The 72,089-nt window shown below is 44.1% G+C and overlaps 1 long non-coding RNA gene across 2 annotated transcripts; it reads left to right on the top strand.

The window, feature by feature from the left end:
• Window positions 1–16,242: 16,242 nt before the first annotated feature.
• On the top strand, window positions 16,243–52,219 carry LOC130282210 (uncharacterized). 2 transcript variants are annotated; one of them, XR_008846282.1, is made up of 3 exons: window positions 16,243–16,301; window positions 42,510–43,163; window positions 51,889–52,219. It is a non-coding gene; the product is annotated as an uncharacterized LOC130282210 (long non-coding RNA). The 2 variants fall into 2 exon arrangements; XR_008846283.1 differs by lacking the exon at window positions 16,243–16,301 and adding an exon at window positions 32,454–32,474.
• The last annotated feature ends 19,870 nt before the right edge of the window (window positions 52,220–72,089 follow it).

Here is a 72,089-nt window from a genome sequence, read left to right as displayed (position 1 = left end):
GTTATAGGATCTGTTTCATTAATTGTATAAAAAACAAACCAACATGTTTACTAAATATTAAGAATTTCTTCCCAGACTGTTGCGATTTATCATTGCTCCTCAGGGGGTAGATTATCCTGGTTTGTTGCCACTCACAGCATTCTTCTTTGTGATCAGTGCTTATCTAGTAGATTACCACCTATTCTATATAACAATCACCAGTGAGACGGACGTGTCTGCCTGCCCCCCGGGTGCGGTATGAGCCATCTCCTTACTCAAGATTACAAGGAACAGCTGTAGCTGGCTCGGTTTTGATTTCCCAACATCCTGCACTGTAACATTCAGAGCTCTGCTTTTCTCAATAGGTAATGCAGGAAGTGTAAAGAAAAACCCAGGCTGATTTGTGTTCTAAAGCTGTAACCATGGATATGTTTCATGGAAAGAAGTGAGATTGATGGCTGCAGATGGGAACTGGAAGGCTGGGTTATAGATGCTGGCTCCCATATGGTAAATCTGAACAGGAAGAAAAGCCATCAAAGAGCCAAGGAGGTGGCTGCTCTGTGTGTGCGCTTTATTCTCTGCATTACCCAAGGTATCTCTCACGCGGTAATACATCATAAATACTTCTGATTTAAATCTTATGTCACATTAATATACTAAAAGGCACAGATCGAGACTCTAGGTGCCAATACTCAATGTCAATAGGTGTAAGAGAAGTGAAATGTGCTATGCACTAACCTGGTAATGTTGAACTGTGAATGTAACACCGTCACTTGAGTGTAGAAAATATAGATGCTCATCGGGGGTGCCAATAGTCCTTGCGGGGTGCCGATGGCTGCCAAGATTCTCTCATCAAATGTTGTGGAGTGTGGGAATTTGGATAGGTCCAAGAGAGGTAGCCCGAGCAGTACTGAAAGAGCAACCAAAAGAAAATTGGATATTCATCTGGGCGATGATCAGTGATTTATCAGATGGATAAAGAACAGCCCCAGACCATGAACTGGAATGATATTTTATTAATATTATAAAAGACGACATGCAAAATAGCATTTCCATTCATGCTCTGGGACTATTCTTCATCTGCCGATCGGCACCCAGACGAATATCCAGATTCGTTTTGGTGGTTCTCGGATTGCTGCTCAGGCTATCTCTCTTGGACACATTAATATACTCGGTATAACTCCTTAAATGTTCCAATTTTTGGATATGCAGCTCTTAAGGACCAGTATGTTATCTTCTATCTTAATTCCATGGCTATCATTACAGAGTTGTACCTCTTGAGTTTTACATAAACATATAGTATACATGTACAATATTACATATAGACATATATATATATATATATATATATATATATATTACATAAACTTTCCTTAATAACTTCCTTTAAAGGGAACCTTTCACACTGAGCATCTAGTCCTGTCTGTAGGGATCTTGTTATAGAGCAGGAGGAGCTGAGCTAATGGATATAAAGTTTTATGGGAAAAGATCCAGAATAAGGCTGCATTCACATCTCGTTTTGTACATACCGGGCGCTCCCGTATCCCAGCCGGATCAGCCCGTCCATTTACTTTAATGAGCCGCCCGTAGCCGACCGGATTCAAACGGTGACTCTGGTATGCTCAGTTTTGACCCGTATACGGTTTCCTGACCGGACCTCAAACCGTAGTATACTACGGTTTGAGGTCCGGTCCAAAACCGCATACGGGTCAAAATTGAGCATACCGGAGTCACCGTCTGACTCCGATCGGCTACGGGCAGCTCATTAAAGTAAATGGACTTACGGGCTGATCCGGCTGGGGTACGGGAGCGCCCGATTTGCCCCTCCCCCGTGAATGCAGCCTTACTTGTCATTTGTTTATGCAAATTTCAACTTTTTCTGAACTAAGCAGTCAAGTGGGTGGTCCTACTCAGAGACTGAAAGATATCTATATTTATGAGTGCATATAGAGAGTTGTTAATCTAGGAATACCTACATGACTACTTTGTACATTATGGGCTAAGCAGTCATATAGGCGGTCAAACTCAGTAATTGACAGGCCTTTTTTTTTATGTGCGCAGTTATATACAGTACAGATCAAAAGTTTGGACACACCTTCTCATTCAGAGTTTTCTTCATTTTCATGACTATGAAAATTGTAGATTCACACTGAAGGCATCAAAATTATGAATTAACACATGTGGAATTATAAACATAACAAAAAAGTGTGAAACAACTGAAAATATGTCATATTCTAGGTTCTTCAAAGTAGCCACCTTTTGCTTTGATTACTGCTTTGCACACTCTTTTCATTCTCTTTATGAGCTTCAAGAGGTAGTCACCTGAAATGGTCTTCCAACAGTCTTGAAGGAGTTCCCAGAGTTGCTTAGCACTTGTTGGCCCTTTTGCCTTCATTGGGTTCAGTTCTGGTGACTGTGGAGGCCAGGTCATCTGGCGCAGCACCCCATCACTCTCCTTCTTGGTCAAATAGCCCTTACACAGCTGAGCTGCTGTTAACCTGCGATTTCTGAGGCTGGTGACTCGGATGAACTTATCCTCCAAAGCAGAGGTGACTCTTGGTCTTCCTTTCCTGGGGTGGTCCGCATGTGAGCCAGTTTCTTTGTAGCTCTTGATGGTTTTTGTGACTGCACTTGGGGACACTTTCCACCTAGAATATGACATATTTTCAGTTGTCTCACACTTTTTTGTTATGTCTATAATTCCACTTGTGTTAATTCATAGTTTTGATGCCTTCAGTGTGAATCTACAATTTTCATAGTCATGAAAATAAAGAAAATTCTTTGAATGAGGTGTGTCCAAACTTTTGGTCTGTACTGTACATACAGCTGTCAATCACTGAGTAGGGCCACCACCATGACTATTTAGCCTAGAATGAGCGGAGATTTACATACAAAAATGGCTAGTTATCCTAACATAGTAACATAGTTTATAAGGTTGAAAAATGCCAGATCCCTCTGTAATATTATGTTATCATCCTCTGTGGTGATCACCTTACCCAGTTTAGTTTCATCTGCAAATATAGAAATTGTACCTTGTAATATCTCTACAAGGTCGTTAATAAACATATTGAAAAGAAGTGGATGCAGTACTGACCCCCCCCTGTGGTCCCCACTAGCAACTGTGACCCAGGGCTGGCCCAAGACATTGTGCTGCCTGGGTTCAAGAATGAAATGCTGCCCCTCCCCCCCCCCCCCCCCCCCAAAAAAAAATAAAAATAAAAAAAGCACAAACACAAGTGTGTGTGTATATATATATATGTGTGTGTATATATATATATATATATATATATATATATATATATATATATGCAAATTAGTTCACCACACCACCTTCACAGGTAGTGCGTCCTGCAAAACAGCTCAGGCTCCAGTTAAGAAGTCTCAGAACTGATTGAGATTTATACCAAGCCAGAACTCTTTCCAGAAGGAAAGAGGACCCATCTGCAGACAGCTGTTTGGGGGTGCTTTCCCCTCGTCAGTACAGAGCAGGGTTATCTGGCTTGGCGAAAATCACAGCACTAGTCAGGTCTTGGATCATGAGGAAAACTGGAATTTTTGCACACACACACACACACACACACACACACATATATATATACATACATTAAACAGATTTCATTGGTTACAACACAAGTGATACAAATGTGTAATCAGTTGTAAATACACCTCTAGAATACATACATTGGTGCTAAAATCCATCAACGTGAACTCAGATTGGCATGGTAACCAAATATACACAATTAATTATAGATGTGAATAAAGTGCTTAGTGCAGTTAATAATACCTCACATAACATTAATGCACAGATACCTTCATTGCTAGCCTTGTGCTGTAGTGGATCGCTCCTCTGATCAGCCATTCCTGCCCAAAACTATCACGTTGATTGTTTGTAAACAAAGCAACTGCGCAGGCGTAACTGACCTATCTGCGCATAGCACCCGTGTCCGCCAGTAATTTGCCAGTCGCAACATATGTGCGGGATAACCTGCGACACAAGGTGCCCATACCCAAATTAGACATGCTGGGCATAATGCGGCTGCGCAAGCAAATCGCGCACACGCACCACCCCATGTATTGAAGGTGATGGGAACGCATCGGCAAGCCGCGCAAGCACACAGCCTGTAACTGCGAATAATAGAACTTACACAATCCAGTGCTTGCATATCATTCTAGCAGATTAAAACAATTTATTATAAAAGTTATATAACTAAACTGGCATTAGTAGCGAAAAATTTTTTTTCAACAAAGAACAGCTTCAGTGATAGTGATTCAGGCTGCAATGAAAGTTTTTCACAATGTTTTCCACAATGACATTATCATAACCATTTAGGTGCCTAAAAATAAATAAATAAATAATACTACAATTAAAATCAAATGTTCAACGAAACTGCATTTTAGATTATGGACAGGATTCTGAGAAAATAAGGAATGAATAAAAAGTAAGTAAAAAATAAAAAATTATAATAGACAAAAAGTTAATAAAAATGAAAAATTTATAATAAACAATAAAAAATAAATAAATATAAAAATAAAAAATAATAAGAAAAATTAAAAATAAATAAATGTAAAAAATAAATTGAAAAATGGAAAAATGGGAAAAAGGAAAAGAAAAAAGGGGAAAACTAAAAAAGAAAGGGAAAAAGAGAAAAAAAGAGGGGAAAAAGAAATAAGAAAAAAGGAGAGAAAAAAGAAAAAAGGAAAAGAGATAATAATGAACACTGATCAACCATTCCAAAATATTTTACATATATGGGTTTAAACTAAAATCCATATTCAAACCTTTAGGGTGCATTGTATTCAGAATGTATATCCATTTAAGTTCTTTCTGTCGTAACAATTTTTCATGATCACCTCCTCAACATAAAGGAGGGACGTGAGCAATAATAGGAAATCTAATTTTCCCAGAGGTCAACCCCTGGTGCTGTCTAACTTTCCTGTCTACTTATTTGCCATTACCAGACGTGAGATGTCATGTGATATTACCCCCAATATTGTAGTGAACAGGATGCTGCTAGAATCTTGAACACTGTTCACAAAGAAGCTAATTTTTAAGTGCTCCATCTGTGGAATTGCTTTGTAAGAAGTGGGATTCAGAGTCAAGGCAACTCATTACTTTTGAACTTCATCTTATTACTTATAGTATTACTGTGAGCAACGGATACTGCAAGGCATGCGGTCTCAACTAAGTCTGAATTTATTTCCCCACAATGATGCATTCCACGTGAAATTTATACAAACATCTAACAAATATGCATTCGATATCATTTTATTAAACATGGAATTTCTTCAAGTGGAGATTGATAAAACCAAAGCAAAACATCTGGATGTGGAGGATATGCTTAAATCTTTATTATCTCCCTAGGATTATCAGGATGCGAAGGAAAAATTTGCATCCTGACTTTTTAAGCACCAACAAGACCTTGTGGAAACCAAAATAAATAAATGGCATTGTGATCTTGATGATTACAGTGAGGGCAAGATCTACATGTGGCAATCTAATGTGGAACATGAGAGAGGACGTCGCCGCCGTAGGCCACACCTACAAAACCGGCTTAAGTCTCATCCTAATGTGGATGGTTTTCTTTCCACAGCACTGGACACTGATTCATTGGATGGTTCTTCACAAAGCTATTTTTTACCCCAAGGCAGGGACTTACCCGCAAAACAAGGCGGGGAGGAAGGAAAGACAAGAAGAGGAGGTGCAACACGACATCGGAACAACACCAGACCCCCGAGGGGACATCCGAATACTCACCCTCATTAGTGGTAAATATTTCCTCTGTAGAACTATTGGAGATTGAATTAAATGTGATACAGATAGGGTTATCATTTTGTCCGACTGTGGACACTGATTGGTTTTAGTTATCTGTCGATTTAGAGATGTTTTTCATAAGATTACGTTTAAAAGCACAGTTTGGTGACAATATAGTGGGTACAAAGGAGGAGGGTTCCACTAATGAATTAACATTAAAGCCTGTGGGTCTATACAATAAGAGTTCATACACTCCTTTAAAAAAAACAAGTGGGGTAGAAGCCTTTGTTGAGACAGTTATTCGTGAAATTGAGGGACTACATGTACACACAGAGAAAGATACAGTGAGGTGGTGTAACTAAACCAGGCATGAATTTGATGTTTTGCGTAAATTACAATCTAAAAATGAAATTACTATTAAGACCGTCGACAAAGGCGGAGCCTTGGTAGTTAGGGACACCTCACTCTATCTTAATGAAATCAAGAGACAACTATTTGCCTTAAATATTGCAGCAGATAGCAACTATAGTGGACTAGGCAACCACTGATGGTATTATAGGTAATGATTTAAGAGTTTTTTTGATACAACAGTTTCCTAAAACTCCTGTATTGTATTGCTTGCCAAAAAGTCATAAGAATCTGTGGAACCCCCCGGTAGACCTATCGTCTCCGGGAGGGATTCTGTTTTTTCTCCATTGGCTATATAATTAGATAAAATCGTGAGAATACATGCAGTGACTACAAAATCGTATATACAGGATACAACGGATTTCATTAACAAGGTTCAGCAGTTTGTATGTCCATCAGGGTGCCTTTTGGTATCATTTGATGTAGTAAATTTATATACCTCTATTGATAATGTGAAAGGAATATAGGCTGTTGAAAATTGTCTCTTGAGAACTGATTTGAGTGGGCCGGCTCGTTTCTTTGTTCTGGGCTTACTGGGAGTCATCCTCAGACAGAATTATTTTCTGTTTGGGGATGACTTCTGTGTCCAGAACAGAGGAACGGCCATGGGTCCAATGTGGCCCCAACTTATGCAAACATATATATGACAGAATTTGAGGAACAATTCATCTATACATCACATTGGTTCCAATATGTTGAAACTTGGTTCTGATATATAGATGATACATTTGTTTTATGGAAAGGAACACAAGCCCAGTTAGACTTATTTTTTCAGGAACTAAACAGAATTTACCCAGAATTACAATTTACAATGGTGGTGTCTGATAAGACTATCCAATTTCTGGATACCTCTGTTGAGCTAAATGATTCCACATTATGTATAGATATGTTTGTAAAGGAGACAGATAGAAATAGTGTATTAGCTTACGGGAGTTCTCATTCACCCCCCACAGTTAAATCCCTCCCATGGAGTCAATTAATCCATGTTAAACGTATCGTTTCAGACCCTGTAAAATCTGAAACACAAATAAATGAAATTTGTACAAAATTTTGACTAAAAGGTTACCCCCAATCCTTGTTGGAAAACCATAAAAGAAAATGATCTAATGTCCCCAGAAACAAATTGTTACAATCTTGTCCTAAAAAAATGTACTGAAAGGATCATATAATCAAAATAGTCATGCTATTGCTAAGATCATTCGACGTAACTGGATAATAGTAAGTAGAACGTTGGGAACTATTGACTATTTGGTCATGACCTATAAGAGAGGTAGGACATTAAACGATCAACTAATTAAATCAGATGTGGGCAGTTTCAAACAAAAAACAGGACAGACTTACCTAGCAACACCAAAAAATGGTAACTTCCCATGTAGATCATGTAGTCACTGTAATAGTATGCTAAAAGGTGATATTTTTTTATCACCCATATACGGGTGAGCCGTTTAAAATCAATAGCCACTACACATGTCAGTCTAGTTATGTAGTTTATTTATTACAGCGCCCTTGCGGGTTACTTTATGTTGGTGAAACCACAAACGAGTGTAGAATACGACTCACTGGGCACAAGTCGTCTATTAGAACTGGGAGGACTGATTTACCCATTCCTAAACATTATCAAGAGCATGGGCATAATTTTAGCCAAATTGGATTTCGTATTATTGATCATGTCCCTCCTTTACGTCGAGGAGGTAATTGTGAAAAAGACCCAATGATCCCACCGGGTGTCCTGTAGGGCCAGCCCTGCTGTCATCCAACCAAGCTCGATTGATCCCCACCCTCTGCTTCCTATCACTGAGCCAGTTGCTAACCCTTTTACATATGTCCTCCCGGCATCCTCATTGTATGTACTAACCTTTTGTGTGGCTCAGTATCAAATGCCTTAGAAAAGTCCAGATATATAACATAAACAGCTTCAACCCGATCCAATCTATAACTGACCTCCTCATAGAAACTGATCAGATTAGTCTGACAGGACCGATACCGCATAAACCCATGTTGGTGCTGTGTCAGAAAGTTGTTTTTATTACGATATTCCAGAATAGCCTCTCTCAGAAAACCCTCAAAAACCTTACCCACAACAGATGTTTCCAGGATCCATTTTTTACACCTTTTTGAATATTGGTACCACATTTGCTAAGTCCCAGTCCTGGGGAACAATACCTGTCATTATAGAATCTTTAAATATAAGGAACCTAGGACTTTCCACACAAAACTTCATACAGTATATATAAATCCACTTTGCTTCTCCTGGTTTATAACATGCTGAACACGGATTGGACTGAATTTTCAGTGTGAAATGTTCCCTTTAAATCCACATCAATGGGACCTGATGGGACATCAACCCAAAAAAATAAGTATATAAAATGACTTGAAAGAATGTAGAACCTTTGGGAAGAAAGAGCAAAGTATAATGATAACGTTTTATTTATAACTTTATTTTTAGCAAATTCTCCTTCCTGCATGTATCTAGTTGTGAATACAAAACAATAATAATTATAATAATAACAATAATCATCATCATCATCATCCTATTTTATATCAATATTTCTTTATATAGAGCCAACAGCACTTAACAATTTTATAGGTACTGATAAAGACAAGTTTCTGATATAACAATATTACACACTAAATGTGCAAACAGAGGAGTGAGGGTCCTGCTCGCAAGAGCTTACAGTCTGCGCGGAATTGGGTTAAAAGGGCTTTGTTGATATAACCTTGTTTGATAAATAATGGAGGTTACATAAAGGAGGATGAACCAGTCACCAGCCAATCTAAAACAAAAATCCATTCTATCGTTGTCAAGCAATGTGCGGGGAGGTCCACATTCTTCCTGGCATATTTGCTCCAGGATGATCAGGTTGGTTGTGGGACCCTTGTAGATTATAGTTTTCATCTAGAATCACAGCTTTTCTATTTGATTGGACTGGGATTTGGGCTTTGACTTGGACAATGAGGAACATCATCTTTTTTTGTCCCACCACTCCTTTGCTGCTTTGTCCTTGTGCTTGGGTCTAAACATTCTCCCTAACAATTTTTTTTTTCAATTTAATATTTTAGCAGTACCTGTATTTTGCATCATCCATTCTTCCTCTTAGTGCTCGCCGAGTAGGTAGGCTCTTCCAGGTGTTCTTCGAGCTGATCCTTGATGCTTTTCACTGGAACACTGAGGAACTGCAGCAGCTCCTCATTCTTTAACTTGTATACTATCTATTGTTTTACCAGGTTATTATTCTGGAAACCAAAGAGGTTTCGGTTCACACTGTTGTAAGAGGTCAGTTCAGAGCCACCACTGGTCACATAGTATTACATGCATAAAATACTCTATACAAATAATGGTATGCTCCTTTGGGTCAAGGGGTATTCTCCTCCATCATAACTGGGACAATCATTATGATAGGCAATCTTCATATCTATCTTTCTATCTATCTATCTATCTATCTATCTATCTATCTATCTATCAACACAGAACTCCATGAATTTGTACACTTTCTCAATCATATGGACTCCAACATCAAGTTTACTCTTACACAATCAGACACCTCCATACAGTTCTTAGATACTATTGAAGATAACCCCCTGACTACACAACTATATGTCATACCGACCGATAGCAACTCAGTATTAGATTATACTAGTTGCCACCCTAAACGAATGAGTAAATCTTTACCAAAGAGTCAAATGATGAGGGCAAAACGTATCATTAGCTCTGAGTCACATATAGAATCTACCCTTGACTGAATGGTCCAGGGTTTTTCTAATCAAGGGTATTCGCTGAAGCGCCTCCATGAGAGTAAGAGGGACGTCATGACTCCGCTCATGTCCTACCAAAGACCCTGTAACTTAAGAGATAGGTTAGTTAAAACCAACATTTCCATCAAAACAATAGATCACAGAGCCAAGATCTCTCAAAAGACGGCAGCTTTGCATAGTAGAGAAAAAGACAAAGTAATGGATCAGCTCACCGACTTTTCATAGATGAAGACACCACATATGTAGCCCAGGAGCCCGGATGCAGGGGACCGCATACCCCCGGTACTGGCAGATAGAACAATAGATAAGATGTGTCCAGCTCCCGGTGAGAGGAAAAATTAAAACTTAGCGTTTAATGGACACATTAAAAAAGGGACTTGCAGCCACTGTGAGTGGCAAGTGACATGTCACCCTTAATATAAGAATGAAACTCCAACGCATTTCAAGCATAAGCTCTTGCACTGATTGGTGTCATGGTGTCATTGCACTGACACCATGTCCCATGAACACTTATATAATCACTGGCAATTGTCAGCGCCCAAACTGTGGGACAATAGTTCCGCCTTCCAAACGGGAAATGACGCGCTGTACTAAGGGAAAGTAGCAGGTGAGTAAATTACAACACCTACCACTCCCGCACGATCCCGGAGAAATGGCAGTTAACCCATTAATACCATTCAAGAAATTACCTGATTAGTTTACAAAGATATATAACACATATACGAGGGAAAAAACCCTACAGCAATCATATATAGGTCATACAATATGAGAGCAGTACTGTCTAAACAAATAGGCACGCGATAAAATTATCCTTCATATATCAAATACAAAAACCGCACAACTTCCGCACTGTCTGAACAGGCAGGCATGCGATGCGGTTTTCCTGCATACATCGGTGCCTAAGGATACTCATTTATATTGGAAATATCCAGTACATTATAGGCACATACTGTGAACTATATAGTAGTATCTATGCTGTTAGAATAAAAAATATATATACGCATCTGTATGGATCATGGATAGACATAAGCCCCGGATGAAGGATATACAGAGACTCCAGGTAAGCCACATAGACTCTAGGTAAACCAAATATATTATAGATCAAAAAACTGCAGCTAAAGAATCATAAATGTATATAAAACCATATTCCATGTGTATGCAAACCAAATAAATCAAAAATTCATTAATTAAACAAGAAAACGTAATAATAACAGAGCGGCAAAAAAAAAAAAAGTGACAGAAAAAATGGCAAGAAAGACCCCCACGAAAGAACTAAACAACATAAATTAAATTAAGTAAATGTATGCAGAAATGTACACTACATCTCCAAAACTTAGTCAAATGGTCAAATGAAATGTATATTATATTATTCTCAATAAAAGTACATAAGATCCCGAAGGAGCTCTGGTCTCCATTCTGAGGATCCAAAAATCTTCTCTTGTGAACAGGGCATGCATCCAGTCACCTCCTCGTTTAGGGGAGAGACCTTTTCAATGCCCTGTATATATAAAGTGTCACTTTTACATTATATTTGTCCACCACATGTTTGGACAGACCCGACATAGATTTAGAGGAGAAACTTACAGAGGTGGACATATGCTCATATTTGCGCCTCTTAAGTTTACGTCCAGTGCAGCCTATGTATTGCAATTTGCATTCCCTACATGTGACACAATATATAACACGACTGCTGTCACAATTGATGAAGTTCTTAATTTTGTAACTAGTGCCAGTTGCAATGGACATGACTTGTTGGGAAGACAGCATAAGATGACACATATTGCAGCGTGTGTTACCACATCTATGGCTTCCACTAGTGTGGAGCCAAGTGTTTGGGGGGTCTGTCTGCCGGAAAGTCACTGGGCGATAAGACGGCCCCCAATGTTTGGGCTTTTTTTTAGCCACACAGCTTTCCATGCTGCTCTTGCATTAATTGTCCCTTAATGACCAAAGGATCTAATTTTAAACATCCAATGGCAGCCAAAGAATACAAAATCAACCATTATTTCACATGTACATCTAAATTTGTAATTTATTTACTTTCATGTCCCTGCAATTTACTTTACATTGGCGAGACCACGCTACATCTACGTACCCGACTGAACCATCACAGATATACCATGTGCAAAAAGCAAATAGATTTTCCTGTGTCAAAATTTTTGTGGAATTTGCCCATAGTGAAGGTGATCTATGGTTCACCATTATTGACCATATTCCTATCCCTAAAAAAGATGGATGGTTACCGCATGGCTCTATTAAAACAGTGATTTTCGCTGGATCTTTGAGTTACAATCACGCCGGCCAAATGGCCTCAATGTCAAATTTACTGTGACCCCCAATATGAGCAATATGATGTAATGTTTATATCATGGTTTTATACTGTATGAAGAAATATGGTTGTGCATTATTACTGGACCAAGCTAATTATTTTATTTTCTTCTTCTCTCTCCAGATCACTGAGCGGATTGAAGAACACCACCACCAAAATATACCCTTATTCTATATGTTTTCTGTTCTTCACTTTCACCAGGATATACTGTTGGGTCAATTGACATTTCTGTATATAATTTTTCTCATGGATTATATGTCTCTATTCACACTGCACTCCTGATCCATGACTCAAGGATGTTTTACACCCTTCTGCTCTGGTGTTGGATATTAGGATCCCGGATCCTGGGTTGCCCATTATTTCCAAGTGACTTTGCGGGCACCACACTATATGAGATTGCTGTGGCTCATCGGTACATGCCGCTATAGGAGTACTACAGCCCCCTGCCCTTACTCTCTGTGCAATCTATGAGAAGTCTCACTTAACTGATATGGCTGCCTCGGAGTGGCTGCACGCCAATGAGCATACGCCACAATATGATGCCTGTTGATGATGCTGACAGCGTCCAGTATCTCTATTGGCGCTCTTTGTACTTCCTGTCTGTGATTCACACGCTGACACACGTGGGACGCAGCTTCTCCACTACTGTGCTAAGCAAGTTGTTTTTCTATTGGTGAGTGGATGATCTTCCTCTGTCTCCCTGGAAATTAATTTAATTTACACATATGCTTCATATAACTGCATTAACTTGAATTAGCACTATTGTCACTTTATTACACTGTCTATGCATCTGATAATTGCAACACCAGTTGTAACTGAAACATTAGCACATGTCCATGTGGAAAGATTTTACACTGTTTGTATATATTATGTATCTATGTATGTTTACTTTCATAATCACTTAATTATGTATTTGATTGATACTCTTATATATACCTTGCACTTCCAATTGTCTGTTTGCTTGAAAATGGTTTCATTGGGCGACCGAAACGTTGCACTTCATTGGATTGAATTAAACACTTTTTTTCATCACCAACTTTTCCTTGGAGTGCTGCAGTCTCGGCTTATGTTTGATCTATCCATCTATCTATCTCATATCTATCTATCTATCTATCTATCTATCTATCATCTATCTATCTCATATCTATCTATCTACATATCTATCATCTATCTATCTCATATCTATCTATCCATCAGTGGCATAGCTAGAGTTGGTGTCACCTAATGCGGTAGAAAGTGGTGTCACCCCCCGCCCCCAGCAAGTATCTGCAAGGCACTGTACACAAGATGTTCGAGGGTAGCACGGTGGTGGCAGTGTTGAAAGTTTACACGATATCCAACACGTTGCATAGAATACTAGGTGACATGCTAGGTTTAAATGTTGCTGTGACTCCCTCAAAGGTCTCTACATGAGCCCCAAGGCCTGTCCCGGTGGCTCCCACCTAAAATAAAATCAAATGTCAGCCCTGTTCCAAATAATTTCTACATATAACGGCGTATCCCTACGTAAATAGCCCTGTACTTACTAACAGCACTATACAAGGGCCAACTAATCTCTCCACACCCTGAAAACAAATACTGTATCTACTGAAAAGAACAATAGAACCGATATTACCCCCATACAGCAACCATATAGAGGTAGATACTAGCACTACACAGATATATGCCCTGTAATGACTCACAGACAGACGTCTTTACTAATCAGAGTCCTTCGCTTTCCCTTTTCTTCTTCATCCAACTCAGATGGCCATGAAGACTTCTCCCAAATGTGACTCATCTCTGCAGCGTATGATGTCCCCATTAGTGTACTATAATAATAAAATTAATAAAATTACTAACAAGGATAATCCCCTCTGATATATTTATAATGCTCCTGGTATATTTATAATACCCCCCTGATATTAACAGTGCCCCCTGATTTATTTATAAGCCCCCCCCCCGATATATTAATAATTAATAAAGATATCAGGGGGCATTATATCAAAGGGGCATTATAAATATATTGCGGGCATTATAAATATAATTCTCCTATTAATAGTGCCCCTTGATATGTTGGAAATGCCCCCCTGATGTTAATAATGCCCCCCCGATAATGCCCCAACTGATGATAATAATGCCCCTCTGATTTTAATAATGTCCTCCCTGATATAAGTAATGTCCCCCTTGATATCAGCACTGTCCCCCCGAAGTTAATAATGTCCCCCCTGATAATAATGCCCCCCTGATATTAATAATGCCCTCTCTAATAATGCCCCCTGATATAAATAATGTCCTTCCAGATTTTAGTAATGTCCCCTTGATTTTAATAATTCCCCCCTCCCCATATAAAGAATGCCCCCATTGTGGCCATATACAATAAATGAAAATTCCCATGATGAATCAAGCAGTTCCTCTCTTCTTTTCAGCTCTGAAGCCTATGAGCCGCAGGGCCGGGATTCTCGGGCCAGCACAATGAAGTCATATCATTGCACCGGACTGCCGGGGGACGCATTACAGAGGCTCATAGGCTGCAGAGTCAGCAGCGAATGACACAGAATGGTGGAGCAAGGAGCTGAACACTCCCGTGGCTCTGCATCCGGAGAAGGAGGCAGATGCAGTAACAGGGGGCTTGGGTGACATCACCCTGGGATGATTACTTCCCACTATGGTGTCACCCCACTGGATTGTGTCACCTGGTGCGGACTGCACCCCCTTAGCAATGCCAGTACTATCTATTTCAAATCTATCTATTTATATAGTATTAGATTTTGACACAACAATCAGACTGTAAGATTTTGGTCAAGATTTGGTCAAGACTGTAAGATTTTGGTCAATGGAATAGGACGAATTCTAAGTCTTCTAAAACATTGTCTTCAATAGGCGGTGGGTGGCATTTTCCAAACATTGTGGATGTTTTGCAATCTTAAAATAAGCAATAAATGTGGGCTTTGACTATTACTGACCATACATTGCACGTGATCATAAGGTGGGCACCAAACTGAAATTCAGGTGGTTGCTACTCAATCCAAACACACAACCAGCAATATCATTTAGGATGAGATGCTGAGTACAAACCTCGATTTGTGTATATATAATCCTTCTTATTAATCTGTATATATAAAGTTACTATCTTGGCTTTAGGAAAACAATTACATCACATATTTTGTTAATATTGTGTTATATTGTACATAGGTTAAGTAGATGCTGTGGGTCATGACTACCTTGAGGATTATAGCGGGAAGGCATGGTATTGTGGGTAAATGCAGATTATTGTAAGGTTGCTTCACATGTAATTTTATATAGCACATGTAATATTTTAGATAATGCTACTAACAGTGATGACCGATCCCTAGATATTTTTGTTAAGCATCCCATTACACATGAGATCATAATGCACAGGGGGGGGGGGGGGGGGGGATATAGAGAACATTTTTTGTGCCTCACAAATGTGAAAGCTCTACAACCAGTCACTGCGTAAAACAATAAAAAATGTCATTCCATCTGCTGGTAAAGAGATGAAATGTAGAATAAATATGTTATCTATTTACGTAGAGCTCTTGTTTCTGTTTTCTCTTATTGGCCCTACCATGACGTGATCTCCTGCCAAGTGAGACAGAGCAATGTTTAGTATATGGAGTATCAGGGGTGGTATTGTCTATATGAAATGCTCAACTTTATGTTCTTTTAACTAGAGGTGTAACAGATGGTTCTATTTGCGTCCAAGTAGCAGAGAGCAGTGCCCAATCCGAGTGTAGCCAATCAATCCAGCTACTCTGGGGGGAGCTACAAGCTGGGTTCAGAGACAATCTGCCAGCAATCCAGTGAAGACTTCAGCTGGATAACATTGGTGTGCTCCGAACACTATGTGTACAGAAAAGTCTGGTTGTATCATAGCAGTTCTTTGTGTGTTACCCAACAATGACACAGGCCTAAAGACTTGTATCAGTTGTGCTAAGTCTCTTTGTTACTTGACATATGCAGAGATAAATAATTTTTTTTTTGTGACTTTTCATGAAATATAAGAAGAGCCCAGAGGGTGACCCAGGCTTTGACATCTGAATCACGTGAAAGAGCAAGAATGAACAAGAGAAGAAAACACAGGTGCGCTCCTAGTGTAGGGGGTTAAGATAGCGGTATTGAAACACAATAAAAAATGGAGGCTTACCAAGTGATGTTGTGCTGAGGGCACAACACCTAAGCCAGCATGTACAGTAGAATCGCAAATATGTAGAGGTCAGCAGGCCGTAGCGTCCTTTCCAAGCGACTCCAGGTCACACGGTCCAAATTGCAGATCAGCAGGTGAAAGATTTCACATCAAAAACAGGACTTCGTTATGTGGCGCTTCCCCTCTTGAAATGATGCATAAGTGGCACTTCAATCGTATAGGCAAGACTGTATTTTATTTGTGCGAACCATGATGTAGGTCCCCTTCGGCTACCAAAACAGTTCTGACCCTTCCAGCCATGGACTATACAAGACGAGGGAAGATTCTCAGGGGTATCAAATGCAAAGATATAAGCAGATGAATCTTTATGCCCTGTAAACTGTGAGGTGCAGCCTCCATGGATTGGACTTTGTTTAACAGCACATTCCACAGATGTCCGATCAGACTGAATTCTGAGGAATGTCTAGGCCAAGACTACAAATTGAACCTTTCTCATGTTTCTTAAACCATTACAAAAAGTTTGCAATGGTTCAAAGCACATTATCCTTCTAAAAGAGGCAACTACTATTAGGCAATAAGTGGCCTTCAAGAGGTGTACTTGGCCCACAACAATATATAGATAGGCTTGTGATTTGGCCTGTGTACAGCTGCTGTAAGACAAGCTGGAAGGACTAAAGGACACTGAGTAGTGCTGGTTGAGAAAGCATCTCTACCAGACTGAATGACCAGAGGAATGAGTGGCTATCCTGAAGCCTACTGCAGGGCTTAAAGAGGTACTCCGCCCCTTGACCCTTTGGATAGGGGATAAGATGTCTGATAATGGGGGTTCAGCTGCTGGGGACCCCCGCAATTTCCCTGCTGCACCCGGGATTCTTTGGAGCATCAGGTGCCACGCCAGAGGTCACTCCCTCCATAGGCTTGCATTGAGGGGGCGTGGCCGTGATATCACGAGTGGGGCATGCCCATGATGTCATAAGCCTCCGCATCGCCAGTTATCTGGCACTGAGAAAAGTTCCCACCGTGCTCTTAATGTCTGCCGCAGCCGAGATCACGGGGGATATGATGTCTAGGGGAAGAGTACCCCTTTAAGCTTTGAGCTAAATAGCAAGTAAATGCACCGAGGGGCAAAAAGTGACATTTCAGTACTTCTCCTCCTTTATACCACTTGTTTTTGAGTTCCACAAGTATTCAGGATCATGTGTTAAATTGCACATAAGCATATTAAAGGGGTATTCCAGGAAAAAACTTTTTTTTATATATCAACTGGCTCCAGAAAGTTAAACAGATTTGTAAATGACTTCTATTAAAAAATCTTAATCCTTTCAGTACTTATGAGCTTCTGAAGTTAAGGTTGTTCTTTTCTGTCTAAATCCTCTCTGATGACACCTGTCTCGGGAAACGCCCAGTTTAGAAGCAAATCCCCATAGCAATCCTCTTCTAAACTGGGCGTTTCCCGAGACAGGTGTCATCAGAGGGGATTTAGACAGAAAAAAACAACCTTAACATCAGAAGCTCATAAGTACTGAAAGGATTAAGATTTTTTAATAGAAGTAATTTACAAATCTGTTTAACTTTCTGGAGCCAGTTGATATATATGAAAAAGTAATGCATCAAGACAAAAAGAAGTTGCACTCACCCAGACTGTAGTATAAATGCAGAGAGATTTATTCTTGCAACATACAGCTGTGAAGGTACGAAGGATTACAAATCCATAGCGGGGAGTGAGAGCCGGCACAGCTCTCAGACACGGGGCACACCACTGAAGGCTGCTAGTTGCGCGTCACTGCGGACGCTTCTTCCGGCCCAGGTGTCTTGAGCAGTTCTACGAGACTATCTATAGTAGTCAGAGCAGTGCCTGGTATACCCATTCTACAAGTTTGCCTTATATATAAAAAAGTTTTTTCCTGGAATACCCCTTTAATATCTGCTGGAGTAATGCTGTTGTGCCCACAAGGAGTAGTCCAGGGCAGCTAAGGGTAGGTGTACATCAGGACAAGTCTCTACTGTGGTCACTGATGATTTTGTCGCTGGCTAACTCTGTATGTCCCCTTGTCGACACGTGCAACTTTTATAAATGGGAGTCTGCATAAGTGTAGCAATTCCTATTTTCGTGCAGGCTGGGAGTTGGACCTGCAATAGAATCAGTCCAGAAGGATAACTTGCAAAACATGGGTTACGTTTACTGAAGTCAACTGTACACAACCAGACAACAGGAACTTCTTACAGCACAGTGTAGTGAAGTTACAGTCTTTTGGATAGATGCTTGGAATTTGGTCATAGTTTCTTTAGGTTGCTTTGTTAGCAGTAATACTCACAGAACATGTCTGAATATGCTTTTAGCAATTTAGTGTTGCTAATAGATGAGAAGCTGTCCAATAAGAAGATTCTCTAATTTTGAGGCCTACACAATTTGAATTACTGTGGTAAATAGACTTGTACTCTTGTAAGCCATGCAGCTCTAACTCCGGCCAGAAGCCCATGAAGAGTTTAATGTTGGCAGAGTCCTTGCACAGCTATTTCCTCTTCTGGCCAGATGATTCTTTCTCTTGGAGCAGGATAGTAGAGATAAATGCCCTTTTAGCGTGGATTGGAGATGCTCTTTTTAAACCTCCTGAAACATCACACAGTACAGTGATCACTGTGATTATGTTAATATTATTCCTTTCTCCCATTCGACATAAAGGTGAATTAGTGTCCTGGCCACAAAGCATCATGGTCCCCAGAAAGACATTTGTTTCTTTGTGGGGACCATTCAATCCAATTTAAACCCCCCTATGCTATGAAAATTATTGTTTTTGTCTTAACTCAACAACTTTCTTTTGGATGCATGGCATTTATAATATAATCTATGTGGAACATAATCCAGAAACACATTAGAAAATTCAAGGAAACAGTTCCTAGAAAAATGCTGTGGTTAGCCAATCTAACCTAATCATGTACACAATAGATTTCCCAGCGTAACCAAAGCAGATTTGAATGCACCAGTGTTAATATTGATTCCATACTTTTCCCTATATACAGGAGTAGGTTGAATCATTGGTGCCATCATGGTACATTGGCCTATAATGTAACATCAACCACGACTTTATATATCTGCATATAATATATAGGATAGTCAAGGACAAGACCACAGCCGAGGTGACTTTAGATGTTCTTAACAATTTTCTGTAGTACGTACAATAATGCAATGTTGAGCATGTTGTAAGATCAGAATCTTAAATTTATTGGCTTATGCATGAACAAAAGAAACCAACATTTCTGAGTCATAGATGGAAACTGTACTACTTTTACAAACAGACTTGCATACTGATGTCCGCAAACCTTCAAAAATGATCCTCTCTATTGAGTTCTCAAAAATGTGAATCCCTTTGCTTTGCTAGAGATCTCAAATCTGGCGAATTGATTCAACCATCTGGCCTGTCTCATTGAGGTCTTAAGCTTAAGGCTAAGTTGGCACTGAGATGAGGGCAGAGAAGGGGCAAGGACACTTGGCAGGACTCTCATTCTCTCTCTTAATACTTATAGTAATCATTTTAATACAATATATTATGATATCATTTTTTTCAGTTTTTTATTACATCTGTGCCAACATATTTTGCAGCATTGTACACAGATCATCTGATCACTGTTACTATTCATTAAATTCTCAATGGAGCTCACAGTCTAATTTTCTTTTCTCAGAAAAATTTGCATACTAGCATTAATTTAGGAGAACTTCACACATAGTTTTTGTGAAGGCCATACATTTCATTCATTTTTAAGAAACGTTTATGTTCAGAGATTTTTATGTTTATTTCCTGTAGACAAGCCTATAGGAAAATACCTAAAATTACTACCCTATCACATGCTGCAAATAAAAAATGCATTATATACATAAAAAAAGCCATGGCCCCCAAAAAATGCAGTAAAGGTGAGAAAATGTTGTAATGTGATTTTTGCATGCTGTTAAAAAAAACTCCTGAAAACTATACAGCGCTTTTCAGGCATTAAAAAATTTACTTATGGCGACTTTTATGTGCACAGACAGGCACGGGCCCCATTGGCAGCTTCTGGCTGTAATAATTTCCCAAATGTATACATGTATTTAATCTGACTCAAAAGAGTAGAACACCACACTTTTGAGTCCAAGTAAATTCACATGTACATTCGGGAAATTACCCACATGTAGTCACCTATCGGCAATAGGGCTGCACAGCTCAGTTCTCAGTTTTTTCATGCACTTGGGTGCCAGATTCGAGTAGATGCCTCTTTTCTACCACCTTGTGTACGTATACACCAGAAAGAAATCAGCACTCGCGATGAAGTGTATGCATAATGTGCTCACATTTTACTATCCATGTCAAAATGCATTGACCATGCTCAAATGTAACATTTGTTTAAAAAAAAATAGCAATGTTTTGAGCCAGGCCCTTCTTCAGGTGAGGTACGGTGAGCAATCCAAGTAGGGTACATGATAGAGCAGGAGTCCTGGGAGATAAGTGTGGTGGCCGGGTACAGGAGTTGTGCCCCCGTACCCTAGCTGTTGTGACACTCACCGGAGAAGACTGGAGGTGGATCCGCTGAGCACCGCGTGGCAGATGTAGAGAGCCGCACCAGGGAGCGGAATCTAAGACGCCGCTGGTCTTCACCAGAGCCCGCCGCGAAGCAGGATGGACTTGCTGCGGCAGGCGACGTCCAGGTCGCTTCCGCTGGTACGACTCGACCACGCGGGCGGCCGAGGTGGTACTTGGCACAGAGAGGAGTAACCGGGAGGTAGGGAGCGGGCAAGCTGTCGGGCTGATGGTAGGTCGTGGGCTGGGTAAAGCTAAGGTCAGAGGCTGGAGACTGGGTGCGTAGTCAGGGACGTAGCAGAAGGTCAATGGCTGGCGGCTAAGGTACGTAGTCGGGGACGTAGCTTAAAGGTCAGGTAGCCCAGGTAGTCAACAGTAGTGGTACGCTTTCTCTAGGGCAATAGCACAAAGATCCGGCAGGGAACAAGGGAAGTGAAATGCTTAAATAAGGTGGGACCAACAAGTGACAAATAGAAAGGGTACTGTCCCTTTAAATCTCACAGAGTGGCGCGCGCGCGCCCTGGGGGAGAGATGCGCGCGCACCAGCACTGCAGGAGGATGCACGGGAGACGCGCCGAGAGAAGCCCAAGGACGCGGCTCCCGTGCGAGCGGGACGAGGATGCTGCCCAGCGGGAGTGACCGAGGAGGAAGGCGGGGAGGAGAACGGGCACATAGGAGCGGGAGAGGAGGCGCAGACGGCCCCGCGCAGGGCACCGGGACACGGAGCGGGCCGTGACAGTACCCCCCCCCCCTTTGGCCCTCTCTTCCTTTTGAGTTGCAGGAACTTCTGGATTAAGTTCTTGTCCAGGATGTTCTCTTCGGGTTCCCAAGACCTCTCCTCAGGACCAAATTCCTTCCAGTCAACCAAAAAGAACTGTCTTCCTCTGGAGAGTTTGGAGGCAAGAATTTGTTGCACTTCAAAAATGTCGGAGACACCAGAGATTGGAGATGGAGTACAAGACTTGGTGGAAAATCGATTCAAGACCAATGGTTTGAGGAGGGAGACATGGAAGGTGTTAGGGATACGAAGAGAACGAGGCAGGAGCAGCTTGTAGGCCACCGGGTTAATTTGACGTAGAACCTTGAATGGGCCTAGAAAACGGGGTCCTAGTTTATAACTGGGCTGTTTAAGGCGAACATGCTTGGCGGAAAGCCACACCTTGTCACCGGGATGGAAAATTGGTGGAGGTCTTCTCTTCTTGTCAGCCCTGAGTTTCATACGGGAGGAAGCATGAGTTAATGAACGTTGGGTGTCTTTCCAAATGGCCTGGAAATCTCGAACCAGGGAATCAACCGCAGGGACCTCGGAGGAGATGGGCAGTGGGAGAGGAGGGCGGGGATGGTGTCCATAGACAATGAAGAACGGGGAGTTGCCGGAAGAACCAGAGTCATGGTGATTATAAGAAAATTCGGCCGAGGGTAGAAGAAAGGACCAATCATCTTGTCGTGCAGAGACGAAGTGACGAAGATAGGTACCAAGGGTCTGGTTCACTCTTTCCGCTTGACCATTGGTTTGAGGGTGGTACGCAGAGGAGAAATCCAACTTGACTTTGAGGCGATTACACAGAGCACGCCAGAACTTTGAGACAAATTGCACCCCCCTGTCAGACACAATATGGAGAGGGAGACCATGGAGCCGGAAGATGTGACGGAAAAACAAACTTGCTAGCTGGGTTGCGGATGGTAGACTGGGGAGCGGGATAAAGTGGGCCATTTTAGAGAATCTGTCCACTACAACCCAGATTACAGTGCAATTGGAGGACGGTGGCAAGTCCGTGAATAAAATCCATGGCTATATGATCCCAAGGAGATTCCGGAATGGGAAGCGGTTGCAGTAAGCCAGCAGGCCTCTGGCGAGAAGTTTTATTCCGGGCACAGATGACACAAGCACGAACAAAATCGGAGACATCGCGGGGTAGGCTGGGCCACCAATAGTGACGGGAAATGAGGGAGATGGAGTTCTGGACCCCCGAATGTCCTGCTAGGAAGGAAGAGTGGCCCCAGTTCAAGATCTTGGTTCTCAGGTGAGGAGGTACAAAGGTCTTCCCAGGAGGTACCTGAAGAAGGGAAGCCAGTGCTGCAGGAATGAGGCGGTCAGGAGGAATGATGTGCTGAGGCTGCGAGTCTAGTCCCGTAACATCAGAGGCCCTGGAGAGAGCATCAGCTCTGATATTCTTATGAGCTGGACGGAAGCGGATCTGGAAGTTAAAACGAGAGAAGAACAAAGACCACCTGGCCTGTCGGGGGTTCAGCCGTTGCGCGGTTTGCAGGTAAAGGAGATTCTTGTGATCCGTATAAATGGAAATTGGGAGGACTGTCCCCTCCAACCAATGACGCCACTCCTCCAGAGCTAATTTAATAGCCAAGAGCTCCTTGTCCCCGATGGTATAATTTCTCTCTGCTGGAGAAAAGGTCTTTGAGAAGAAACCGCAGGTGGACATTTTGCCCTTGGTGAATTGCTGCATTAAGACTGCTCCAGCTCCCACGGAGGAGGCGTCCACCTCCAGGGAAAAAGACTTGTCTGGGTCGGGGCGTGTCAAGACCGGAGCAGAAGCAAAGGCAGACTTGAGTTGGGAGAAGGCTTCTACGGCAGGGGGAGGCCAAGATTTGGGGTCCGCTCCCTTTTTAGTCAAAGCCACAAGGGGTGCTACTAGCGTAGAGTAATGTGAAATGAACTGCCGATAATAGTTGGCAAAGCCTAAAAAGCGCTGAATAGCTTTTAATCCAGAAGGCTGAGGCCAGTTCAGAACAGCGGACAATTTATTTGGGTCCATGCGAAGCCCTTGGCTAGAGATGACATAACCAAGAAATGGGAGGCTGGTCTCCTCAAAGAGGCACTTTTCGAGTTTGGCATAAAGATGGTTGTTTCTCAGGCAACGAAGAACTTGGCGTACTTGGGTCCGGTGAACCTCTAAACTGGGGGAGAAGATGAGAATGTCATCGAGATAGACGACAACACAGGAGTACAGGAGATCCCGGAAAATGTCGTTGACGAATTCCTGAAAAACTGCTGGTGCGTTACACAGGCCGAAAGGCATAACAAGATATTCATAGTGTACATCTCGGGTATTGAATGCAGTCTTCCATTCGTCCCCCTTTCTGATCCTAATCAAGTTATAGGCACCTCGAAGATCCAACTTAGAGAAGATCTTAGCTCCGCGTAAGCGATCAAAGAGCTCGGAAATGAGTGGAAGAGGATACCGATTTTTGATAGTGATCTTATTCAACCCTCGATAATCAATACAGGGGCGTAGCGAACCATCCTTCTTTTCCACAAAGAAGAAGCCGGCTCCTGCAGGGGAGGAAGATTTTCGGATGAATCCCCTCTGTAGGTTCTCCCGGATGTAATCCGACATGGCCTTGGTCTCGGGCGCGGACAGTGGATAAATCCTACCCCGAGGAGGGGAGGTGCCTGGCAGGAGGTCGATAGGGCAGTCATAGGGACGGTGAGGAGGTAGACACTCCGCTTGCTGTTCAGAAAAAATGTCGGCGAATTCACGATAGTGGACTGGAAGGCCAGGTAGGGCAGAACTGGGAGGAGGAAATCTAGGTTGAACCGATTTCAGGCAACGGTTCTGGCAATCCGGACCCCAACGAGTAACCTCTCCGGAGCGCCAGTCCAAGAGTGGGGCATGAAGCTGCAACCAAGGAAGACCCAGGAGAGCATCAGAAGTGCAGCGAGGTAGAACGTAGAAGACGATCCTTTCCTTATGAAAGACCCCAATCTGCATCTCGAGTGGAGCAGTCACCTCAAGCACTGCGGTATTAAGGCACTCCCCACTGATGGAAGATATGTACAAAGGTTTAGTGAGCCGAGAGACTGGAAGGCGGTACTTAGAAACTAGGTGAGCGGAAAGAAAATTGCCGGCAGAACCAGAGTCCACAAGAGCGGAAACAGTAAAGGTATTACCCGAAGGAGAAGTGATCTGAACTGGGATATTCAAGCGGGGAGAGGAGTTCCTCTCACCTAGGGTCGCCTCTCCTACGTCTCCTAGGTGTGAGCGTTTCCCTGGCGAGGAGGACGGAGAGGGCAACGATTCAAGAAGTGTTCCGGGCTGGCACAGTAGAGGCAAAGATTCTCCTCCCTGCGACGGGTTCTTTCCTGAGGGGTAAGACGGGCCCGGTCCACTTGCATGGGCTCGTCAACAACTGAAGATGAGGAGGCCTCTGGTGGGTGTTGTAATACCGGAGCCAGCCTAGGGAAGCGACGTGGTCTTGGCTGCTGGCGCTCCTGGCGGAGTTCCCCTTGCCTCTCCGCAAAACGGACATCGATGCGGGTAGCCAAATGGATTAAATCCTGAAGAGAAGAGGGGGGGTCACGAGTGGCCAGGGCATCCTTGACCCTACTAGACAGGCCCTTCTTGAAGGTGGCACACAGTGCCGGTTCATTCCAGTCCAGTTCAGACGCTAGGGTGCGAAACTGGATGGCGTAATCACCGACTGACATATCTCCCTGAAAAAAAGGTTCAAGAGGGCAGACTCGGCAGAAGAGGCTCGGGCAGGTTCCTCGAAGGCGCTCCGAAACTCGGTAAAAAAGGTTTGCAGGTCCGATGTAATAGGGTCACCTTTGTCCCAGAGAGGGGTTGCCCAGGCCAAGGCTCTTCCAGAAAGAAGACTGAGGACGAAGGCCACCTTGGCCCGTTCCGATCGGCACTGGTGTGCCATTAATTCTATATGCATGGAGCATTGGGACACAAAACCCCTGCACGCCTTGGAGTCACCCTCAAACTTGTTGGGCAGGGAGAGTCGCAACTTTGGACCGAGAGCAGAGGCTGGAGGCTCTGGTCCAGGAGCAGGCTTGGGAACGGGTTGCCGTGGCTGCGGCTGCTGAAGATGCTGCTGCTGCATGGTGAGGAGCTGCTCCATCATGGCGGATAATTGGTTCAGTTGTTGAGCCTGTTGTGCCAACTGCTGGGACTGCTGAGCCACCACAGTAGAGAGATCCGCGATGCTGGGAAGAGGCACCTTGGCGGGATCCATGGCCGGATCTTGATGTGACACTCACCGGAGAAGACTGGAGGTGGATCCGCTGAGCACCGCGTGGCAGATGTAGAGAGCCGCACCAGGGAGCGGAATCTAAGACGCCGCTGGTCTTCACCAGAGCCCGCCGCGAAGCAGGATGGACTTGCTGCGGCAGGCGACGTCCAGGTCGCTTCCGCTGGTACGACTCAACCACGCGGGCGGCCGAGGTGGTACTTGGCACAGAGAGGAGTAACCGGGAGGTAGGGAGCGGGCAAGCTGTCGGGCTGATGGTAGGTCGTGGGCTGGGTAAAGCTAAGGTCAGAGGCTGGAGACTGGGTGCGTAGTCAGGGACGTAGCAGAAGGTCAAGGGCTGGCGGCTAAGGTACGTAGTCGGGGACGTAGCTTAAAGGTCAGGTAGCCCAGGTAGTCAACAGTAGTGGTACGCTTTCTGTAGGGCAATAGCACAAAGATCCGTCAGGGAACAAGGGAAGTGAAATGCTTAAATAAGGTGGGACCAACAAGTGACAAATAGAAAGGGTACTGTCCCTTTAAATCTCACAGAGTGGCGCGCGCGCGCCCTGGGGGAGAGACGCGCGCGCACCAGCACTGCAGGAGGATGCACGGGAGACGCGCCGAGAGAAGCCCAAGGACGCGGCTCCCGTGCGAGCGGGACGAGGATGCTGCCCAGCGGGAGTGACCGAGGAGGAAGGTAAGTGGCGGGGAGGAGAATGCCGGGGCACGGGCACATAGGAGCGGGAGAGGAGGCGCAGACGGCCCCGCGCAGGGCACCGGGACACGGAGCGGGCCGTGACAGTTGTCCTGTCAGGCAGTCTCCCTGCAGTGTCTCCTGGGCCCCCTGCACGTTTTCCTCTTGTATAGTTATCTTTCTGCTGTGTATTGTACATAAACTTATATAAACGGCTATGGTTATATGAAAGGCGACAAAAGCCAGGTGAGACCTTGAGAGCATATGCTGTAGCTCTGCAGAATGCCCTAGAGACTGTTCAGAAATTAGATGGTATATCTCCCGAGCAGGGCACCAAGGTGTTAATGGACATATTTATTGATGGGGCTCATAATAAGTGGGACAAAACCCAGCTGAGAATGTTAGCAGTCCAAAACCCTAACATGTCATTCCCTGCTTTCAAAAGACTGGCTATCCAAGTGATTGAGTCAGGGACTGAGTTAGAGGAACCTGTTCAAGAGCCACAAGGGGCGGTAACTAGACCTATACCACCATTGTCACCAGCCCTAGTGTCATCTACTTTGCCAGTCACTGCAGCTTCAGATCTACAGAGTGTTAGGCAGGACATTGAACAACTGACTAAGGCTGTGAAGGAGCTTGTCACCCGGGCCACTCCACCTGACTGTGAACCGGCCCTGCCTAGAAAACCTGCCCCAGTTCCTGCTCCCCACAATCCTCCACCCAATAAACACTCAGGGACTCAAAGACCTTTTTGCACCTACTGTAACGAGTCAGGACATTGGAAAATGCAGTATTGGGATTTAAATGGATTTCCCCTGAGGTCAAGGACCGGCCCTCAGGAAAACAGTCATCAGGTCCAACCCCCCAACGACCTAAATCAGGACTCTCACTTTATGTCGCCTCCTGCCCCTATGTAAAAGTTATTGTATAAGGTGTACCTTTAGAGGCATTGATAGATACAGGGTGTTAGGATTCGGCAGACTGGAGGTAGATCCTCTGTGTCAGAGAGGGATGGGCGTGGACCGTATCGGTGGACCGGTTCTAAGTTGCTACTGGTATTCACCAGAGCCCGCCGCAATGCGGGATGGTCTTGCTGCGGCGGTAGCAACCAGGTTGTATCCACCGGTAACGGCTCAACCTCTATGACTGCTGAGACTGGCGTGGTACAGAAGGACAAGGCAAGAGCAAGGTCGGACATAGCAGAAGGTCAGGGCAGGCAGCAAGGGTCGTAGTCAGGGGCAACAGCAGAAGGTCTGGAACACAGGCTTGGGACATACACAAAACGCTTTCACTGGCACAAGGCAACAAGATCCGGCAATGCAGGGAAGGGAAAGTGAGGTAATATAGGCCTGGAGCAGGTGAGCTAATTACACTGATTGGGCCAGGCACCAATTAGCGGTGCACTGGCCCTTTAAATCTTAGAGAGCTGACGCGCGCGCCCTAGAGAGCGGAGCCGCACGCGCCAGGACGTGACAGCCGGGGACCGGGACAGGTAAGTAGATTGGGATGCGAACCGCAAGCGGGCGCGTCCTGCTATGCGGATTGCATCCCCGCCGGCATTGTCAGTGCAGCGCTCCCGATCAGCGGGTCTGACCGGGGCGCTGCAGAGAGGAGAACGCCGCGAGCGCTTCGGGGAGGAGCAGGGACCCGGAGCGCTCGGCGTAACACAGGGTCACAAGTGTCTACTATACCTAAAAGTGTTTATCAGCATTGGGATGCTAGTGCCTAATGATGTTAATTTCAGAGTCGTCAAATGTAATATGTAGTTAGGACTGTAGCTAAACTGTATATTTCCCATCCACAAATAGTCAAATATTCACATGTCTAACCATTTTTCCTGTCCTCGTGTACAGGGTGCTCTACTGGTTAGATGGTCCCCCTGCAACTTGAGGGTGCGTTCACACGGAGTAATTAAAGAGTAATTTACTCAAGTAATTCCTCTTGAATTCTCTGCTACAAACTAATGCACATCTCCTTTGCCCATTGACTTTAATGTTATTTCTGCTGGCCTGTTCACAATGCGGAAATTCTTCTAGCAGAATTCCGACGCTGAATTCTGTTCCGCTTGAAGAAAGAACATTCTTCAAGCGGAATCCGCTAGCAGAAATCAATTGAAGTCAATGGTAAAAAATAATTCCGCCTGACATCGTTTTTGCGCGGAATTCGCACGCAATTTGCACGGAAATGACAGGATTTCATGTTAAGGTAATATTGTCTAAAGTATGTATAGTGTTCTGGGGAGAAGTAGCTTCTGCCAATGGGCCCCAGCAGCTAAGGCATCAGGTAGAAAGCCTCTGGCAGCCTGATCCGAATCAGGTGTGTAAAATTTGTTACGTATCCAGTTACAAGGTTTACAATTACCACATGTTCAAGATCCCATAACCAAGGAGTATGCAAAGACATTGTCAATTAAAAAAAGCCACAGGGACTTGTGCCCAGTTATTTGTTATTCCTTACTCAGACCTGTGAAGGACATTTGGAATTAATGCCCCAGGAACTGTTGTCATCACCAGGCCCCAGTGGCCACTTCAGTCGTCCGCCCTCCAGGACTGGGCGCCAAGGACGACTGTGTTTAAGAGGGAGAGTTTGTGATGGCCCGGTACAGGAGTAATACCCTGTCTGGCAGCCTCCCTGCAGTGTCCTCTTGGCCCCCTGCACCAGTTCCCCTTGTATAGTTAACTTTATGCTGTGTATTGTTGTTACGCCGAGCGCTCCGGGTCCCTGCTCCTCCCCGGAGCGCTCACGGCGTCTCTCTCTCTGCAGCGCCCCGGTCAGACCCGCTGACCGGGAGCGCTGCACTGACTTTGCCGGCGGGGATGCGATTCGCATAGCGGGACGCGCCCGCTCGCAAATCGCATCCCAAGTCACTTACCCGTCCCGGTCCCCGGCTGTCATGTGCTGGCGCGCGCGGCTCCGCTCTCTAGGGCGCGCGCGCGCCAGCTCTCTAAGATTTAAAGGGCCAGTGCACAAATGATTGGTGCCTGGCCCAATCAGCTTAATTAGCTTCCACCTGCTCCCTGGCTATAATACCTCACTTCCCCTTCACTCCCTTGTCGGATCTTGTTGCCTTGTGCCAGTGAAAGCGTTTAGTGTTGTCCATAGCCTGTGTTTCCAGATCTTCTGCTATCCACATTGACTACGAACCTTGCCGCCTGCCCCGACCTTCTGCTATGTCTGACCTTGCCTCTGCCTAGTCCTTCTGTCCCACGCCTTCTCAGCAGTCAGCGAGGTTGAGCCGTTGCCAGTGGATACGACCTGGTTGCTACCGCCGCAGCAAGACCATCCTGCTTTGCGGTGGGCTCTGGTGAATATCAGTAGCACCTTAGAACCGGTCCACCGACACGGTCCACGCCAATCACTCGCTGACACAGAGGATCCACATCCAGCTAGCCGAATCGTGACAATTGTATATAAAAGTGTTATGTCTTTAAGAACCATTGACATGTGATTAATCAGTGTCATGTAACCCAGTGAGGTATCAGTAACCTTGTGACCTATGGGACCCCTCCTAGTCTCCCCATATAAGCCCAGGGAGGAGCTAGCTCGCTCTCTTGATTTCCAGTTAAGTCTTTGCTGAGGTCCAGTAAAGTCAAGTCAAGTCAACCACGCAGCCACAAGTCTACAAGTCCACAACCCCCAGGTCCCAGTCAGAGCCTGGTAAGCAGCAATCGGGGTATTGTCAATCTCAGTCAAGTCAGTCAAAGTCAACCTGTCTTCAGTCAGCATGGGCTGCATCTAAATTGTCTCAGTACACTGCAAGTCCCAGCAAGCCCTAAGGTCTCTGAAGTCACTCGTCACCTCCGTGGGCCATTCCATCTGCCCTCATTACACCCTCTATCACATAAGCATAAGGCACAAAACACCTAACTAAGCTGCTGGGAGTCTTACATAGACATACCAGTCAGTTGTTTTGTGTCTTATGCTTATCTCCCAGTACTCCTGTGCCATTGTTTACTTTAGATGCATTCCTCAACGTACACAGCCTGGAGAAGAGCCTAGCCCGAAACGTTGCTATTTCTATTGAACAAATGTAACATTTGAGCAGTGTCATTGCATTGTGACATGGATAGTAACATTTTTACACATTTTGGGAGATTTATCAAAACCTGTCCAAAGGAAAAGTTGCTGAGTTGCCCAAAGCAACCAATCAGATCGCTTCTTTCAGTTTTCAGAGGCCTTGTTAAAAATTAAAGAAGCAATCTGATTGGTTGCTATGGGCAACTCAGCAACTTTTCCTCTGGACAGGTTTTGATAAATATCCCCCAATGTATACACTGTATCTAGAGTGTCATTTTTTTTCTGAAGTTTACGTCCAAATGCAGTCACTGCGGGGGAGATTTATCAAAACCTGTGCAGAGGAAAAGTTGCCCAGTTGAATATAGCAACCAATCAGATTTCTTCTTTCATTTTTTTAAAAGACCTCTGCAAAATGAAGGAAGTGATCTGATTGGTTGCTATGGGCAACTTTTCCTCTGCACAGATTTTGATAAATCTCCCCTTATGTTACTACGTTCGAGCCATTAAGGTCATTGTGGCCTGTCGCAGCACAATCATGTATACATCAGCATCCAATTTTGACAGTATGCCATTGTACACATGCAATGCATTGTACAATCGTAATGTAAACCCAGCCTTAAATTGACTGGATTGTTACTCCTGGCCATCAGCTGTTTGATGGAGCTGCAGCACTCATGTAGGCAATGCAGCCTCTTGAATATTTCCTCTGCTCATATTTTCCAGAGTTATATACTACTAGCAGCAGAGATGAAACCAACTGTAGTATTGTCCAATTCAAGTAAACATGAAAATACTGCAGTGCTTCAAAAACCTGATTGCTGGGGAGCCAAGAGTTGCACTTTTACAACTTTAAGGCTGGGTTCACATTAAGATTGTACAATACAAGTGCCAGGAATCAGACCCGGACTGAACTAATATTGATGGCCCATTCTGGGGATAGGCCAGAGCCAGAACAATTGGTAGGTAACAGAAGGCACCTACCTAGGGCGCCACTCCCTGCAAAGCTCGACACTTGCCCTGGAATGCCAGGCTAGCAAGTGCCGCTTTCAAATGCAAGCGTGCCCCTAGGATGTGCTTTCAGAAGAAAGCTTACCATTGGACCTGCAGTCTACAGGGGGCCAAGAGCAGCGCCATTTATTTTCCTTGGGCTCCCAAATGTCTTGTCCTGGCTTTGGGATATACCAGCAGTTTTATAAGGCTGCGTAACACTTATTAGTTAATTCAGGCTTAAAACATTTATTAATAAAAGTTTTTTCTACTTTAAAAATAGAGTCCCACCCTAAAGGGTTACTCCACTCCTAGACATCTTATCCCCTATCCAAAGGATAGGGGATAAGGTGTCTAGGGGTGGAGTACCGTTTTAAGGCTAGGTTCACACTGCAACATTTCTGGGCAGAATTTCTGCCAGAGATTGAGCAGGCGGCGCTAGGACCGAGCAGACTGCATTGTTGCCCCCATAGACTCCAATGCATTTCTGGGTGGATCTTCTGGAAGATTTGCTCATTTATGGGGGGCGGCAATGTAGTCCATGCGGTCCTAGTGCCGCCGACTTTATCTCCAGCAGAAATTCTGCCCAGAAATTCCACTGTGTGAACCTAGCCTAAAGATGAAAGAAGGGATAAAATTCTTCTATTCCAGAAATAGTGACTATGTAGATTGCAGTTGCCAAATACAGAACCCATGCACATGGGGGATGCTGCTTCTGGGGGTAAAAAAGCATACTGGGGGAGATTTATCTTAACCCATGTAGAGGAAAAGTTGACTCATTTCCCTTAGCAACCAATCAGATCGCTTCTTTCGGAGTCCCTTATCAAAATGTAAGAAGCGAGCTGATTGGTTGCTATGGGCAACTGGTCAACTTTTCCTCTACACAGGTTTTGATAAATCTCCCCCACTATTTATTGTTATCCTGAGATTTGTGTTATTCTTTGCTCTTTTATTTTGCACTTGTACTTTAGAGGCAGAAGACATCATACTGTATGTAAGAATCATCAGTTCTCCAAAAACACAGTAAAAACTTAAAATGTGTGAATTTTGGTTAGGCCACACGAACACCAAGGTCAATGAACAGCATTCATATTAATGATTGCCTCTGGAAAGATTTTAGGCCTGTGAGTAAGGGCGCACAGCAAGAGGAATGTGCTGGCAGACCCTAAAGTATGGTTCACAAGCTGACTGCCATCTCCCATGTTGATAATCCTATTTCCATCTTTTCAACAATGCCATTAAACCCAATAATAACAGCTGCAGGAGCAGCTTCTCACTACTCCCATTACATGGCGGTGAAACATTTTATTTTCTTTAAAAAAGGCCCGGTCTATTGACAAAAGCCGACAGTAACCGACTTCTATTTTATTTCTTGCAATTCCAGGGTTAAACCGTACAACTGTCCACTTTGCAGTCACTTGGCCGGGCTTGAATGTATTTGGCAGAGTTGAATGTGCACACTGTGAAATCTCATCATTTTCCAATTAGTGAATCTCTTCTATCAGCCTTCCCTGTGGACCGGGGATGTGCAATGTTTGGACAAAGCCTATATTTTATCCTCCATGCTCGATTCTACCAAGGTGTATTGGACTTTACAATGTGCTTAAATGCAATGATGTGTAGATTTAATTCTCCTAAACCTATTCGAGGAGTAATATAAAATTCACTCGGATGATTTGAATTATTCAATTGAAGTATTGTAGCCTGTTGTCAATATGATGATTAGGAAAAAGTGTTTATAAAGGAAGGTTCCAACCTGATACACTGGGGGAGATAAACAAAAGTGTGTGTGCCAAAATTTTGAGGCAGTATGTACCAAGTGAATGTGTTATTAGACAAATTTTTGGAACAGATTTGAAAACAAATGGGAAGATTTATCAAAACCTTTGCAGAGGAAGAGTGGTGCGGTTGTCCATAGCAACCAATCAGATTGCTTCTTTGATATTTAACAGGCATCTTTAAAAATGAAAGAAGCGATCTGATTGGTTTCTATGAGTAACTGCACCACTCTTCCTCTGCACAGGTTTTCATACATCTCCTTCAAAGTGTTTTGCTTCGGGCTCACCCAGGGTGCAGGGCCTAAACAAAAGTGGGCATGACCAGGGCTGGATCATCATTGGCACTCATGGAGCGCCTGCTCTGGGCCCCATGTCCGCAGGGGGCCCCCGTCACATTCGGGACATCCCTGTGTCCCGAAAAATCTTTTCAGGACACAAGGATGTTACCTATCTGCGGCCCTGCGTTAACTTTAAAAATGCAGGGGCCGCCGGTAGGTAGCGCATGCAGGGACTCCACTGATGTCCCGTGCGTGCGCCCATGGTAACAGCAGAGAGGAGCGGAGCGGACGTGGTGCTGGTGCTGGTAAGTATCCAGCACCAGCACGTCATCTTCAGTGTTCTGACCTCCAGTCCCGGGACCTACTGCTATAGCCCATAGGCCGGAGGAGCGGTGGTCGGAACACTGAAGTGGGTCAATAAACAGGCATACAGCCTCCAGCCATACACTGTACATGGCTGAAGGCTGTATGTCTGTGGGGGAACTGTACTGCACCTAATGTGGGGAACTATTCTATACTGCACCTAATGTGGGGACTATACTGCACCTAATGTGGGGAACTGTACTACACCTAATGTGGGGGAACTGTACTGCACCTAATGTGGGGAACTATACTGCACCAAATGTGGGGGAACAATACTGCACCTAATGTGGGGGAACTGTACTGCATCTAATGTAGGGAACTATACTGCACCTAATGTGGGGGACTATACTGCACCTAATGTGGGGAACTATACTTCACCTAATGTGGGGAACTATACTGCACCAAATGTGGCGAACTGTACTGCACCTAATGTGGGGGAACTGTACTGCACCTAATGTGGGGTAATTGTACTTCACCTAATGTGGGGAACTGTACTGCAGCTAATGTGTGGGAACTACAACCTAATGTGGGGGAACTATACTGCAAACCAAATTAACTATACTGCACCTAATGTGGGGGAACTGTCAGGGGGGGAGCATCATAATGAAGTGCTCCGTCTTCCAGGCAGCCTTAATCTGTCCCTGGACATGACTATTATAAGGAGTTTGGTGTACATGATTGACATGTACATGATTGGCGCACATATGTTAAAAGGTTTGACCAGTTGGAGTCTCTGCTGAATTCCTCACCAATCGATAGATGTAGGCGGGAGAAGCATGTGGCAGCGCCCATCTATTATAGGTCTATGGAGCCCCACTTCTGCAATTATTCAGAGCAAATGCTAAACCAGGCACACACTTTTCTAGGCTAGTTCAATGGGATCTCGAAATTAAATGGGTATTCCAGATTTTCAGCCTTTAAGCCCATGATGCCAAGTTATAATACTGTGTAATACGCATCCATTTTGTCCCTTTTTCATGCACAGGGCCTACACCCAGAAGTACTGTAGTGCAAGTCTATTTATTTTACTGTTGTCTCTGACCTTTCTCTGCATTCCTTGTGGCCTGAGACAGTAGATCATGGGTCACATGTTCCCCTTGTGGGGGGGGGGGGGTTGGACTATGCTGCAGTGAGTGGGTGGATAGCTTTACCTCAGTAATGGGACCTGCAGTTATGGGCTCAAAGACTGAAGTAAAAATAAATCCTGGAATATCCCTTTTTAATAGTGACCTGTCTGCATGACATCTCAAGAGTTTTTCTTAATGACAGTAATACTTTAAAATTGGTCTAAAACTTACACTAGACAGTTGCACAAGAGGTGCTATTTCCAAATAGCTCGAACTGTTAAAAATGTGTCGCTCTGTTGGACTGTCTAGTCTAAGTTAAAACTGCATATGAACTCAACAGTTTTTATTTCTCTCCCCAGCGTGTTATTCCTACTGTGGATCCAATGGGGTGGGGCACAATCCAGGAATTCGCAGATAAAGTTTTTGTTTACACATTTTACCCAGAGGTAAAATCCATAGCAGGGCCCCCACCTATTATGTACCATTCAGGTATTATGCCTTCTTATGTGAAAGAAGTAACAAGGATCTAGCGCAGTGGTTCTCAACCTTTTTTGCGACTGTACCTCCAAAGGGTAAAAGTATGTCCGCGGATACCCCACTCATGTAAATTCGAGCTGAACTTATGCACGATGGGCACCAGCGGACAAAATAAATCATAAAATTACTTATTTCATAATGGCGTGTGCTTACCTTTATACTGTTACGCCGAGCGCTCCGGGTCCCTGCTCCTCCCCGGAGCGCTCACGGCGTCTTTCTCCCTGCAGCGCCCCGGTCGGTCCCGCTGACCGGGAGAGCTGCACTGACTTGGCCGTCGGGGATGCGATTCGCACAGCGGGACGCACCCGCTCGCGAATCGCATCCCAAGTCACTTACCCGTCCCGGTCCCCTGCTGTCATGTGCTGGCGCGCGCGGCTCCGCTCTCTAGGGCGCGCGCGCGCCGGCTCTCTGAGACTTAAAGGGCCAGTGCACCAATGATTGGTGCCTGGCCCTTAGCTTAATTGGCTTCCACCTGCTCCCTGGCTATATCACATCACTTCCCCTGCACTCCCTTGCCGGATCTTGTTGCCTTGTGCCAGTGAAAGCGTTTAGTGTTGTCCAAAGCCTGTGTTACCTGAACTCCTGCTATCCATCTTGACTACGAACCTTGCCGCCTGCCCCGACCTTCTGCTACGTCTGACCTTGCCTCTGCCTAGTCCTTCTGTCCCACGCCTTCTCAGCAGTCAGCGAGGTTGAGCCGTTGCTAGTGGATACGACCTGGTTGCTACTGCCGCAGCAAGACCATCCCGCTTTGCGGCGGGCTCTGGTGAACACCAGTAGCCTCTTAGAACCGGTCCACCAGCACGGTCCACGCCAATCCCTCGCTGACACAGAGGATCCACTACCTGTAAGCCGAATCGTGACAGTAGATCCGGCCATGGATCCCGCTGAGGTGCCGCTGCCAAGTCTCGCTGACCTTACCACGGTGGTCGCTCAGCAATCGAAGCAGATTGCCCAACAAGGACAGCAGCTGTCGCAGTTGACCGCCACGTTACAGCAACTTCTGCCTCTGCTACAGCAGCAACCATCTCCTCCGCCAGCTCCTGCACCTCCTCCGCAGCGAGTGGCCGCTCCTAGCCTCCGCTTGTCCCTGCCGGACAAATTTGATGGGGACTCTAGACTCTGCCGTGGATTTCTGTCTCAATGTTCCCTGCATATGAAGATGTTGTCAGACTTGTTTCCTACAGAACGGTCTAAGGTGGCGTTCGTAGTGAGCCTTCTTTCAGGAAAGGCCTTGTCTTGGGCCACACCGCTCTGGGACCGCAATGATCCTGCCACAGCCACAGTCCAGTCCTTCTTCGCTGAAGTCCGTAGTGTCTTCGAGGAACCAGCCCGAGCTTCTTCTGCCGAGACTGCCCTGCTGAACCTGGTCCAGGGTAATTCTTCAGTGGGCGAGTACGCCATCCAATTTCGTACTCTTGCTTCCGAATTATCATGGAATAAAGAGACTCTCTGCGCGACCTTTAAAAAAGGCCTATCCAGTAGCATCAAGGATGTGCTGGCCGCACGAGAGATTCCTGCCAACCTGCAAGAACTTATCCATTTGGCCACCCGCATTGACATGCATTTTCTGAGAGACATCAGGAGCTCCGCCAGGAAAAAGACTTAGATCTCTGGGCACCTCTCCCACAGCATCCTTTGCAGTCTACGCCTGGGCCTCCCGCCGAGGAGGCCATGCAAGTGGATCGGTCTCGCCTGACCCAGGAAGAGAGGAATCGCCGTAGGGAAGAAAATCTTTGTCTGTACTGTGCCAGTACCGAGCATTTCTTGGTGGATTGCCCTATTCGTCCTCCACGTCTGGGAAACGCACGCACGCACCCAGCTCACGTGGGTGTGGCGTCTCTTGGTTCAAAGTCTGCTTCTCCACGTCTCACGGTGCCCGTGCGGATTTCTCCTTCAGCCAACTCCTCCCTCTCAGCCGTGGCCTGCTTGGACTCTGGTGCCTCTGGGAATTTCATTTTGGAGTCTTTGGTGAATAAATTCCGCATCCCGGTGACCCGTCTCGTCAAGCCGCTCTACATTTCCGCGGTCAACGGAGTCAGATTGGATTGCACCGTGCGTTACCGCACAGAACCCCTCTTGATGTGTATTGGACCCCATCACGAAGTGATTGAGTTCTTCGTCCTTCCCAACTGTACCTCTGAGGTCCTCCTCGGTCTGCCATGGCTCCGGCTTCATTCTCCCACCCTTGACTGGACCACCGGGGAGATCAAGAACTGGGACTCTGCTTGCCATAGGAAGTGCCTCTCCCCCCCTCCCAGTCCCGTCAGGCAAGCCTCAGTGCCTCCTCATGGCCCCCGTCCTGGTGACACACTGCCCCGTGCCAGGCTTCGCCCTCTGCCCTCCCTCCCCATTCCCACTCCTGCTGTACTGCCTGCCTTTGAGGAAACCCGCCATTCCCTCCCGGTGTCCTCGTCCCAGGTAAAGAAGTTGTCGGACAAAAAAAGGGGGAGACCTAAGGGGGGGGGTACTGTTACGCCGAGCGCTCCGGGTCCCTGCTCCTCCCCGGAGCGCTCACGGCGTCTCTCTCCCTGCAGCGCCCCGGTCGGTCCCGCTGACCGGGAGCGCTGCACTGACTTGGCCGTCGGGGATGCGATTCGCACAGCGGGACGCACCCGCTCGCGAATCGCATCCCAAGTCACTTACCCGTCCCAGTCCCCTGCTGTCATGTGCTGGCGCGCGCGGCTCCGCTCTCTAGGGCGCGCGCGCGCCGGCTCTCTGAGACTTAAAGGGCCAGTGCACCAATAATTGGTGCCTGGCCCAATTAGCTTAATTGGCTTCCACCTGCTCCCTGGCTATATCACATCACTTCCCCTGCACTCCCTTGCCGGATCTTGTTGCCTTGTGCCAGTGAAAGCGTTTAGTGTTGTCCAAAGCCTGTGTTACCTGAACTCCTGCTATCCATCTTGACTACGAACCTTGCCGCCTGCCCCGACCTTCTGCTACGTCTGACCTTGCCTCTGCCTAGTCCTTCTGTCCCACGCCTTCTCAGCAGTCAGCGAGGTTGAGCCGTTGCTAGTGGATACGACCTGGCTGCTACTGCCGCAGCAAGACCATCCCGCTTTGCGGCGGGCTCTGGTGAACACCAGTAGCCTCTTAGAACCGGTCCACCAGCACGGTCCACGCCAATCCCTCGCTGACACAGAGGATCCACTACCTGTAAGCCGAATCGTGACATATACTAATGCGATACTTAATCCACTTGTGCCATTATTCTGCAAGGGGATCAGAGGGAGGGGGGGAATAATGGAACACGGGGATCAGAGGGAGGGGGGTAATGGAATAAGAGATTAAGATGGGGGAAGGATAATCATTACTCGCCCCCCTCCATATTAATCCCCTTGTGTCATTATTCCCACTCCATCATAATCCCCTTGTGCCATTATTATCCGATATGGCAAACAGGGATTAGAGGGGCGGGGGGGGGGGCAGAATGATGACACAAGGGGATCAGAGGGAGGGGGGAATAATGACACAAGGGGATTAAGATGTAGGGGGGGGATGGATAATCATTACTCGCCCCCACCCCTCCATATTAATCCTTTTGTGTCATTATTTCCCCCTCCATTTTAATCTCCTTGTGCCATTATTCCTCCCTCCCTCTGATCCCCTTGTGTATTTTTCCCCCCTCTATCTTAATCTCCTTGTGCCATCTTAATCCCCTTGTGCCACTATTATCCGATTTGGCAAAAGGGGATCAGAGGAAGGTGGGAATAAGGGCCCAAGGGGATCAGAGGGAGGGGGTGAGTAATGGCACAAGAGATTAAGATGGAGGGGGGGAGGAGGGATAATCATTACTCGCCCCCCCCCCTCCATATCAATCCCATTGTGCCATTATTCCCCCCTCCATCATAATCCCCATGTGCCATTATTATCCGATATGGCAAACATGGATCGGGAAGGGGGGAGGGGGACGCAGAATAATGACACAAGGGGATCAGGGAGGGGGGAATAATGACACAAGGGTATTAAGATGGGGTGGGGAAATAATCATCACTCCCCCATATTAATCCCCTTGTGCCATTATTCCCCCTCCCTCTGATCCCCTTTTGCCATTATCCCCCCCTTCATCTTAATGCCCTTGTGCTATTATTCCCCCCCCCCCCCCCCCCATCCCCACCTCATCCCCCCCTCTGATTTCCCTGGGCTAATATATATATATATATATATATATATATATATATATATATACATACAAAAACCCTCCCATACACTTATATTTTACTTATTTTTTTTAACATTACCGAGCCTGTCCGGTAATGTCCTGTGTGGCCTGTCTGGGTAAACAGTATGTCTCAGATTCCCGTTCGGAGGGCCACACTGACATGTGACATCCTCCTGCACTGTGTGGCACCTCTGCGCAACATCAGGGGAATCAAACGTCTCTCCAGCAACCACGCAGCTCCCGTACAGTAGCCGATACTATACAGAAAGCTGCCGTGGCCATTCTCTGCTGTGCGCTGACAAATAATGGCCAATGCATGGCCGGTATTTGTCAACACACTGGCGTACCCCCACACAACCCATGGTGTACCCCTAGGGGTATGCGTATCACCGGTTGAAAACCCCTGATCTAGTGTGAATTTTATCTCTGCACCCTCGTTAAAGAGGACCTGTGGCCAAAAAGAAAAAAAAACTGTTACCATGTTACTATCATTAAATATCTCAGGATACCCTTGTTTCACATTTTTTTTTATTTTAAGTTTTTTAATCTCTTTAATCTTAAATTTTTTAATCAGTGGTCAATTTGACAATCTGACCACATTGCTGTCTGCTGACACCTCTGTCCATCTCGGGAACTGTCCAGAGCAGGAGAGGTTTGCTATAAGGATTTGCTCCTGCTCTGGACAGTTCCTGACATGGACAAAGGTGTCAGCAGAAAATAACTGGACAACTTCCTTTAGAACATACAGCAGATGATAATTACTGGAAGGTTTAAGATTTTTTTAAATAGAAGTAATTTACAAATCTGTTTAACTTTTTACCAGTTGATTTAAAAATGTTTTTTTCTACCGGAGTACCCCTTTAATTTTAATAATGGGAGTGATCAGGTGGTGTAATGGGTTATGCAGTCATGACTGTATAATTCTGCCCATCACCTGATATTTACTCCCATTATTAAACTTAGGTTTACACCCATCTGACTGAATCTCTGAATTATCAGACAAGTTATAATCTCTCATATCTCTGAAATATGAAGAAACGTATCAAGAAACTGAAATAAGGTTTGTGATCAGGGAACCCAGAGCTATGTAATAATAGCCAAATTGTTTGGGTGGTTGGCTAAAGTTCTGTTTTAAAGGAGTAGTCCAGTGATGACCCAGTGGATAAGGGGATAAGTTTGAGATCGCGGGGGGTCTGACCGCTGGGGCCCCCTGCGATCTCCTGTACGGAGCCCCGACAGCCCGCGGGAAGGGGGCATGTCGACCTCCGCACGAGGCGGCGGCAGACACGTCCCCTCAATACAACTCTTTGGCAGAGCCGAAGCGCTACCTTCGGCAATCTCCGGCTCTGCCATGGAGATGTATTGAGGGGGCGTGTCGGCCTCCGCATCGTGCTGTGGTTGACACCCGCTATCTGGCCGGAGAGCCTGGCCCCCGTACAGAGAGATCGCAGGGGGCCCCAGCGGTCGGACCCCCCGCGATCTCAAACTTATCAACTATCCTTAGGATAGGGGATAAGTTTTTCATCACTGGACTACCCCTTTAAGGCTGGGTTGACACATAATATTTTTTTTAGCCAAAACAAAGAATGGGTCCAAGACACAGACAGGGTGTCAATCTATCTATTGTAGTTTTTCTCTTTGTTGCTGGTTTTGGATACAAATATTAACCAAAATATAACATGTGAACCCAACCAAACTAGTCCTCTAGTGCCAACGTATTTACATAAGACCTCCACCCCTAAACTCTTTGGTTCACACATGAAATGCCAGAAACAAAAATGAGAGGAAAAGGAACATTTTTTAGTAAAATAAGAAATGAGGGAGTTGAACTTTTCAAATCATTATTGCAGTAAAGATTTATGGCATCTTCCATTAAGGTTCTAAGGAAAAGTGGCATTTGAATACCATAGTTTTACCACAATTAGAAAAAAAAACATAAAACAACAGAAAAAAAAACATTACACCCTTCATCTGTTTTGTCTTGTGACCAATGGGTTATTCTCGGTACGTGTATTCTGGCAGCATGGAGTTGTTCGGTGAATTACTAGACATTGCACATAAGAGGCATGAGCAAACTGTGACCCCGTGGATGTTGAGGAATTTAAAGACACAGTTGCAGGAATTTTTATCCGTATGCACATATATTTAACTTTTTTTTTATTTTACATGAATTTAGATGTCATATTATATTGACATATCACATCTACAGATTTCTGCTGTATTTAGACAATGAAATTCTACAATTAAAATTACTGGGGAAAAAATCCTTTAGCGTAAAAAATTAATCAGATCCCGTAAAGGGAAAGCTAAACCCTTTGTGAAATGTTCTGCATTCCCCGATGGGATCCATTCCCATATTTGATGATGAATATATGGCTCTGACATGGAGCCATAAGGCGGCTGTGTGAAGATAGCTTAACTATACTGCCAAAATGTGATGCATTGTATGTCAACTGTATATTTTCTCTGACAGATCCATCAGAAATGGCATACAGATGGCACCCGCTTGACAGATCTGTTTTATTTATTTATTTTTAAGAAGGGTGTGAACTTTTATCTTCTTCTATAGTTGGATCCAAAGATATACTATCTAAATGTATACGCTTATGTTATATTTATCTGACATTGTCTTCCATTATAACAAGAGATACACTTTAACATAAACAGTTTTTTTTATGTTCTGTTATTTTGTTAAATTCTGTAATCTGTAATTCTGTAATCCAATTCATTACAGTCAAAAAATGTATCCAGATGTAAACCAAAAAGAGACTACCATTATACATCTCAGCCATAGATGAGCAGCACCTTTTTGGCGTTTCCCTTGGGATGTTACTGCAGTCTTCCTTCGCCAGATTGGGCATATGTCCATTTAAGGGGCCAAGAGGGAAGGGACCACTAGGGATAGAGAACCGGTCTACCTCAGGAGGACTACAAGTCATATAGTGACAATTCTCAGTCTGATAAATTACTAAAGAACTGTGACAGTGACAAGTTACCAGGTGCTTATTAGCTTCTTAAGTGTATATAAATTACTGTATCCCGAGCCTGTATGACCTCAAGTGTCTTCTACTATATTGGATTTGCAACATCATAAAGAGCAATCTGTTATCCATAAATCCAGGCTTTTGATATATTTATTTCCCAGGGCTTTGATAGCTGCTTTATTGAAGTAGTGGTTAGTGGGGACGGTCATCTAACTACAGGGTTGCTACACTCCAGCCACTGGACACTCAAACCCTCATCATCTAATACTTATCCTAATCACAATCCTCCTTCTGGCATCACAAACCTGACAATCTTGCCAGCTAAGTATCCATTACTGTCCATACCCCTTACCAGAGAAGCAAAGGAAGGGAGGCTCCAAGATGCAGAGACAACGGCCGGAACAGTGAGCAGCACAAAAGACTTATATACAAAAATGCAGGTTAAAGGGGTTACTCCAGCATTTACAAAAGTAACCCCTATCCACAGAATGAGTATAAGTGTCTGATTGCGGTGGGTTGGACCAGTGTGAACCCCCTCCCCTACCCACTATCTCTAGAACAGCACCAAACTTTTCCTCTACAGGGAGTATCTGTTTAATGGTAATAACCATTCTAAGGATAAATTCTGAAACCAGCTAGCATGTTCCCAAATTTGTGATATAATGATGGGAAAGCAATAGCTTAAAATAAATCAATTTACGCTCACACATAGTTAAAAGTAACATTTACTTTTGTTTAAAAATTAACCAACTCATTACATTTGTTATTTAATTGCTTTGTTTTTTACATTAAAACATTTTGTATTTATAATAATAATAATAATAAATATTATCAAGAACAAAAAAATATATAATTTAGAGGGTTACATTGATTAAGGGGTCTTCAATATTTAAAATGCTGTTGAAAGCAACTTTATTTTTAGAAATATTATTTTATGAATTAGTTACCACTGTGAAGTAAAAATGAAAATTTGGATAGGTTGGAGGTTTGGGCTGGGAAGTGGCAGATGAGGTTCAACACTGATAAATGTAAGGTTATGCACATGGGGAGTAAAAATATGGCTGAGATTATGTATTAAATGGGAGAACACTTGGGACGACTGATGTGGAAAAGGACTTAGGAGTCTTAGTTAACAGTAAATTTAGTTGTAGTGACCAATGTCAGGCAGCTGCTGCCAAGGCAAATAAAATCATGGGGTGCATCAATAGGGGCATAGATGCCCACGACAAGGAAATAATTCTACCGCTGTACAAATAACTAGTCAGACCACACATAGAATACTGTGTACAGTACTGGGCACCAGTGTACAAGAAAGATATAGTGGAGCTGGAGAGGGTTCAAAGACGGGCAACCAGGGTAATACGGGGAATGGGAGGACTACAGTACCCAGAAAGATTATCAGAATTAGGGTTATTTAGTATCTATAACAAGGGGGCATCCTCTACATCTAGAGGAAAGAAGGTTTCTACACCAGCACAGACGGGGCTTCTTTACTGTAAGAGCAGTGAGACTATGGAACTCTCTACCAGAGGAGTTGGTTATGGGGAACTCTATAAAAGAGCTTGATTCATTTTTGGAGAATAATAACATTACTGGTTATGTATACTAGATTTATAGGGACAGAATGTTGATCCAGGGATCTATTCTGATGCCATATTGGAGTCGGGAAGGAATTTTTACCTCTAGTATGAGGGTTTTTTGCTTGCCTCTGTATCAACTCAGTAGGGACTCATTAGGGTTATAGTTTGAACTTGATGGGCTCTGGTCTTTTTTCCACCTTATGAACTATGTTACTACGTAAAAAGTGTTTTATGAAAATTGACTGAAGCTGCAAAGTCACAAAATAATATGCAACAAAGTCGTTTGGGACTTTTTGGGAGGGCTTTTCTACACACAAAAAAGCTTTAGGCATTTTGTTAAATTCCCTCCTCTGACCAATTGTGAATTGTTAGGCTAAGTTTCCACTTGTTTTTTTTTTCTGGCAGTTTTTGGAAAACTGCCACTGCAGTTTTTGAGCCAAAGTCAGAAGTGGATCCATAAGGGAGGAGAAGTAAAAGTCCTTCCTTTATATGTCCTATTCCTTTGGAATACTCTTCTGGCTTTGGCTCTAGAACTGCAGTGGCAGCTATCCAAAAACTGCCAGAAAAAAAAAAAACAAGTGGAAACTTAGCCTTATAATTTTTTTTTTTTTTTTACAAACAAGTGTTCTGCTTCTGTGTATAGGTCACCATCTCTTGAGTAGCACCTGAGACAGCAAGTTTCTTTTTGTGTTTTGGGTGTTCACGGCAGGGAAGAGTAAGTCCAGAGTGGGTGGGACACAAGAAAGGAGCTCTAGGGGTGCCATACCAGGAGAAAGAGATAGTGTTTCAGTGCTCAGTTGCGGGGAATGTACTCAGCACCAGCTTCAGTATAGGCATCAAGCTCCACACCAGTGTCGAAGTGAGTTGGTGACCCCAGAGGAGTGTAAAGAAAGCCATAAAATCCAAGCTAGTACCAGAACCACAAGTGATAGAGCCAGACCCAAGTTTTCTCCACTCTCTAGAGATGAACAAAATCAAAGGAGCGTGCATGTTCATTTGTGGTCACCCAGTACAGAATCATGTGTTCTTCTGTACTCCTGCCCTTCCTGTGTGGCAGATGCTGCTTAATGTCCGTCATGGGTCCCCTCTCCTCAGAACTCTCTATCATGCACTATATAATATACTGTCATATAAGGGTTAATGTATTGTATTATCTATGTACTTGTTGCCTTAAAATCTCTTGTTGCTAAGGACCTTGTTGTTAAGGGGAGTATGCAGTGGTGAACATGTGACTTATCTGGCCAATGGGAAGGCTCTAAATCAGGGGTCCTCAAACTTTTTAAAGGGGGGGGGGGAGGGGGGGCCCATTTCACGGTCCCTCAGACCGTTGGAGGACCGGACTATAGATAACAAAATATGAATAAATTCCTATACACACATATATCTTATTAGTGGACTACCACTTTAAATACACAGCACAGTTCCCCCCACATTAGGTTGGCAGTATAGATCCCCCACATTAGGTTGTAGTTCCCCCACATTAGGGTTGGCAATACAGTTCCCCCACATTAGGGTTGGCAGTACAGTTCCCCCACATTAGGTGCAGTACAATTCCCTCACATTAGGTTGGCAGTATAGGTCCCCCACATTAGGTGCAGTACAATTCCCCCACATTAGGTTGGCAGTATAGTCCCCCACATTAGGTAGTAGTTCCCCTACAATAGGTTGTAGTTCCCCCCCCCCCACATTAGGTGCAGTATAGTTCACCCACATTAGGTTGTAGTTCCCCCACATTAGGTGCAATTTAGTCCCCCACATTAGGCTTGCAGTATGTTCCCCCACATTAGGTGCAATATAGTCCTTCACATTAGGTGCAGTATAGTTCTCCCACATTAGGTGCAATATAGTCCCCCACATTAGACTGGCAGTATAGTTCCCCCACATTACGTGCAATATAGTCCCCCACATTAGGCTGGCAGTATAGTTCCACCACATTAGGTGCAATATAGTCCCCCACATTACGTTGGCAGTATGTTCCCCCACATTAGGTGCAATATAGTCCCCCACATTAGGCTGGCAGTATAGTTCCCCCACATTAGGTGCAATATAGTCCCCCACATTAGGCTGGCAGTATAGTTCCCCCACATTAGGTGCAATATAGTCCCCCACATTAGGCTGGCAGTATAGTTCCCCCACATTATGTGCAATATAGTCCCCCACATTACGTTGGCAGTATGTTTGCCCACAATAGGTGCAATATAGTCCCCCACATTAGGCTGGCAGTATAGTTTCCCCACATTAGGTGCAATATAGTCCCCCACATTAGGCTGGCAGTATAGTTCCCCCACATTAGGTGCAGTATAGTTCCCCCACATTAGGTGCAATATAGTCCCCCACATTAGGCTGGCAGTATAGTTCAGCCACAATAGGTGCAATATAGTGCCCCACATTAGGTGCATTATAGTTCCCCCACATTAGGTGCAATATAGTCCCCCACATTACGTTGGCAGTATGTTCCCCCACATTTGGTGCAGTATAGTCCCCCAAATTATATTGGCAGTATAGTTCCCACACATTAGGTGCAGTATAGTCCCCCACATTAGGTGAAATATGTTCCCCCACACTAGGCTGGCAGTATGTTCCCCCACATTAGGTGCAGTATGTTCCCCCACATTAGGTGCAGTATAGTCCCCCACACTAGGCTGGCAGTATGTTTCCCCACATTAGGTGCAGTATGTTCCCCCACATTAGGTGCAGTATAGTCCCCCACACTAGGCTGGCAGTATGTTCCCCCACATTAGGTGCAGTATAGTCCCCCACACTAGGCTGGCAGTATGTTTCCCCACATTAGGTGCAGTATGTTCCCCCACATTAGGTGCAGTATAGTCCCCAACCCCCCACACTAGGCTGGCAGTATGTTTCCCCACATTAGGTGCAGTATGTTCCCCCACATTAAGTGCAGTATAGTTCCCCCACATTAGGTGCAGTATAGTCCCCCACACTAGGCTGGCAGTATGTTCCCCCCACATTAGGTGCAGTATAGTCCCCCACACTAGGCTGGCAGTATGTTTCCCCACATTAGGTGCAGTATGTTCCCCCACATTAGGTGTAGTATAGTTCCCCCACATTAGGTGCAGTATAGTCCCCCACACTAGGCTGGCAGTATGTTCCCCCACATTAGGTGCAGTATGTTCCCCCACATTAGGTGCAGTATAGTTCCCCACATTTGGTGCAGTATGTTCCCCCACATTAGGTGCAGTATGTTCCCCCACATTAGGTGCAGTATGTTCCCCCACATTAGGCTGGCAGTATAGTCCCCAAATTACGTTGGCAGTATAGTTCCCCCACATTAGGTGCAGTATAGTCCCCCAAATTACATTGGCAGTATAGTTCCCCCACATTAGGTGCAGTATAGTCCCCCACATTAGGCTGGCAGTATAGTCCCCCAAATTATATTGGCAGTATAGTTCCCACACATTAGGTGCAGTATGTTCCCCCACACTAGGCTGGCAGTATAGTCCCCCAAATTACATTAGGTGCAGTATAGTTCCCCCACATTAGGTGCAGTATAGTCCCCCCACATTAGGTGCAGTATAGTCCCCCACACTAGGCTGGCAGTATGTTCCCCCACATTAGGTGCAGTATGTTCCCCCACACTAGGCTGGCAGTATGTTCCCCCACATTAGGTGCAGTATGTTCCCCCACATTAGGTGCAGTATAGTCCCCCACACTAGGCTGGCAGTATGTTCCCCCACATTAGGTGCAGTATAGTTCCCCCACATTAGGTGCAGTATAGTTCCCCACATTAGGTGCAGTATGTTCCCCCACATTAGGTGCAGTATGTTCCCCCACATTAGGTGCAGTATAGTTCCCCCACATTAGGTGCACTATGTTCCCCCACATTAGGCTGGCAGTATAGTCCCCCAAATTACGTTGGCAGTATGTTCCCCCACAGGCATACAGCCTCCAGCCATAAAGTATGGCTGGAGGCTGTATGCCTGTGTACTGCCCCATTTCAGTGTTCCGATCACCGCTCCTCGAGTCCGGCCATAGCAGGACCGGAGGATCGGTGGTCAGAACACCGAAGGGACGCGCCGCTGGTAAACACTTACCTACTACCAGCACGCGCGTCCTTGCTTCTTCTCCGCTGTTCCGTGCTCGGTTGCCATGGGCGCACGCATGGGACGTCAGTGACGTCGTTTCGTGCGCCTACTCCCGGCGGTCCCCACGTTTTTAAAGTAAATGCGGGCCGCAGGGACTTCACAGAGGCATCCTTGTGTTCCGAAAGCATGTTTCGGAACACAGGGATGTCCTAAGGCAAAAACACCCGGCGGGCCGGGTAAATGCGCTCCGTGGGCCGCATGTGGCCCGCGGGCCGTAGTTTGAGGACCCCTGCTCTAAATTGTCCCCTTATATACTGAGGTCAGAGTTCAGTTCGCTCTCTTGAGATTAAGCCTTTGCTGTGGTACATTTTGGGGAAGAGTGAAGTCTGTCTGTGAGGGGGATCTGAAAGGAGGCCTGAGGCCTAGTCCAGCAACCATGCATCTACTACGAGTTAACCCCACTACCGAGGTGAAAGTCAAAGCATTGCGGTAAGCCTACAGTCTCGGGGGATTACTTCAGTCAAGTTAGTCAAGTCCAAGACTCTAAAGTATAGCGTGGGCTGAATCAGTCATATACAGCACAATCAACTGTAAGTCCCAGCAAGCTGATAAGCTTCCCTAAATTCGCCCTGCAACTCCTTAACGCCAATCTGAGCTGTAACAGATTGTACCATCTTTCCAACCTCAGTAAAGCAAGCCGGTTAACCTTAACCTTGCATCGAAGTGATTATTTGCCCCATGCCTGGCACAAGGTAGGCTGGCCTAACTCGGCTGGTGTATAGGTATAGGTTTTAGTGCAGCAGGAATGTTTTATACCCTTCTCCAGATCTGCGCCTCCACACAATCCTGTCGGTAAGCTGTACAGGCAGTTCTTTTCCTCTCATGACTTAATTTTTGCTCTGATATGCATTGTCAGCTGGGAGACAGGGCTGAGTCTTTTCAAATCATGTCCAATCATCTGAATTTACCACAGGTGATGATGGTGAAGAAACATCTCAAAGATGATCAAGAGGAATGGGGGGCCCCAGAGCTAAATTTAAAGGTGGAGATTTATAAAAAAAAAAAATATATATAGAACTATATAGAAGAAGAGTGGTGCAGTTGCCCATAACAACCAATCTGATTGCTTCTTTTATTCTTCAGAGGCCTTTTAAAAATGAAAGAAGTGATCTGATTGTGGTGGCCCGGTACAGAAGTTGTACCCCAGTACCTTAGCTGCCCTTTCGGGCAGCCTCCCTGCAATGTCCCCTGCTGTGTATTGTATATAAAAGTGTTATGTCTGTGCACATGCTGTGTATTGTATATAAAAGTGTTATGTCTTTAAGAACCGTTGACATGTGATTAACCAGTTTCATGTGATTGTAACCCAGTGAGGTATCAGTGACCATGAGACCTTAGGGTGACCTATGGGACCCCTCTGAGTCTCCCCCATATAAACCCTGGGAGGAACTAGCTGGCTCTCTTGATTTCCAGTTAAGTCTTTGCTGAGGTCCAGTGCAGTCAAGTCCTAAGATTGTGTCTGGAGTCCAGAGGAGGCGTCAAGTCAACCACGCAGCCACAAGTCTACAAATCCACAACCCCCTGGTCCCAGTCAGAGCAACAAACGGGGTATAGTCAGTCTCAGTCAAGTCAGTCAAAGTCAAGCTGTCTTCAGTCAGCATGGCCTGCATCAAAATTGTCCCAGTACACTGCAAGTCCCAGCAAGCCCTAAGGTCTCTGAAGTCACTGGTCACCTCCGTGGGCCTGGCTAAGCTGTATAGACTATTCCCCCTGTCTAACTCAGTAAAGCTACTGTTGTTCCATAACTTGCCGTTAGAGTCATTATTGCCCCCTTGCCCAGCCCAGGATCCAAGGGTATACCTTCTGGTGGTATTAAGGATAAACCACGCCCTGGCGTCGCGAACACAAGGGGTTAATGCCATCTACCCCTAGGGCCATTCCATCTGCCCTCATCACACCCTCTACCACATGATCAGTTGCTATGCTATCTATCTATCCATCTATCTCATAGTTATGTATTTATTTATTTATTTATCTATCTATCTCATATCTACCTACCTACCTATCCATCCATCCATCCACCCATCAAAGTGAGAGCTAATGCTTTGCTGAGCTTGGTTACTTGTGGTGCCCCCACTTTCTGCAAGTCTGAACCCACCTCAAACATGAAGCCACTTTAAAATAATTTCCAGACCCACTTTAAGTTCCCATTCTGCCCCTGCTTTGAATAAATATATTATAAATTTCATCTATGTGTTATGTGATTGTTCTACTTATAAGTATTATGCACTTCATGCTTAGTTTTGTTTACAATACTGGTATTTACTGTAGTAGACATGGTGTTTAGTGCAGTATTTAGTGTAGTAGACATGGTCTCAATGTTGGATGACAAGGTATTGAAGGACACTCAGTTGACACATAAATGTGACCAGAGTGTTAATAGGGCTATTAACATCTTCAAGGTGAAAAGCATTTCAGCAAGTGCAGTTTATTGGCTTACAGAGTGCTCATTCCTCATGTTTGTCTGAGGCCTTCAGTGCATTCATATTACATATTTGAGAATCAACAATGAAAAATGACTGGGATGCAATTTTTAGTCTGTCATCTCAGCGAGATTTTGGCAAACCCATGGAAGACAATAAGCTGATCTCCATTGTTTCTATGCAGTGTTTATGCTGTATCCATATATAGTCCCATACTGTGTTTACAATGTGCACATTATGGTTTATATTCTGCATTTACAGAGGACCTGCCAGCTCTCCTGTCATACACCGATCAGCCATAATATTAAAACCGGTCACAAGTGAAGACAATAACATGTATTATCACGGTATAGGATGATGTACATTAGGCAGTAAAGGGGAATGCTCTCAAGATACATTTATAATTTTTTTTTTTTAGGTACAGGCCTGCATACTAACCCCATTTAATGTGATTTGTCTAATATTCTGAATATAAAGCCAATACAGACATCACAATGAACCCACTAACATGGGTTTGTCAAGGTTCTGTAATATGGGACCATAATGTTTTATAAGGGTACGTTTAAATATTCTGCTGCAGAACTGCTGCAGATTTTCTTCAGCAGATTTTGCTGTCCATTGGAGTCCACCCCCGTACTCCTTCTTTTTGGCCTTAAAAAAGAGATCTGTAGTGAAACATAACTTATCCCCTATTCAAAGGATAGGGGATAAGTTATATATCGTGGGAGGTCCAAACGCTGGGACCCCTCACGATCTTCTGAATGGAGTCTGCTGGAAGGGGGCATCCCGGCTCCCACATGGAGGGGCGTGTTGGCCACGGTTTCCTTCAGGGGTTGGAACGGCCGCTTCTGGCAGACTGCTGGGCCCTGTTCAGGAGATCGTGGGGGGGTTCCAGGGGTCCTTTGGATAGGGAATAAGTTATGTTTCACTGCCCTACTCCTTTAAGTTCAGACCAGTTATCATAACTCAAATGGACTTTACCTGTACCTAATTATTGTAGTATTATTTTACTCCTCTCTGCAGGCTGGAAGAACACCATTGGCTTTTACCTTCTTAAATGGGCCTTCTTCAGTCTTGGCTAAAGCAAAACAATGGCAAGGAAAAGAGTGAGTAGAAGACCGGATATGACATTACATATAACAGCACAGTGATTCAGTGGTTGGCACTGCTGCCCAGCATCACTGGGGTCCTGCGTTTAAAACCCAAGAAGTAGAACTTCTGAAATGAGTTTGTATATTCTCCCTGTGTTTGTGTGGGTTTCCTCCAGGTTAGCAGTCCAAAAACATACTGATAGGTGAATTTAGATTGTAAGACCCAGTGGGGACAGGGAATCTAATTGAGTGTACTGCACTGCGGAATCTGTATGCACTATAAAATTAAAGTATTATTATGAAACTATGTATTGCCTATATTTCATCCCAATGGAATGACTAACCCAATGCTAAATAGATCCAACATTTTATCAGCTACCAGTGCATGAAAAAGAAATGAAAACATAAAAAAGGGGCACAGACTACAACAGCATTGTTCGTGTCAAAGGTTTCTGATGTGATGCATGTACATGTGTATATAGCCTCTGGGATTTCAGTCTTCCAACAATGTTCTTGCTCTCCGTATTCAGGTCACAACTGTGTCACGATCTATTGTCATTTCGGCCTACAAAGCTGTCACATGCCACCAGGCTACTGTCCCAAGTTATTTCATTATAAGTGTATTATCACGTTCAATTTAGATTGACACAAGAGGTTAGAAAATCTTCAAGAAGATAATAGAATTATATTAAATAGGGAACAAACCTTAGATGACCAGCAACTGTGCTATTTCCCAACCAATACTAGGAAAGTGATCTGAATGCAGAGTATGTGAGGATTCTCAAATAAACCTACAGTAGATGCCATTGTGATATCATTTGAGAATATAATAAACCTGGATTCACTTATGTTTGATGGGAACAGACCCCAAGAAAGGGACATGGGTTCAGAGAACAGGTTTTATATCTTCTCTCAGTTGGGATATGTTCCAACGTTTGCTTTGATCCCTAACAATAATAATAATAATATAATAATAACAATAATAATAATCCTAATTATAATAATTCTATGCATTGAACACAGGATTGGGTCTACTAATGTTTACATTAGTGCTCTGTCTCTTAGAATCTTGGACAGAATACACTTCATTGAATTAGTTTAAGATACTATACTTAGGCTCCATTAAAAATAATTTTTGCAAGCAACCAGCTGTATGATGATTGGGAGTGTTTTCCGAATATCTATTCCAACCATAACGCTATGGTGCTTCATTTCCTTGGACCAAAGCATTGCTCCCTTTTTTCTCTATTATTGTATATGTAAATGTGGTTACCCAGTATGACTGTTGCAGATAACAGTGCCTAAGTGACTGCTGGATGGCAGAGACAGCGGTTATTTATCTAGTCATGGTCAAGATCATGTTGGCATGAGCGCCTCCACTAGGTTATCCCATGGGGTAGCTCAGTAAATGAGGGCTGCACAGCTAGAATGGATGGTACTAATTCCCCTAATGAAGACCATGTGCAGTGTCAGGACAGATGAATTGTGGGGTTCCCTTGATGTTAAGTGTGCAGATAATAAACCAGAAAGAGAGATAGGTGAAACACAACAAACACCTTTATTCAGAAAACATGCCAAGCAATTCTTCCAGAATAATAGAGTACGTGTAATACAATAGATGAAACACTGGCTGAAACAGGAGAGCACCCTGAAGGAGCATGATAGTATGTGGGGTTCCAGAAACAATCTGTGCCCAATCTAGCCCTCTAAAAATGCATGAATCCACTGAATCTGCTCTCAAAGGTGCACACTGGTTGTCTACTGGCAGATGTCCAGAAATAACAGTACAAAAAGGGGTACTGCAGCCAAAATCAACTTATGCCCTATCCACAGGATAGAGGATGAGTAGCTGGTCCCAGTGGTTGCCCACATTCCCCCATTGATCTCTGGAAAGGGCCCCGGTTCTGAGTGAGGAGCGCGTGCGATAGATGGCATGTGCTCCATTGATTTCTATTGGAGCCCCAAAGAGTCCTAAGTCCAGCACTCAGAAATCATTGGCACTCCCATACAAATTAATGGAGCGTGTGCCGTCAATCAGTAGATGACACACGCTCCTCACTGAAGATCGCGGTGGGGGGGGGGGGGGGGGGTCCCAGCAGTCGGACCCCCCGCGATCAGCTACTTATTCCCTATCCTGTAGATGGGGCATAAGTTAATTTTGGCTGCAGTACTCCTTTAATGCACTGAGCTGCAATGCTCCCTGTTGGGTACCGGTTCTTGAATAAAGATTGATCGTCAGAGTCTTTAGACCTGGCATGAAGCCCTGAAAGGTCTTAGTCATGTGGTCCCTGTACAACTTCTCCCCATAAACTATTGTCTATTTCTTGTAATCCCTCAGCATGGACTAAGAAGATTATCACTGGATCTAGACTCTTTACTTTGCAGGAGGCCTAACTATAGATGAGAGAGATTAGGCATTTCTAATCCTTCCACATTGCCCCATGATTTCATCTAGGCTGAATAGGATTTCTTTCCTCATGGGCGCGAGAGAGGCAGGGCCAGAGCAGGACCCACACACTAACTGGGATATTCCTAATTTAGTGCTATGAGCTAATGCAAGTGAATTGGCTTCCTCACTCACAGCCAGTACAAAGGTGCATCTCAGTAAAATTGCTTATAAATGGTATAAAACAGTACAACATCATGAAAATACATCAGTAACAAATGCAAATGACAACCAGCATTCAGTACTATCTCGTAGAGACATGTAGTGGGACCCTGCATTAAAAAATTAGCTAATAGCTTCCTACTGCAACCACACAATTCCTATTCACTGTAATATAACCAATATACATATCAGTCTCCTGGAGATGACAACATGCATCAAATATTTTTATATTACAAAATATATAGGGAAACAGGAAGAAATGCTAAGAGTTGGAACGTATCCCCATAGTGAACCTCTCCTGCGCTGAACAGTTCCTTACATGGACAGACTGTGGTCAGACTGGAAAGAACTACACAACTTCCTCTGTAGTATACAGCAGCTGATAAGTACTGGAAGGCTTTTATTTTTAAAGAGAAGTAATTTACAAATTTGGATAACTTCATGGCACCAGTTGATTTGAAAACCATTTTTTTTTTATATATCCAGAGTACCCCTTTGAAGGAAATCTTTGGCAAGAAAAAAACCAACATATTCCCTATCCGAAGGATAAGTAGCTGAACGCGGGGGGCCCCAGCGGTCCGACCCCGGCGCTCAGTGAGGAACGTGTGCTGCAGCCGTCATGCGCTTTATTCATTTCTATAGGAGTGTGGAAAAGACCCGAGTACAGATCTCGGCCAACATCGGCGCTTCCATAGGAATAAATGGAGCGCGTGCCGTGTACCAGTAGACGACACTCGCTCCTGACAGAGAGCACCAGGGTCCCGTCCCAGTGATTGCGGGGGGCCCCAGCGGTCGAGCCCCCCATGTTCAGCTACTTATTCCTTTTCCTGTGGATAAGTTCGTTTTCGCCAGAGTACTCCTTCAAGTAAATTGACAATATCTATATAGCTCTGTTGCTGCAATATAGACAATGGTAAATTATTATTATTATTTTTTTTTACTATATCAGTGTTTCCTAACCAGGATGCCTCAAGCTGTTGCAAATCTACAACTCCCAGTCATTGGGTGTCCGGGCATGCTGGGAGTTGCGGTTTTGCAACAGCTGGAGTCACCCTAGTTGGGAAACACTGTGTTATATCATGAAGTTTGGCCACTACCAACTGGTGTCCTTCACAGTTACCGAAATATATCATTTCCTCAAGGACGTTTGGGTTGGTTATGGCTTTCCTACCCTTCCTGACTCACTATTATCCAGGCTATAGCATGCATGTGAAACAGCAGCAGTTTAGCCATTGATTTTTAAATAGAGCCTTAATCGAACGACAGGGGGATATGCCGCCTAATACACTGGCATCTTGGTCTGTTCATAAATCAACTTCACAGCATGTGGCAGAGCAATGGCGGATGTTTCAATGTAGAAATGAAACGTCAGGCGCATGTTACTTAAAAATGCATCAGCCACTGACACAAGACAGCAGAGTCCTCTTTTGATCACACTGAGCTCCTGAATGATTTAATTTGTAGATTTGACAGTAAGTGTAAGCAGTATTGAATTGAACAGGGAAGACAAATAGACAAGGAGAGACCAAGGGGACACAAAATGACGGCTGAATGGAATACGTAATGATGGGAGAGGTGAAGTGATATTGTAAACGAAATTATTTGGGGACAGCAACCAGCTTGACTTTATCTAATTATTTATCAGATTTTGTCGCAGGGAAAAGGAGGATGACACAAACCAGAAATCTATATGCTAAAGTCATTTTGCCGTGGAATAACGTTAAGTGGAGATCATAGATTAATGTGTTTGCTGTTGTATTGTGTTAGAAGAGTCGGGAGCTCACAGGAGCTGCAATATATAATAGAGGAACTCTAAGATATATGACAATGTGACAAAAGATGCTGGAAATTATATTTCTGAACACATTTTTTCCCCCTTTACTCTGCATTTACTTGGTAGGAAATAATGCACCAGAGCTAGGAGAAGACCAGTATTATGGGATGACTATAACTAGAGATGAGCGAATTTACGAAAAATTTCATTAGGCCGATTCGCCCAATTTTCCGATAAAATTTGGTTCGGTCCAAATTTAATCGCAGTGAATCGCTATTAAAAACAGCTATTTCTGGCCTACAGGGAGCCTCAATAGGGGCGTAGAACACTTTGCCTTGCTGTAACACGCATAGGGTGTGTGCTGGGTTAGTGAAATAATACTGTAATTCAATATGACATGCAGATCAGAGGCGTTGCTGCTAGAATCACTGTCACAGAGCGGCACAATGACAGAGCCTGGAGGTGGCATCAGCATGAGGAGACCATATAGTGGCTGAATACACAGCCGGGAGTTGGCGGCAGCATATAGTGGCTGAATGACACAGCCTGGAGTTTGAGGCAGCATGAGGAGAACATATAATGGCTGAATGACACAGCGTGGAGGTGGCAGCAGCATGAGGAGACCATATAATGGCTGAATGACACAGTGTGGAGGTGGTGGCAGCATGGGGAGACCACATAGTGGCTGAAGGACACAGCCTGGAGTTGGTGGCTGCATATAGTGCCTGAATGACACAGCCTGGAGTTTGTGGCAGCATATAGTGGCTGAATGACACAGCCTGGAGGTGGCGGAAGCATGAGGAAACCGTATAGCCTCAATAGGGGTGTAGAACACTTTGCCTTGTCCTAACACGCATAGGGAGTGTGCTGTGTTAGGGAAATAATACTATTCAGTATGACATGCAGATCACAGGCATCGCTATTACAATCACTGCCGCAGAGCTCCTGGATGTGGCAGCAGGAAGACCATATGGTGTCAAAATTGAAGAGAATAAACAGATTTTTTATGCAACTTTTATTTAATTTAATTTGAATTTATGTAAAAAATGTTGAGTACCCATTCTGGCGGAGCCCCTGCCTTCCAGCACCCCCCTGACTGTGAAAGTGCAAATGTTTCATTTAATCAGTTATGGTTCATTGTTATTGCTCCAAGCTGTTTCATTGGATTCTTGTGGTAATTCCACAGGTAATATATGACGTCGACGATCATAGGGCCTCTTAAAAAGATTAAATTGATTTTTTTTTTAATTGAAATTAAGATTTATATTAGATTCCCAAGTTTAATGTCCCGGTGTTTACTTTGAACTAACTGTATGACCGCAAAACCCAATCTAACAAGAAGTCACATGGCGGCACAATGACAGAGCCTAGAGGTGGCAGCAGCCCGATGAGACCATAGGGCATCACTGTAGAAAATATTAAAGATATTTTACCACCAACATAAAGAAGGGATTCATCCAATGTAAACCAAATGATAAGATCCCGTGGTGCTTAAAACCACTGAATTAAAAAACCTATCAACCTTAAAGACCACTCAAAAACGGACCATATGTGAAAAAGGTAATCTATATTATAAAAATTATACAAAAAATAGGTTAAAAGCAAGAGGCAAGGATACAGAAAAAGGTGGGGACTGGGGAAAGGAGGGGTACAGAATCAAATATGATAATGGCTATATAGCACTAATAAAAAGTCGTGGTCAGCTGTACAAAACAATAATATAGTAGTACCACAAAGATTTATATGGCAGGACTAGATAGAAATATAGACAAGTGCAATCGTGCAAAAAATGCAAGAGAAGTGCGCTGTGACAAATAAATACATTTGAGTACATAGGAATGGTCTCCAAAACCAGTGGCAAGTAGAATGAGAGATAGCAAATAGCTGGGAGCCAGAAAAGGTGTTCCAAGACCAGCTGGTAAACAGATATACAGAGACCCCCCATTCCCCAGTCACCCACCACACCTCTGAAGCATTTTACCCTGGGGGCTTTAACTCCTGGACAAAGCACCCAGGGCGAAAAGCGTCAGAGGTGTAGTAGGTGACTGGGGAACGGAGGGTCTCTGTATATCTGTTTACTAGCTGGTCTTGGAACAATTTTTCTGGCTCCCAGCTATTGCTGTCTCTCATTCTGCGTGGCACAGATTTAGGAGACCATTCCTATGTACTCATATGTATTTATTTGTCACAGCGCACTTCTCTTGCGTTTTTTGCACGATTGCACTTACCTATATTTCTACCTAGTCCTGCCATATACATCTGTGTGGGACTACTGTATTATTGCTTTTGTTTTGTATAGTATAGCTGGCCACGACTTTTTATTAGTGCTATATAGCCATTATCATATTTGGTTCTGTTCCCCTCCTTTCCCAAGTCCCCACCTTTTTCTGTGTCCATGCCTCTTGCTTTTAACCTATTTTTTGTATCCTTTTCATAATAAAGATGACCTATTTATATATATGGTCCGTTTTTGAGTGGTCTTTAAAGTTCATAGGTTATTTAATTAAAGATATGTTGTAATATTTTAATTGAATACTTTAGATACATGAAAAATGTTCAAGTTTAATCTAAGGTGCCAACAGCATAAGGAGACCATATGGTGGCACAATGACACAGCCTAGAGGAGGAAGCAGCATGATGAGACCAAAGGGCCTCACAATCCCTAAGATTAAAAGAAACATTTTCAAATTTTAATTGAAGATTTTTGGTAGCTAGTGCTACCAAAATAATTTTTTGGTAATGTCCCAGCAGCATGATTAGACCATAGGGCCTCACAATCCTTATGATTTAAAGATACAATTTCAAATTTTAATTGAAGATTTATGGTAGCTAGTGCTACCATAAACATTTTTAGGTAATGTCCCAGCAGCATGTGGAAACCATATAGTGGCTGAATGACACAGTGTGGAGGTGGCAGCAGCATGAGGAGACCATATAGTGCCTGAATGACACAGGGTGGAGTTGGCGGCAGCAAATAGTGGCTGAATGACACATCCTAGAGTTGGCGGCAGCATGAGGATAAAATATAGTGGCTTAACGACACAGCCTGGAGCTGGCATCAGCATGAGGAGAACATATGATGGCAGAATGAGACAGCCTGGAGGTGGCATCAGCATGAGGAGAACATATGGTGGCAGAATGAGACAGCCTTGAAGTGGCAGCAGCATCGGGAGTCCTGAAAGTGACCCGGTGACTGAGTGGTGTGGTGGGTGGCAATACAAGTACCCGGTAACAAAGGTGGGTAAAAAAAGGAGAACTTGGCATCAGATGTGTCGCATCAGGTGGGTGGCAGGATCAGAATAATAGCTGAGGCAGGTAGGCAGAAGAAAACGTAAAAGTGTTAGTGTGCACAAGTAAGTATTGAGGATATGTATTACGCAAAACGTAACTTTTAATAATATGCTTAGGATAAAATATATGGACCCAGATGTTTTTTTTTAAATCAAACAAAAGGAAAGGTGTGCAAAAAACACCATGTGCCACCCACACCACCAAGTATTAATGTGATGCAAAGACCTCTAAAAAGGTAGAAGTATTGCATATCCTAAATACTTACTTGTGGTCTGATGGCAAGGAATGTCTGTAACTGGGGAGCAGCAGCTTAAATATGTTTTGCACTATCCATATTTGTGAAGTGTTGGTGTGGCACCATGGTCAATCTACTCTGATGCATCAGGCATTGGTGGGTGGAAATCCTGGCTGATCCCTGCCTGATTCATCTTCACAAAGGTCAGTCTCTCAACATTTTTCGTGGACAGACGAGTTCTCCTTGGGGTTACTATGGCCCCCGCCACACTAAACACCTGCTCTACTGGCAGGGCAGGACAGCTTTTCCAGGAAAAACTCTGCTATTTGCGGACACAAATCAAGTTTGGCTGCCCAGAAGTCCAGTGGATCTTCAAGGTGTGTTGGCATGGTTATGTCAAGGTATGCCATCACCTGCTGGTTCAGGTCCTTCTCCAGATCTATGTGCTGCTGATGAGTTGCTTCACTGTGCGGGTGAAAAAAGCTACTCATCAGCGACTGTAGACTCAGGCTGCTGCTGATGGAGCTGGTACTGCTCCTGTCACCCCACCCCTCCCCAGCAGCCATGGCAGTGGGAGGTGAGCGCCCCGAGTCAGACCTGTGGAGGATGGACGATGACGTAGATAGGCATGGGCCAACTGACTACGGAGGGTGTCTCTTTAGTAGGTCAGTTTGTCCTCCCTCTCAGTGGGTGTAAAAAATAGGCCCCCATTTTGTGCCGGTAGCGAGGTTCCAATAAAGTGGAGAGCCAGAAGTAATCCCGCTGCCGAATGGTCACTACACAAGCAAGTGAGCATGCATCTTGCCATTTGTGCAAGTGACTTGGACGGACTGCCTGCCTCTATCTTCACTGCATATTGCCATGGTGTGTCTTGGTCCTGTGTCTCCCCTCCCTCTTAACCGTCTAGCTCCACTAGGTGCTCCTGCTCCTCCTCCTTCTTTCCAGTCAAATGACTAGAAAAACCACCCATCTCCCAAAACCTAAACTGTGCTCCACTGTGCCCCTCCCCCTCCTCCTCCTCTTCATCCCCCACAGAGCTCATGTGGCCGTGAGATGTAGGTGCCACGTCTCCAGTGCCCTGACCAGCCATCGTTTCCAACACGTGTTGTAGTAGATGAAGCAGTGGAATTATGTTGTTCATCATGTAATCCTGGCGACTGACTAATAATGGGGCTTCCTCAAAGGGCCTGAGCAAACGGCAGGTGTCACGTATGAGCTGCCACTGGTAGACATTGAAGTTACACAGGGGAGTCCCCTATCCGCTTGGATCATCAAAAAATCGGTGATGGCTTTTCTCTGTTCGTATAGTCGGTCCAACATATGGAGGGTGGAATTCCAATGTGTTAAAACGTTGCAAATCAGACTATGTTGGGGGATGTCGTTCTGATGCTGCAGCTCAAGGAGGGTGTGCTTTGCAGTGTATGAGTGGCTGAAGTGCATGCAAGGCTTCCTTCCCATTGTTAGGATGTCTTGCAGATGGGGGGGGGACACTTCAGGAACTGCTTGACAACCAGATTGAGCACATGCAGGGCACATGGCTCAGGCTTCCTTGTTGCAGCGCAGACAAGATATTCTTCCTGCTGTCGGTCACCATGATTCCTATTTCCAGTTTTCATGGAGTAAGCTCCGATTTCTTTATGAATGACTTAGCAGTTCCTCCCCTGTGTGACTCCATTCGCCAAGGCAAATCATGTGAAGAACAGCGTGACACCGCTGTGCCCTGCACACATGGTATGCTGGAGGGGCACTGAGACTTGTCCGTGCAGTGGAGGCTAAGGAGATGGTGGAGGATGAGGAGGCGGAGTGGCACACTGTCACAGGAACAATGGCCTGAGAGCATGGAGGCAGAAGCGGCATGACCTGTCCAAGTTGCTGTTGTGGCTGTGCAGGAACCACATTCACCCAGTGGGTCGTAAAGGACATGTATTGTCCCTGACCGTAGTTACAGCTCCTCACGTTGGCGCTGCCGTACACACAGACAGGCTCAAGGACTGGTCCACCTTCTGTTCCACAAAATTGTGCAGGGCTGGTACTGCCTTCTTCGCAAAGAAATTACAGCTTGGGACTCTCCACCTGTGCTCGGCACAAGCCATCAGTTTTCTGAATGCTGATACATGGCTTCGCCGATGGATTGCTGGCGGAATGATTGACTCGAAGTAGGAGGAGCAGGAGCATTCGGAGCGACAGAAGATGGGTATGTCACACAGCTCCCTTCGGCTGAGGTGGTGAAGCCTTGGCAGGCTGAAACGGAGCGACGTGCCACTGGGTGATGCAGCAGGCTGGACCACCACATCGGAGCTACGGTTCTCCCAGGCCACTTTATGGGGAGGCTGCATATGTTGATGCAGGACCGTGGTGCCAACATTGGGACCCTGACCACGCTTCACCTTCTGCCAACACATCTTGCATGTGGCCATGTTAACCTCCTCTGGATGCTTGATGAAAAACTGCCACACCGCCGAGTAGCTGATTTTCCCACCAATAGTCCGCACTGATTGACTGCTACTGCCACTGACTCCCGGAACCCCTGTTCCACTACCCTTCCAGGAAAGTAAGCTGCCGCAAAGCAGGGGGTCTACCCCAGGGACGTTTGGCTCCAGACTTTCCACTTGTGCAACCATGCTGACTGCCAACCATGCTATCACCTTGCTGGCTCAGCTGCTGCCTCATGGGCAACCTGCAACCCTCTTCTCCTGATGATGATGAAGCCCCTTCTGCACCCGGCTCCCACGTGCAATCGGCTTCATCATCATCAAGTTGTGTCTGCACGTCACTGATGTCCTCCTCAGGTTCCTCAACAGTGTCTGCTTCAGGACCCTGAATGCTCGCAACACCACCTCCCGCACCACTCTCCTCCTCACTACTTGCCCGCCTAGCGGAGAAAGCGGCGGATGTCTCGTCCACTTCTAGGCTGGGCAGTAGCTGCTGACTGTCCTCTAGATCGTCCTCACTAAATAGTGGAGCTGAACGGTGATGAACGGCAGGGGCCATATTCGAATTCGCAATGTTTCACAAATATATTGACGATTATTCGTCCTATGTTTGAGAAATTCGCATATTCGCCATGTTCGTTAACTTTTTTATATGCGAAAATTTGCATGGAAAATTTGCATTAAAAATTTGTATGTGAAAAAAAAAACTAATATTGGTCATTACGAATATATGGCACTATACTCTAAATATTCACAAAATCGCAAAGTACCGATATTCGCGATAAAAATTAGCATTACGAATATCCGTGCTCAACACTAGAGCTGAACCCACAGCATAAGATGCTTCTCCGGGGTAAGGAACATCATAGGACAGAGGGAATGGTAGGACAGGGACTACTCCCGGGCCCTGCCAACTGAGGGTTTTGTCTGAGGAACCCACCAACTGTTGACTGGGGGTATCAGATGTTACTTGTGATGAAGTGGATGACCATGTTAACCAAGCGATGACGGCAGATGGGTTGCTGGTCCAGACACGACCACTAGCTGATACCGGGAGCTCAGGCCTCTCGCTGCGACTCCTGCTGCCACTCGCCCCTAGTCTGCTGCGACCTCTACCTGATGAATTTAGGCCTCTGCCACTCCTCTGTGCACATCCTGGCACTTCTCTTCCTGACATACTTAGTGCGTATATGAGGGGAGTACAATGCTCTCCACTATGCGTAAAACAGTATTTGTCTACAACACCAGCAAGTGCGTACTTTTGCCTGGCCTTTCATCACCGCATTGTGCCAGGCGATCTTTCCATGCATTTTGCTGGCCATGGGTCAAATTGGCCTGTAGGTTACAAGACACCTGAACAGAATTTTAACTGTACTGAGCCACCAATGGCAGGGGTTGCAATTCAGGGAAGATGGAAGAAGATCTTCGGAGGGACAGATCTCCACTGCAGGTACGTACAGGAGTCAGTGACCCCTCATCGATCTCCTGTTCACCCACATTATAACCCAGTGTATTGGGTTTAGTGTGGGTGAATATGATGACCATTTTCCTTTAATAATGAGGTATGACTATGGAGTACATAAGATATAAAAAGGGTCAGTTACAAAAATTGAGCATTATGAAGGAGATTTATCAAGACCTGTGCAAAGGAGAATCTGACCAGTTGCCCATAGCAACCAATCAGATCACTTTTATTTTGAAAAAGGTCCTTCAAAAATGAAAGCAGCAATCTGATTGGTTGCTATGTGCAACTGGTCTGCTTATCCTCTCCAGGGATTTTGATAAATTACCCCTTTCTTCATAACACTAGTAGGTTGTATAACGTGTGTAGGTAAATTTATACATATAATTATGTCACCCAATATTATTCATATAAGCAAATACATTTTTACACAAATGAACAACTGCGTCTACAAAGTCTACAAAAAACCCATTGTAAACCCCTTAACGACATAGGACATAAATGTACATTCTGATGCCCTGGTGCACCAGGACGTACTTTTACGTCCTATACATGAGACAAGCACCGGAGCGGTGCTCGCATCATGCAAGATTACGCTGATTTCCGCCATTACCCCTCAGACGCTGTGATCGATACTGATCCTGCCATCTGTGGCAATGCAGTACTTGGAATGGAGGATCAGATCGCCCGCAGCATGGCCGCGGGGATCTGATCATCCAAGATGGTGGACGGAGGTTCTCTCACCTGCCTCCGTCTTTCCTCCCAGGGTCTTCTTCTCTGGTCTGCCTTCCACAACAAATGAAGTCCCTAACTGTAATATCTACACCCCCCAAAGTATAATTAGGTCTGGCATCTAACTGATAGCACCACTTGCAGTTGCCAGATTTGTGGTTACCATTAGGTATGGATTTTTTTAACCAGTTTTCATTTTTCTTTTCACAGGACTTGCTCTTAGTTAATATATCTCCCAAATTAAAGACTCGTTTAAATGCATCAGTCGGTTTCTGTGTACTATAATTTGTCAAGGCAGGATCCTTTTGGATCAGATACCAATTTTTTTCAATTGTTTGTTTGATGGTGTTGGACAGAGGGCTGTGTTGAAAAGCAAAACAGAATCTAGAGGATTTAGTTTTTTCATTTTTTTGCATGCGTTTTTTATAGTTGGTTTTTCATAATAAAGCATCTCTATCTTGGCATCTGACTTTTAAATATGCGGCCTCCAAGGCTGCCTTGGGATAACCCCTACTTAGCAACCTCATGGTAAGGCTGTCTGCCTGCATATCGTAGGTCTCCAAAGTACTATTAACCCTACGAAGCTAGATTTGTAAATAACTTCTATTAAAAAATCTTTACCCTTCCAGTTACTTTTTAGCAGCTGTATGCTACAGAGGAAATTATTTTCTTTTTGAATTTCTTTTTTGTCTTGTCCACAGTGCTCTCTGCTGACACCTGTCTCGGGAAATGCTCAGTTTAGAAGCAAATCCCCATAGCAAACCTCTTCTAAACTGGGCGTTTCCCGAGACAGGTGTCATCAGAGAGGATTTAGACAGAAAAGAACCACCTTAACTTCAGAAGCTCATAAGTACTGAAAGGATTAAGATTTTTTAATAGAAGTAATTTACAAATCTTTTTAAAGGGTTACTCCGATGAAAACCTTTTTTCTTTTAAATCAACTGGCGGCTGAAAGTTAAACATATTTGTAAATTACTTCTATTAAAAAAGCTTAATCCTTCCTGTACTGATTAGGTGCTCAATACTACAGAGGAAATTATTTTCTTTTTGGAATGCTCTCTGATGACATCACGAGCACAGTTCTCTCTGCTGACGTTATTATAATAATAATAATAATGCTTTACTTAATGTTGTCCTTAGTGGGATTTGAACCCAAGTCCACAGCACTGCAAGGCAGCAGTGCTAACCACTGAGCCACCATGCATCTGCTTTGCATGGTTGCTAAAATGGACAGAGATGTCAGCAGAGAGCACTATGCTCGTGATGTCATCAGTGTTCCAAAAAGAAAGGAATTTCCTCTGTAGCATGCAGCAGCTAATAAGTACTGGAAGGATTAATATTTTTTAATAGAAATAATTTACAAATATGTTTAACTTTCTGCCACCAGTTGATTTAAAAGAAAAAAGGTTTTCACCGGAGTACCCCTTTAAGTTTCTGGAGCCAGTTGATATATATAAAAAAAAGTTTTCCCTGGAATACCCCTTTAAGGGCAAAAGTCCTTACAGGGTTAAATTCCTCCCAATGTCTTTAGTACAAATGGTCAAGCCTTTTTTTTTTTTTTTCCCTTCTTGACTCAGCAATTCTCTACTATCATTTATATCTGAGCATCTAGGCATGAAGATTTAGGGTCTTATGGTAAATACATTAGTCTTTGAAGTGATTGATACCCTATTTATTTTACCATCACAATCTACATGACTCACAGAACGTTGTCTCTGCAAGCTAAAGAGACATATTGTACAGGAACCACATTTACTTTCCATAGTCTGGAATCGACTATGTTCATTTAATGCCCAATTCACCAAAATACAGAATAATAACAGAAATAATAATTAAAATCTATAAATATATACAGTGTTTAAATGCAGACATTTTATTGAAATGTTATTAATAAATTATATTGAAATCCAAACAAAAGCAATCAAACTTTTATTTTATGAATTCTATGCTGCAATCTTTTCCCCCTTAATGTATTGTACTTATACTGTATATAACAAATCTATGTAAATGATTCATTTAATAAGAGTGTATCTTATAGACTTGGGATAGTGTATTGCATAATAAATCGACATCCTAAGGCTGGGTTAGCACATTATAAAATTGAAATAAAAATATGACCATGAAATAAATATATTAAAAAACATAGGTGTAAAAACCAGGCTTTTTTTTTTTAAAGCTAATAATAAACTTTTGCAGATGCCATTTTTTTGTTTTCTGCTATTTTGAAAGTGTAAATGATGGAAAAAAATATTTTGTTGACATATTAGAAGAATGTCTAATCTGTAATTTGATGCCTTTAGGAGATTTTTCCCTCTTTCCTTGGCTTCTTTATGCACATTAATACAAATTTTTACCTGGGGTGCCCAAACTTTTGATCCCCACTGTAAAGTCTATGAAAAAACAGGTGTCAGTGCAGACATTGCTTTTAAAAACAGCCTTAGTTAAAAAAAAAATTTAACCCCTTAATGACACAGCGAATTTTCATTTTTAATGGTTTCATTTTTTCCACCTCCCAATATTATTTTACATATTGGCTTGATCCAGGGATTATTGTGGGAAGTATTACGCTGCGGAAGCGCACCGTTTGACCCTGCCCTAATGCCTCAATCCCATTGCCATTTGACTCCTCTATTCCGAGTTCCATGAGCAATTCTGTCAGAACGACGAAAGTTTGGTGGAGAAAAAAATAGTGCATGCACTTTTTTTTTTTCTCCGCTAAGCTATCGGATCCCAGACAGGCCCCATTCAGAGTTTCAAGGTCCGTTCTGCTCAAGGAAAAAAGAAAAGAAAATGAGCCGAACAGACTCTGAATGGGACAGAAGACAACGTCAATGTAAACTTAGCATAAAACTACCTAATATTGACATTTGTTTTTACATTTGATTATAAAAAACAAAAAACAAAAACTATTTTAAGGAGACCACAGACCATAACATTTTTCTTGAGAGTTTACATGGAGTTCTTTACTATGTAACATGTTAACTGTAGCCATCAAGTGATACACAATGGACTTTTTCACCTTTGTGATCAGATAACCAAGTAAGAGAAGAATTCTAAGTCAGTGTTTTTCTATTATCCTGGCAGGGCACATGTTACTTTCAGGCTTGTCCTAAGATGAAAGTAAAGGATAATCTCCACATGAGGTTTTCACTCTTTGCACTCCGCCGCTACTCCATGTAGATGTTTGACATTCCCAGCATGGAAAAAATAGTTTTGAATTGAAAAACCAACTAACATAGATAGATTACAGAGGGATGAGATATGTGAGGACATGATAGATGGTCCACAATGTTATTGAGCTATACAGCGAGTGGATCATATGATATGGGCAATGTTTTATCTTAAATCTTAGATATATAATTTAGGATTATTAGGATTCCTTTAAATAAGAAATGATAAAAAATACTGTTTAAAATGTTTAGCCATTTATAACATTTATATATATATATATATATATATATATATATATATATATATATATGTAAAAAAAATCATGGGATCTTCAGCATAATTGAAAGTTTCTTGATCCTGATGCAAAATATGAAATAGGGCCCCAACTACAGCATGCCATGTATAATACAATTGTGGCCAGTGTGGTCCTATGGCACTAGGATCAAATTGTTCTGATACCTATATATCTTCTATGGTTATGTCTCTGAATAGGCTATATCTCATTTACAGAACTCCTTTAAAAGGGGTACTCCACCCCTAGGCATCTTATCCCCTATCCAAAGGATCTCCCTGCTGCACCCGGTGTTCATTTAGAGTGTCGGGTGCAGCACCGGAGGCTCTTGATATTATGGGCACGCCCCACTCGTGATGTCACGGCCACTCCCCCTCAATGCAAGTCTATGGGAGGGGGCGTGACTGACGTCACGCCCCCTCCCAAAGACTTACATTGAGGGGGCGTGACCGTGACATCACGAGCGGGGTGTGCCCATGACATCACACACACCTCCGCCCAGCATCGCTCGTCATCAAGCATAAGGCGAAGTTCGCTCCGTGGATGTCCGGTCCACGGCGGCGGGAACCCCGCGATCAACCATCTTATCCCCTTTCCTTTGTATAGTGGATAAGATGTCTAGGTACCCCTTTAAGGAGCCTTGCAGTACTTAAGAATCTCAAGACCAAGAAGACACAAGCTTAAACATGGTCATTGTGGAGTATTTGACCTACACGAAGTGTGTCTGCAAAGGATTCTTTCCGACCATTGACTAGATGTGCCATCATTTCAGGATTTATTGGACACGTTTATTAGGTTCTCTCAGCAGATAATCGTTATCATTATGCTTCTCCCAGTAACAAATAATAATGTATTGTTTACTGGATTAAATGTAATTCTATCCCCCTGTGGGAGGTTTTACTAAACCCGTCCGCCTAACATTGGATATAAATTTTTCTCTGACGGTTATTCAGAAATATTTTTCATGGTGCATTTGGTTTCACTGGCTAATCGGAATTATTCAGAAAGCTATTGGCTTCCAAACCAATGCAATAGCTCTTATGGGTGTACATGCAATGAAACAATGTCAGTAAATAGCTTTTAATATGACTTAAACAGTTGCCCTTAATCCCAATGACTTAGTTTGCAGCATTTGAAATACTCTAAGATAGCTAAAACCCATCCTAACAAACTTCTACGGAAAAGCTTGAGTCGTCTAAATGGCATGTAAATATACTCCGACTGTCCTGCATTAGTGTTCTATAGCCGGCGCTTACTAAGTCTCATCAATCAACTGACTTGTCTAATGAAGGTCTTGGACCTGAGGATGAAGGGAAAGTGGACAGCCATTTGAACCTTACTTGAAAGCTGAGAAGGGAGGCTAAACAGATATTTGAGGAGGACATTGGGACATCAGATGAATGATCAGAACATATCCCTGGTGGGATGCATGCTCTGGGTCTAGCATTGGGAATTACAGGATGAAATATCTCTAACTAACAATTCATCTGTAACTGGCAAAAGAAGGAGCTGCTGACATTTAGCTGTGATGGGCATTTCGGATGGCTGTTTTACAAATGCTTAAATGAACTAGACATGTGGATGAAAGTGATTAATAGCTCCACTATGTCTACAGCTATAGCTTCTGAATATACAGCCTGTTCTTTAACATATTAGCTTCATACTGATTAAAGCTACCTTATATTCTCTTGGGAATTTTAGTTTTTTACTTTTTAGATTTTCTTAAAGGACAAGTATCATGTAGATCGCGGGGGGGTCTGAGCACTGGGCCCCCCACGATCTGCTGTTTAGAGCCCCGGCTCTCTAATACAGCGGCATGTCAGCACGTCACAACCCCTGGTCGAACAGCGGCACGTCAGCGGCACATCACAACCCCCGTCCGAAACGGGGGCCTCTATATAGTTCTATGGGAGAGCCAAAGATTGACAAATGGCTCTCCCATAGAGCTATATCCTTCGGATAGAGAATACTTTTTTACATGACACTTGTCCTTTAACTTATCCCCTATCCGCAGGATAGGGGATAAGTAGTTGATCGTGGGGGTCCCAGCGGTCAGACCCTCTGTGATCAGCTAATTATCCCCTCTCCTGTGGATCTCCAGAACGGGATCCAATTCTCAGTGAGGAGCACGTGCTGCAGATGGCACAAGCACCATAGACATGAATAGATGACATGCGCTCCTCACTGAGAGAGCCAGGGTCCTGTTCCAGATATCGTGGGGGTCCGACTGCTGGGATCAGCTACTTATCCCCTATTCTGTTAATTTTGGCTTGAATTCTCCTTTAATGTTCTATTTTTAAAGGAGACCAGAGACCATGTAATTCCCTGACATTCGTTTCGAGCATTTTTATTGAGTTCTCTACTATGTAACATGTTGACAGTAGCCAGCAAGTGATACAGGATGGACTTTTCCCCCTTTGTGATCAGATAACCAAGCAAGGGAATAATTCTTTGTAAGTCAATGTTTTTCCATTATGTTGGCAGGGTGCAGGTTACTTTCAGGCTTGTCCTAAGATGAAAGTAGAGAAGAATCACCACATGTGGTCTTCTTTACTTTATGCTTGGATTTAACCGCTACTTTATGTCGACGTTTGACATTCCCAGCATGGAAAAAATTGTTTTGGATTTAAAAATCTACTAACATAGATAGATTACAGAGGGATGAGATATGTGAGGACATGATAGATAGTACACAATGCCATAGAGCTATACAGAAAGTGGATTATATGAAGTTGGGTAATGTTTTATCTCAAACTTCGGATATGTAATTTAAAGTGTAAGAATCATTTAAATAAGAAATTAAAAAATATTTGTATCATGGGATCACAAATATAATAAAAAAAGTTTAGCCAACAAAGATAACACCTTTGTAAATGGAAGCTGGATGTGGTGCGTGATAGTCATAGTCTCAACAGTTATCTTACAACCATGCCTGGCCATACATCTACGTTGCAGGAGAAATTTGGAAGAACGTGATGGCAATTCACATGAATGGTCAACCATACAACACTTGCAAGTCTATCAGAATGAGTGCTGCTCTTTGTTTTTCATCCTCAGCTCTTACTGTGGCTTACAGAGGCTGGTTCCAAGGGGGGATCCACTCGTAGGTGTAACCTGAACCACTTGGTTTTCAATACAAAATCTACATCCGTGCCCCCCCCTCCAACCTACCATGTGACATTTATAATACTACAATCTGTGTTTGTGACATGGGCAATGTTGGGGCCCTTTAGGAACCATGGCCCTGTTGTTACTGTAATATCCCCATGCTCTATAGACTCCTTGGAATTTTGTACAGCTCTTTAATATTCTTCCATGTGAATGCATGCCAAATAAAGTTACCAGCCTCAGACTCTTTCTTTTCAAATGATTATTGAAAACTATAGGGGGTCTCCAACCCTATAGGAGTCTATGACCAACTTAAAAAAAAACAAAAAAAAAAAAACAGTGGTTGCCGAATATAAAATTTTTCTCTTTTGTTAGAATTATTTGCCTCTGTTTTGCTACTATACATTATTTAACATTATTAAATTAATTGTTGTACAGGGCAGAGGTGCAGCTACAGGTTCATTGAAATGGTTCGTAACCAGACCCGGTATCAGAGTATCTGCCCCCTTCTTAATTAGGTGTCAGAATCAGCATATGCAAAATAGAAGAGATCACTCTGAGACACACAGTCCAGATAAATAATACTTATTTTATTTGAAACAATTACAAGGGTTCATTTAGGCTGTAGTATGTCATGAACAGCTGTCCTTGTAATCTGTAGGTGTTCCTAGCCCATCACGTGGGTCTCATCATTTGCGGTGGAGTCTCTCTGGAGACGCCATCTTGAGACATTCTTTCATACTCAATTGGAGGGGGGGGGAGTTAGTTAGTGAGTGAAGAAGAGGGGGGGGGGGGGGGGGCTGAGTGGCCTTTTTAGCAAGCATGTTCTGAAATAGCCATTTTACCTTATACACAACCTCATGACCCCCCCCGGTGAAAAAGTTTAGCTTGGGTAAGTAACTTGTCAGTGAAAGTAAACACAGAATTTTATTAAAGAGGTACTCTGCTGTTAGACATCTTGTCCCCTATCCAAAAGGGGATAAGATGTCTGATCGCGGGGGGGGGGGCGCCCCCTCGTGATGTCACAT

The sequence above is a fragment of the Hyla sarda genome, chromosome 7, assembly GCF_029499605.1.
Source record: "Hyla sarda isolate aHylSar1 chromosome 7, aHylSar1.hap1, whole genome shotgun sequence".
Classification (NCBI taxonomy): Eukaryota; Metazoa; Chordata; class Amphibia; order Anura; family Hylidae; genus Hyla; species Hyla sarda.
Note: the sequence above shows the minus strand (reverse complement) of the source record. Positions and strands in the feature narration are given on the sequence as shown.